We start from the raw sequence: 72,089 nt of genomic DNA on the forward strand, positions 1-72,089 counted from the left end.
ACATTCTTGAAACAAAAGAAATCATACAACAATCCTCAAAACTAAACCAAGCCTGTGTCAAAAAATTTATGCAATTCTCAAGAAATGAAAACCGAGTGAAAATACGACTAATTGAATAGGACTCTGTTTCCTAAAGTCTCGTGGAATATTTCCTTTGTCTGAAACTCCCTGGGGTCTGTGCTACTGAAAACACTGTCAGTTAAAGCTCTTCCATTTCCAGGAGCTGCCTCAGGAGTGGGATTTGTGCTGCTGTCACACACCCTGCTCTGAGAGTGCCAGCTGCTGGGAACTCATCTCCTGGGTGCCACTTGGGACACCTGGAGGAGCAGGAGGTCACCCCTCACAGCAGCAGCACTGAAACAAGGGAAATCCCAACTCTTCTTGGTAAGGGTTTCCTCGTGACAAGCAGGCTGAGAAGGCACCAGCAGCTGCACTGGTGCTGAGGCAGTTGTGGTTTTATTCTGGGATTTAGCACCCAAGCTCCAGGGCACACAGGAGCACCACACGGCAGCACCAGCACTTCAAAATCCAGATTCAACCCTTCTGTGAATATAAGCCACAAAAATATGAATTATACCTTGGGATGCCTGTGGTAGGGTGCCACAGCTCAGATCTGCCTTCTCACCACCCAGCACACAGCCATACAACAGCTGCAGCAGAGCTAAGATTAGGTTTGTGCTGAAAAAATCCTCAGTAGGAAATTGTATTAAAGGTAGAAATATGCATATAAATTCAGCTATTCCCAACCAGCCATACCCTCCTGCTGAGACACACAGGGAAATTCACACAAACACCTCATAAGATCCCAATTGCATCAAAAAGTCACCAACCCCTTAGGCCACCCTGACCAAGGCTGCTTGGTCCGTGCCATTGCCACTGACTTCATCAAGGGGGAAAAAATAACCTAAAACCTGGTTTAGCTCAACAAGTGAGAAAGATACTGACTGTCAGACAAGGAAGGTGCTTTTTTTTTTTCTTTAGTATAGACCATCCTTTTCTTTTTACCACTCAGTTTTCTCTCCTTGCTTAAAAGGGAAAGATTTTCCCCATGTGACTTCTGAACCTTAGTAGTTATTACACTCAGGATGATCCAGAAGTGCTATACAAGCACAAGCCAAGTACTGGCTGTTCCCTTTTATGATAGCTGAAGACCTGGTCTCAAAGTTTTACATTTGTCACTGAAATAAAAGTGAAATATTACTGAGCAATTTCTACTGTAGTTCCATTTCAAAGGTGATGTTTCTTGTAGAAATTAATTCTTATTTTATTTTGGGGTCCAAACCGTTTCTTCCTACATCAGTATTGTTTTCTTAAGATGTGAATTTTAAAAGAAAAATCCTTTCAGGAGAGGCTTTTGTTTTATGCTGTCTCATCTCTTTTGGCAACAGCTACAGTAACTAGAGTGTTGGGGTTTTTTCTTGGTTTGATTTTGTTTGTTTTAAAAGAGAAACTGTTACCAATATGTCACTGAGAATTCATTTAACAGAGCCCTCAATGAGTACATTTAAAGGGGAGAGGAAAAGATTGTAAGAATGAAGAATGTGAAAGAATTGTTATTATGTTGGTGTAAGCAGCTATACATCATTACTTAGCTTAAAAACTGAACTATAAAAAAAGATATAGCAACATCTTTATAGCAATAAACATACTTTGTGAGACATAATTCTGTGTACCTGAGACACAGTCCTCTTGGGTAGAGCATGAATTTAGATTATGGAAATATTACTTACTCCTGAACACTTCCTAAATGTCTCCAGGAAAGCAAAACATTCATCTCTCCAGCAATATTGACAGAGTTATTATTAAATATTATATGGAAGTAGCTGTAAACAACCTGGTATGACAGAGTGTGCCTTATGTAAAAGATTGTGCACACATTACTAGAGGGGGAAAAAATCCAAAGCCAAACCAATTGAAGGAGTATTCTGACATCATCTGCTCTTTTTTTTTTCCCCCTTAATGAAAAAATTGGTCTCATTGATCTTCCAAAGCATTGAAGGCCACATTCCAGCACATGGATAGCACACTGCCAGGACTCAGAGGCTGCCAGGCACAGCAATGGAGCTGTCACAGCTGAGCAGGTCAGAAAAGGCACTTTGCTGTCCTTCCCCCTTGCACTCCTGGCACAAGGAGCAGCAAGGCTCCCAGGAAGATGTGCCACATTATGGTTTTATTTTGCAGGGTGTAAGTTAAGCAGAAAAACAGTGAGCATCAGGAAATGGTTATTAAAAAAAAAAAAAAGTCAAAGTGTTGCCTGTGGTTTTGTCTCCAGGCCTCCATTCTGTGTGAGGCAGCTCTTTCCAGGTGCCACTGCCTTCAGAATGGGGTAGGACAGAGGTATTGGGAGCTGCCTCCCCCTGCCCAGCTCTGGGAGCCACTCTGCTATTCAGAGTGGGAGGAAATCCTGCTCATTTCTGTCCCCCTACCATGATTTATACTGTGAGAGGCTGATACCTGTGCACTGGGAGCAGCATTTGCACTGTGGTGTGGTTTGCAAGGCATTGAGGCCCTGCAATTTGACAAATTTATGGGGCATTAACCTTTCCACGGCCCCCTCCCCATCTCTCCTGCTCTGAGGATGGGGTCCTGGTGCTCCCCCCCAGCAGCAGGGCAGGCAGGGAGCCCCAGCCCTGGTGCCTCTCACCTGCTTCCACCTTGAGAGAAAGCTGTAAATACTGCAGATAAAGACATTCCCTCTTCTGCACATCAAGTTTAATTGCTTTTGCTTTGCTGATCCCCACCTGGCCCCCAGATAAAAGCATCATCTCCTCTCAGTAAGTTGGGGAAATACCACAGGGAATGAGCCAGGGTTTGAGTGGAGAGCTCTGCACCAAGAATTTCATGTCTGTCATCGGGGAGCAGGATCTGCAGTGACTCAGGTGAGCCAATCAACATTGCTCAAATTATACAAAATTCATCCAGCTTCGCAGTGAGCCCCTGATGAAGAATTAGTCAAATAAGTTATAAAAAGAAATTCAAATGCATCAGACTATTGCCACCTGTTTGCAAGAAATTTATGAACAAAAATGAAGTTTCATGAATAAATTATTCACAAGTTATCTCCCCATTGCTTTTCATTAACTTTGATAAAACACACTTTCATCTCTTTCCCTTGCAAATCATTTGGACAGATCAAGCTTTTCACTCAACATATTTTAACTAAACAGTAATAAATTCTGAGTAACCAAGCAGTCTTTATGCTAAGAAATCAGTGCCTATCATAGCCTGTATATAACAATCTAGGTTTCATTTCTTTGCTGAGCAAAACCAATTCCATTTCCAGCATGCCATCACTGGTAACAGACATTTAATAGGCTGGCTTTCTCCAATAAGCTGTATCTTTGAAATAAATCTTGCTGACTCTAATGCTTATAGAAACACTATCTGGGTGTGCTGTGAGACACTTCTAATATCTACATCCCAAAACACCCTTTCCAATTTTGTGGCAAAGAAGCCTTCATGAACAATATCAAATTCAGTCCATCAGATTATTGTATTAAGAAGTCTGTGTCTGGCTGCTGGAAGGCAGCCTGAATTTCCTCTGACTCTAAAAGAGCAGAATTAGCCACAGATTCCATCTCTGTTACCTGTACTCTTAACACCTGCCTGCATCAAGCCATAAGACATTACAGTATCGTTGTTAAAAAGAAATATGTGGAAGCTTGATCTAGCCTTAAAACAACATGCAATTATCTATGGACACAGGTGTGTGACAACACAAAGGCACTGGGCTTCACTAATTAAGCCTTTTCTCACTGTAGCAAAGGATAAAAGATGCAGCTCTGCCTTGCCCTAGAGTGCATCTCAGCCCCGGCTGCAGAGGCAGCAACTGCAAGTGAACAGAAATATTCACTCAGGGTGACAGAGCCCAAAGCCCAACGAGGTCAGGGGCCAGGGAAGAGGGAGCCACAGCTGCTCCTACACCATAATGCTGCTGCTGCCACCAAAAATTCCCTAAAATTATGTATAATCTTGGAAGGTGCTGGGCCTTATTACAAAACCAAATCATGCAAAGCCTAAGTTTTACAAACACTTCAAACACATGAACCTTTTCTTCTTTACACACAAGCCAAGAGAGACTATACACCCATCCACTATATTTGCCTTTAGCTACTCATTACAAATGAATAAAGTCATTCATAAACACCAAAATGCATATGCTTAGGCTGTAATAAGCAACTGGTTTTCTCCAGCTGCAATACACATTACACAAAATTGTTCAATTTACATCAATTATTCTGAACAATAGAAACAAAGTCATTACAGAGAGCACTGCCCAAGTAACATTCTGCTCCATTACTTAGATGGCATTCACCAGGATGGCAATCCAACCCTCCTTTCATTATTGTTCTAACCATTACACCATCACCCACAAAAAAACCCTTTCAAACAGTATCACCATCTATAGAAATACCTTGGGAAATTCTGGTTTATAAAGCCATTGCTGTATTCAGTGTAGAGAATTTAAGATAGATGCAATAAATTAGTTCTCTCTCCTCATGGACAGTAAATATTAGGAGTGAGGAACCTTTGGTATAATTCATGCATCTGCTCTATTTCACAGTGTTTATCAGCATTTCATCTGTTCACCCATATGGGCTGCCTCATTTTTATAAGGAATTACTCAATATTAGAGATTCATGTGCTGGAACGTTCCATACACTCTTGATATGATGATTATAATTAGATGTGTGAACCAAATTGATGCTTGTGAAACCCTGAACAAATAGCCTGCATAGCCATACAAGAGCTTCAAATTTTAATATACCCTAATTTATGTTTGGAGTGCTAAAACACTAATAATACCAAGGAGTAATTGGCTGGCATTTAAAAACCCTATTAAACTAAAATATGTTAACATAAACCTGTTGTTAGCAGGGAATAACCAGTTGTCACCTAGAACACTGCTCCTCTTTCACTTCCCTCTGCTTTTTACTCTGGTCTGAAAATTCAGGCTGCAAATAAAGTCACTATTTTGGAAAATTTTGGGAAAATCCTGTCATATTGTTGGCACCTCTGGAAGTGATTTTTTTCCCCTTTCTTTTCCAACACAACCAGTTTCACCCATTCAATACCCAGACATACTTCCAGTGGCAGTCTGACCTTCATCACCCAAGTGATTGCTCGGAAAAAAATCTTTGCCTAAAAATATTCATGTACTCGTGTTGTGAGTGACAAGGTGGCCCTGGGACACGGCTGCCATGTCCCAGTCTCATTCTGACCCTTGGTGGCTCTCCTCCTTGCTCAGTGTGAGCAGAAAAACATGTCAAACAGCAGCTCGAGCCAAGTTACACAGAAACTCTGAGAGTGCTCACAGCAATCACACAGCACTGAAATTCACACAGCACTGGAAATATTTTTCCATGAAACTTTATCTGTGTGGCCTAAAATGTAAGAGGCTGAAGAGCTTTCCTGTCACACCCTGCTTCCAACCCCTACCCAGGCCATAAAGTGCTACCAGCTCCAATCTCATTGTTTAACTCTTACCTACACCCAGTAGAGTATTTTCATGATAGTTTCTAAAGACATTTTGGTTCTTCTGCTTTATTAAAAAAGATATAAAAAGAAAAAAAATCTGACCACTTTGTTATTCATAGTTTAGGGAAAACATATTTTTCACTCCTTTAAAGATATTTCAACTCTCAGGATGAGCATTGTGCTTAGATAAATCAAGGGCAGCAATGACTGGGCTCATAATTCCCTTTTTAAGGGAAACACAATATGATAATGGGTTATATTCATGGGATTCATCTGTTTTCAGGTATAAAATAGAGGCCTACAGCATCAGGAGCTTACCTATGCATCAAAGCAAAAGCATATTCAACTACAAAATGAGCAACTACAATGTCTTAACATGTAATGTTGATTGTTTAAAAAGATTAGTAGATCATTTGAAAGGAAATGTAGCTAGTTTGATAAGCTTCTCTTTAAGGACATCCATTAAAAGCCAGAGATGCTTTCTCTAAGTGAAATTTAAAGTACAAAACAAAAGACAGGCATAAGAGATTAATTTCCAAAGATCCATCCAAAATGTCTATTACTGATTTTCATAAGCAGCTTTCAAACTGGCAAGGATTTTTTATCACATATATTTCTATTCTCACAGCAGGATCATGACACATACACAAATTAATATTTTTAGCCTGGACAAAGCACCACACACTCACACCCAACTCAGCAGTCCCAATGCCACCCCCTTAGCAGGAGCCTGGTGCTCTGATCTGGTGACAAGTGAAAGGCAACAGAGAAGCCCCACATGGTTAAAAACCAGAGCTGAGTCCTGTTGGGTGAAATGGGCCCTCGCTTTCAGTTGCAGTGACACCAAGAACAGGTGAGCAGTGAGCAAAAGTCCTGTTGAGGCACAGCAGACAGCTAATTATTGGGTGGGAGACTGATAGAACATGTTAAACAGACAGAGAAACTTTTAATTAAAGCTATTAGAAACATAAACACTTTCTTTGGATTCTAAGGGAAGAAGGCTTGTCTGGGTTCAGGATTGTTTGTTGCTGGTTGTTGTTTTTTGTATGGATGGTGTTGGGTTTCTTGGGTATGGGATATTTTTTTCAGGGGGAGGGTGGCAGTGGGTTGAAATTTTATACAGCAAGAAGTCAACCCCCTTCTTTATTAGCTCCTGGTTTGGGTAATGAACATACTAATGAGTTTTCTTGGCTTGGCAGTGAGTGATTGTTTTTTAAAGTTGTAAGAGAGGCAGCTGGTAGCTGCTCTGCAGAGGGGAATTCATCTGTGCCTTACCCAGAGCATCACATCCCTCTAGTGAGCACCAGCTCCAAACAAACACTACATCAAAGACTCAAGGTAATTTGTGCTGCTTCAAATCCTTAGTCTAAGTTTCCAGCAATTATTTTTGTAGAAAAGAATAGAAGTTTCATAGTAATTAGGCAGCCAGGTTTAGGATTTTGAGTATTAAAAAAAAAAAAGTATGGGAAGAAATGAATTCCTTATCATGATTATTTTATTATCTGAATATACATTCATAATTATATCTCTTCACAAGAGAATTTAGGCATTCCTTTGGAGTACATATATTTATGTGAGTGCATGTGTGATAATATATATATATATTTTCACAAGAATCTGAGTGTGCAGTATCTTGACAAACCCTTTAAATTTTAATGTTTAATTTCATACTGACATTTTAGTTTCCTGTGAGAGGTTCTGAACGTGACAGGAATTTCAGCAGTGTAAAACTGCCAAAAGGCTTTTACCTGCTTGAAAAAGAACTAATAGAGCTATTATTGTTTAATAAACAATATGCCTGTACCCCAGAGAGCTCCTCTGAATGAATTTAATGTCCCAGAGGAATCAGATTCAGCATCATTTTTAGATGAGATTTGCAATTCTTCTCATGAATGAATTTTTTTCTTTTTAAGCAAGAGATATTTAATTGAATGTAATTAAATCACTCTACAATCAAGACAGGTTTTAAGAGTGAAGTGCTCCTTGATGAGTTTCATAAAGTAGTGTGGGTGAAAAGCAATGAGAGAAGCACTGGCCCAGCTCTTAGGTACACATGGCAATTTCCTCGTCAGCAGGAATTTGGATAATATTCATGAACAACATTTTGATAGATTTGGGTTTTGTTGGGATTTATTTTGCCTGTCTAGGTCAAATGAGACTGATATATATTTTAAAATTCTTCTGATTAACATTACTGCACGTATTTATGAACAGCACCCTTGCAACCTCTTTTATTCTGACTTCAGCTACAGAAGAGCCTCACTGACTTGTACTTTGATACTCAGTAATAGTCACCAAAAGACACATGTAATTTTCATTACACTAACTCAATAAGAATCATTTAACAGGCACAAATCTGTCCCTAGTTTTTAAAGGAGACATGCAGAACCTTAAAGCTGCTATGGATTCATATATGTTAACACATCTCCACTTAGTGCCTGACTGGATGTTGTTTGATGTCAGGATTTATATTTGATGGAATCAGTGGCATTCAACAGAAAAATCTCAGCATTTGTACAGAAATAAAGCAGACTCCAATTTCAATAATCTAAACTTAAACCTGATTTCCAGAGCAACACAGCATTTATGTTGTTTAATATCACTGCTCTTTGAAAGATGGCAATGGCTTTTTATCTGTTTTGCATATATCTATCCTGCTAACTGCACATTTGGAATTTATGTATTTATTCCTTTCCAGACACCCAGGACAGGCTGCAAAGCCTGTATAAGTGTTCCTACTGGATTCTCATCTGTATGGATAGAGTCCATCGATAGTCACAGGAACAAGGCTACCAGACCACATAATAATACAAGCTTTGAAATATTCTGAGGTCAGGTCAAGAAATAACCAAAATCAGGGTTAACAGTCCCCAGCTTGGTAAATCACTTCGGGATTTCTGAAGGCTTCCTAAGTATCAATTTCTTGTAGCCAAGTCTGCCTGCAAGTTTTAATTCATTTTAGCAAAAGCAGCTCTCCACTCTTGCTTTACTTTATTTTCCTTGCAGTGAATATTCACCAGAAGAGACCTCAAAGGCATGAGAACAAATCATGCAAGCTTGGAGGACACTGCTTGGTAAGAGGACAGCTACTGCCAGGAAATACCAGTTTAGTCAGCTTTGAACTGAGAACTATATGCAATACCCAGAAAGTTTGGCTTTATGTGGCAAATTGCAACACAGCAGCACATTCTCAACTAAATCACACCATGGTCCTTCACACTATATCAACAAAACTCGAGAGAAGGATAACATTTGGGATTCTGTTCAGAACTCCCGTCCTGGCTCTGTTTAGTGGTACTGTAAAACAACTTTGAAACTACTCATCCATTCTCACCTTAAGGCAGTTTTCCTACAATGCTGTTTTTATGGCAGCTCTAAAGTCTCCATGTACCAGCAGCTTCCACTAGTGTGGGAGTTTTATTACCAAGTGAAAAAAGTGCTGATACACAAAATTACTGTAGGTTTAGCACCTGCTAAATTGGCACTGCTGTGTCTGAAGCTGATCTGAGTCTATAGACTGGAGAAACTGAGAGTAGTAATATGACAGCTTTGATTGATTTAAGCACCAGGCTGATTTCAGCAGTGATAAACTGATCATAGTTTCCCTCTTCCCTATCCGAGAATGGCTTTGTTTTCTAAAATGACTTTCAGACTTTAACTTGGCTGCAAATGTGAGAACTCCAGAGCAATTTTGCTCTTTGTTTCTTTTCACAAGTCAAGCATAATTACTTATGGGTCCTTTCCTAAGCCTAACATCAGGTCATTCGTGAAAGCATTTAATTTTGTTTACATGGGGTTTTTTCCCCTTTCAGTAAATTTATTAATTGTTTTGAGAGTTTAATAAATCAGACACTTCGAAAAGTATTTTTATTAATGTGCTCTGGAAAAGGCCATGACATTTACAAAGACAAGAAAAAGTTGCACTTTCATTAATTTAATAATTATTGCTGCCACCAGATTGTTAGAGAACTGTTTTTATCATAAGGATAAAAGATATTTCAACAAACTGCTTATAACCAGCTACTTTTAGAGATTTTGTGATTGCATACAAAAACTCCATCAACTGCAGTTATAGCAACATGTGGGAAATAGGGTAAAAGTTTTCAGAAATATCCTTGTAGACCAAGAATTCAAAATATTTTTTATTTCTAAACTTGAAAATAATCCAAGAGCTTCATGAAAATCAGATCAACACTTCAGTTAGAATAAATTCCAAGAAAATGAAAGAAAGTACTGAATAATGATATGATTTCAAAATGGACCCACATTGAACTGATTAAATCAGCATAATAAAGCATAGAAATAGCCCTCTTAAAAGCTGAATTTCCCTTAAATGAGTTTAACAGCGCCATAAACAAAGATCCAGGAATTATCCCTAGAAAAAGATCCCTAAGAAGGTAAAATAAAATGCTTTAAGAACTGGCATAGAGCTACTTTAGCAGGAAAGAGCTCACAGTGTGCCCAGCAGGGTTATGACCACGGGGGCTGCACATAGCCCCTTTGTGTGCAGGAGCAGCAGAGCTGCAGGGGCAGCTGCACACAGCTTCTGGCAGCAATGCTGCTGCTGCAGAAACCTGGGTCACTGGCTGTCACACTGCCTCCCCACTCCCAGGTCACCTGGCTGTCACACTGCCTCCCCACTCCCAGCCAAGCATCCCCAGGTCATTCCTCAGCCCGTTCTAGAGCACAGCACCTCTGGAACAGACTCATGGGAGGGCTCAAGGGGGTGAGAAAGCAGAACTCTTGCTTTTTTTAACAATAAACTTTCAGCTCCTTGAGACCATTTTGCTACTTTATGCTAAAACCCTTGGGAGAAGATGCTCAAGCAGTTCGTTTATAGAATCAAGCAGAGCTAAAATATATAAAAAGAAACAAAAAAAACCAAACTCAAATATCCAGAGTGCAGAAAAGATCTCACAAACCTTTCTCTCCAACAATGCCTGCTCCACCTGTGTTTGACAGAGGGTCCTGGAAGTTTTTGAGTCTGCCTGGAGCAGCAAGGGTAATGCGGTGGGTGTAACCAACACCTTTTTACAGCAGAACCATCTGCAGGGTGCCAGTGCAGACCCAGAGAGAGGAGAACAGCTTTAGAGCAGCTGGGACACCTTGCCCATGGGCACGGAGTACTCATCTCCCTAAAAACCACAGCACTTCCCTGCCGAAATAGAATTATTGTCGCTACTTTAACGATCAGAAATAGAAGCAACACCATGTGGCAAGCTGGCTGAAGGCAAAAGCCCAGAGCTGCGCGTTTGTGCCAGGCAATCAGGCAGCACCATAATCAGAGAATCATCCTCCTTTAGCCTGCAGCCTCAGCCCCGTGGTGCTGGAGCTGTTCTGGAGCTGCACCAGAAGGATTTACACAGACACACCCCAGCAGGGTTCTCCTGCCAGAACAAAGACACTAAAACTTCTCCTGCTCTCCACTGATCGGGCATTTATCCCAGACAAAGAGACATCGATCAAAATCCTGTAAAACCCATAAGATTATGGATAGCAGGCACCATACCCATATAATTCTTCGTAAGTGGCAGAGCTGCCAAATCCTACCTAGCACAGTTCCAGCACTGCTCTGAGATTAGCATGAGGCTGAGATGCATCTGCATTTTTTTAATTCCTGTTTTTTTAAAAGCAAGCCATACAGAAATCTTTTTCTAGCTTTATTAAATCAAATATACATGCAGGGAAAATAAAAGTACAGATGCATCATTTGAATACACAAATACAGTTTCCACAGAGAACTGTGAATCAGGTTTCTTCTGCTGTTATAATTTACAATTACTTATCACGTTAGCTCTTAATTGTCTTTTCAGAGTGCACTCAATTACAAAATTAGAATCCTTATCTTCCTGTAACAGCCACCTTCTAGACAGATCCACATAAAATGTGCAAATTGACTAGAAGAATATTTTTCCTTATACTGTTCCTGTTCACCAAAAGGTTGCCCTTAATCCAAGCTTAGGTATGTTTTTGTTTTTCTGCTAAACAAAGCAAACTGACTGCTTTCTGGAGGTGCCTTATTAGCCATTTGTTTACACAGAGACCAGGTAGTGTCATGGATTATTTTACACAAAATCCTAATTTTGCCTTATTTTTTAAAGATCAACTTTTGGCAGTAAGGTATTCTCTATATCCCCTTTTTGTATGACAGCAATCATTCACTCCAAATGACAGAGGAAGAAACAAATGTTTCCTATTTCATCCTTTCCCCATGTCTTTTTAAAAGCAGGGGGGAAATCTCAATGTTTTGTTCAACCCCCTTGTTTTATGGATGTGGTCATCCACTTCAAAAGGGCTGAAACAATTAACAAAAATCACTTCCTGCTTTGACTGAAGCATTAATAGATAATCCTCACGTACCATTGACTTGCTGAGCAGGAGGGTAAACAAAAGCACACCAAAATCCCCCCATCTTTTGCAGGAGGCTGTTTTCCCCAGCTAATCAAAGAGGATGAAATGCAGAGCCAAGGCCAAGGGCTGGTTGCTTTGCAGCTTTAAACACGTCTCAGACACACTGGATGTATTGTGATTGAGAAAATAAAACCTGAGCACCTTTCAGAGTCTGCCAGGATCAAATCTATGTTTCATCCAAAGCAGAAAACTTTGACATCCTACAAATTCAAGCAGTAATAGCCTGTGAAAAAGGACAGTTAAATATTAATGCCTGTACAAATAACAGGCCTCACTCATTTGGAGTGCCATTTATTTCCCTCTTCCATGCTCTCCTGAATGTATTTGCATTTTCTTCTTAGAGGAGACCTAAGTAAGGCTTTGCACCCCAACTCATAAAATAGTTTATACAGCCCAGTTTTCCACATCACTGACATGAACACTCGGGCACAGGGGGCTGAGTGCCTGCGCTGCATCAGAGCTAAAAGGGCTCTGCACGCACCTGCAGATTTGCACATCAGTGCTAGTTTCCCTGATGTGGGAGCCCCTGTTCCTGGCTCAGACTCTGTCTGGACACAGCTCCCAAAGGAGAGATCCTCATTGCCCTCTGAGATGGGCTCAAGGTTGAAAATGTCCTTGCACCAGCCGGATAAACAGTGTTTCGCTGTGGAACTGGGGCTCCACCACCTCTGCTCAAAGGATTTTGTCAATCATGCCAGTCCACAGGAGAAAAGTCTATTTCTGTCAGTGCCTGAAAGGAGCCTGCACGGAGAGTTCCAAAGCACAGGGAGTTCCTGTCTGACACCACAGTGCACAAAGGGTGTTGTGTCCAGATTTAAGGCTCAATCTCCAATGAGCACCAATTTCTCAACATCTATTTTTCGTTGCTTATCTCAAAAGCTTCCCATGGACAAACTGTTTTGGGAAAGATTAGAATGAAGGAAGATGGGTTATTTATGCACCAGTTCAAAGTCACTGGAAGTCTCTTACTGGACTGCATGGTTTTAACAGAAAAGAAATGGTGGAAAGGGATTTTTAGGATGGTACACATGGATAAGTGTGTAATTCTGTCAGTCTGGCACTGTGTGTTGCATGAAAGGCATGAGAAAGATGAGTGGAGCAGACAGCAGACCTGCAACTCTAAATGAAAAGAAATACATTGGAAAGAAGGAAAAATTCTACAGTTTCAAGTGAGTTAAATTTTTAGTAGCTTTCAGATATGAGCAGAACTCCCTAGGAAAGCCCAGAGTTGTGTTTGGGTAACCCTTCATTAACACACATTTTATCCACTTTCTAGCCTTTACTTTCCATGACATTTTTGCCATTTTGTAATTAAAAGGTAGCTGCATAATTTGGCATACATTTAAAGTAAGTGGTTAAACATTATTAATTCCAGTGGTATTCTCAGTGCTAACAGTAGCCATTATTAACCTATTTGACAATATTGCAGATTCCTTTAGCATTAATGTGATTGTAATATGTAAATCCACAGGAATTAAATTGTAAATTACCATTATTCAATGTACTTAGCTTCAATGCATAATTCTGCAATTTGTGCAGAAGGAATTACATGTTGACTCATAAGACATAACTTTTCAGGGCTTCATAAAACCAAATGTGAACAATTTGTACCTATAATTATATTAAAATGTAAGTGAAATATATAATGTAGCTACATTAAAGGAAATAGACTGCTTATATCCTTAGCCATGTTGCTTAGAGGAAAATGCTTCATATTAAACTGGCTCTTCGCATCAGCTACTCAAGTAACACAGATTTACTTAAAAGCCAGCAATATGCCAACAGGAGTAAAGGCCTTAATCTAAAGAATATTAAAGAGGAAGTTTTGACAATTTGAGTTTTAAACACATTACTTTTCAATCTAACATAGAAACCTCCAAGGGTCTGTTCCAAAGTCAGTCCCTGGCCTCAGGGTGCATTTGATAACATCCTGGCAAAATCCTTCCCTTGTGGGGAAGTCCCAGAAGGAGCAGCTGAGGACACTTGGCGTGTCCAGCCTGGAGCAGACTGAGGTCAGAGCTCTCCTGGGGCTGCAGCTCCAGTCTCTGCTCCCTGTGACAGGACCCCCAGGAATGGCTGGAGCTGGCCCAGGGCAGGTCAGGCTGGAGAGCAGGAAAAGTAAAACCTTCTTCCCCCAGAGGGTGTTTGGCACTGGAACAGGCTCCCAGGGTAATGTCACAGCTCCAGCCTGACAGAGCTCAAGGAGCACTTGGACCAAGCTCTGAGGGACAGGGTGGGGTTGTTTGGGTGCCTGTGCAGGGCCAGGTGTTTGACTTTATGATCCTCATGACTCCCCTTCCAGCCCAGGTTATTCTGTGATTTACACAAACAAATCCTTCTTAAAGCCCAAGGGACTTCACAGCACTCGGTCCAGGACCTCAAAGGAGAACAATTTGAATCCACTCTCACCCTGCAGTGGAGAGAGAACTTGCTCCACTCACTTAAGAGCTGATCCCGTTACTTCTATGGGCTTTTTATGAAGCTGCTGGAGGAAGTCAGACAATACATGGCATCAAAATGTCAATCATGTTCAACCAAGATTTCATTCTCTGCTCTCGGGAGCGTCATTGAGTTCAAACAGAGCTCTGTGAAATGATCAGAATTTTATCTACACACTTTAAAGGGAGTGATCTTTTCAAGTTATTCACTTGAGTAATTTCATTGATATTTAAATTTAATGGAATTGCTCACATATACATTGGAGGTTTGCAAGTTAGTAGTCAGTTAAAAAAATCCAAACTTTTATCAATGAAGTTCAGACAAGAACTTTAGAAAAGAAAAATTTTTGCTCTAGGCTGTGCAGTAACATAAAATTGGGCTGAAAATTTCATGAGAAGAGGCTTTCATGGTCTGCTCACTTTAGCCAGAAATATTGCAAGAACAATTTCTGATGATGAAGACTAGAGCTGTGAACTCAATATGCTGCTCTTTTGGGCACAAGGTTCATTTGAAATTCTAGAAATAGAGGGAATTAAAAGAAAAATATTCTTGAATTTATCACCTCAGGATTTTTTAGGGCCAACTCATTAACCCATTCCAGATGGAAGTTAAATTTGCATCTGTCAATAACCAAGTTTCAGAACATGGAATTAGTTCTCAATTAAGTATTCTTTGAGCCAAGATGGGCTGAAGCCTGATCAGGCTCTTAGAAAAACACCATGTTTCCTAGCTAGTTAGCAATTTCTTCCTCTTCCTAGAATTCATTCCATTCCCCTTGGTGTTTTTCAAGCTCTCAGCTGTAGTTGTAGTCAGTAAAATGGAGTAGACAGACAAGTTGTGCCTCTCTGACAATACATGCCACAGACCCCTGCCATCAAGGCTGAGGTCCACAGGAGCTGGGATTGTCATGTTGTAAGATTCCATCCCCCAGCAAAGGCTGGGGAGAAGAGCAGAGCCCAAAGTCACTGTGCACACCCTGAGCCAGCCCTGCAGGGCCGGAATAACATCACAGCTCTGGGTCCTTCCATCCTGCTGGCACTGTCTGCACATGGATCAATACCTGCCTCCTACAGGTGACACAAATCCATGTTCCACCTTCCTGTCTCTGCATCCAGCCCAGTGATTAAAGGAGAGCAGGGAGCAGGTGATCTCACTGCACAAAGGGGATATAATTGGGCTCAGTACATTCCTGAATTAATCTGGCATTTCAGGGTAGCATTCTTTGTGCTGCAGCAGATATTCAGCACCCTCACATCTATCAGGACAATTGTAGCAAATGCCACAGTGTACTTTGTCTTTTTTGCAGCAATATTCTGCTTTACCCTTCTCTCTCCTTTTAATGATTGCAGGGATGTCAGGTGTTCTTCAACCTTTATAGCCAACAAAGCACCAAGTCCACAGCTGGCTCAAAACCTTTCTGTTGTGCCTGCAGCTACAGCTGTCCAAGGGATTTTTGTCATTTTGGACTCAAGTTCCTTGAATTATTGATGGCAAAGACAGTCATACAATATTTAGTAGGTTTAGCTACCTCCAGACTGTGTAAAGTTTTAATCCTTCCTCCTCCATTTATAGAACACAGACAAGAAAAACCAAGCAGCTTAACATTTCTTTAGCTGCAAACTGTGTCTATTAGTTGGCATTCTTGCAGCCTTAAAGAGTGAGCACACAGCTGTGCAGCAGAGCTTGCTTAGGAAAAGGATGTGCTGAAGTTTGCTACCTACAGAACAGAATATTTGACACGTCTAAGAAACAGAAGAGTAAGAAATTCCCCAGAGAGAGAGAGAGGGAGGGACAGATGATGCACTGGCTTCTGTGTTTCTGCTGATCACCTTTTGATACCACGTTGGTTTAGCTGTAGGACTGAGAGCAGCATCCCTCAAAACGAAGTGGAAAAGGGAAAGTGCTAAAGCCCAGTGAGTTCTCTGCAAGCGTGTTAGAAAACTGGAAGCAGAATAAGGCTGGATTGTAGATTATTCAACACACACATTTTGCCACAGGGAATAATCTTCCCATAGAACTAGCAGCTCTTTTGGTTTTCACTTCAATAGCCCCATTGGGAGGCTTTTAACATTGACTTCTTCCCCCCTCCAAGAAGCAGTGCAAAGCTGGAGCAGTGATGGCTGTTTGAGCCTGTTCCCACTGACGTTAATGGTAAGCCCCACATTGCTTGCTCATGTCAATAGTTTTAAAACGAGGATCAGCCAGTGTTAAATACTGATCACTGTGTAAACCTGAGAAAAATGTTAACATTCTTAGGAAGCCGAGAGTAATGTTTGGTTTTTCTACCCTATTAGGTTGCCCTTTCAACTTTCAGAATTTGTATTCACTGTTTATCTTTCTGGCTCAGCCAAAGCCTTCCTTTCCAGTTGTCTGGGAGAAATACATGTCACAAATAATCCTTACCTTCTTTTTTCCCCCCATCCTTACCCATTACTATTGTAAGTATTATTGAAAAGAAAAAGGGAAAAAAACCAAAACCAGGACTCTGGGGTGGATAGATTTTTCAGAATGATCTGGCTGGGCTTGTCAGCACAGACTGCATCTATCAAGCCTACTAATCATACAATTCAGCTGAGGAGCTCTACATCCAAATCTCCCACCAATGCTGGGCCCATTTGTTTAAAAGGGACAGATTTGGTCATCTGAGATGCACCAGCAATCTACAGTCAGAGACAAGGACTCTTTCCTCCCACTGCAAATTCATCAACTCCCTTCCTACAGCAGCAATGGTGGTCAGAGCCCACCTCCTCCCAAACATCTTCTGAAGGAAACCCTCCTGGAAGGGCCTTTGAGGCTGAAAAGGCAAAGGAAATAGTCAAATGAAAAAACATCAAGGGCCTGATCTAGAAGACAGGAGCTGCTTATGAACAAAAGGGAGACAGAAAAAATCATTTGCACCATGTTCATACCAAAGGATGTTCAGGTGTGACTTACCTCTGGCAGTGCCTATCTAAGTAAAGGAAACAAGCTGAACACAAGAACCCAAAAACAAAGCATGGAAAAAGTTAAGAGCAGAAACCAAATTTATTTGGTTTACAGCTCTGCCAGGCTGAATTCAGTCATAACTGCATACTTTTACAAATAAAAGACAATGTAAAGGACAAGAAAGAGGGCTAAAATAATTCATCCATACACATGAATTCAATTGCTTCAGTGGTTCTTTGCTTCATTGAAACCAGCTGGACGCACGTCCTTGCTGAAGCCAGCAGAGTCCAGCTCACTCCCTCTGCTCTCCCTATGGCTCAAACATGCATAATACATGTGCCTCTTGACAGCTCCTCCCAGTCACAGAACTGTGTGTCCTCATTTATTAGGACACAGAGGTTTGAGCTGGGACTGGGAGTCAAAAGCCACAGGGTCCATGGCTAATTACCCTGTTAAAACAGACCCAAGAGTCCAAAGGAAGATTAACTTCTCTGCTTGAAATGAAGATCTGCTTGTAATTATCTTCAGTGTTGTTTCCTACTTCACTTGTTCATCTCCCAGTATATTTTCAATTACATCCAAGAACTACAATAAAACAGCATTTTATTGCTAAGCCAAGCACTCCAAAATTAAGACTTGCCAGAATTAGAACTGCCCATGCAACTTCAATTTGGCCCACTGTATATATGAATGGTTCTAATTACATGATCACACAATATTTTATCCACAGGACCCTTGATTAATTTACATTCTGAACACACTGCTGGAGACTTTGGAACTATTAAAAAAAAAACAAACCAGTTTCTATATACCAGCTCATACACAGTTCTAACAAACAGAAAAAACTATTTCAAGACAGTGTTTAACCTCATGTTTTTACATATTTGGGAAAAGAAGTGTAACAGTTGTGACTGCCACAAGATAGTCACCCACTGATGTGAAAGAGGATTAGAGCAGATAATTGGTACTGTTCTGGCACACATCTGCAGACTGTACAGCACCACTTGATGAAGAACCATCTTGTGGCAAGCTAGGAATTGAACCTTCTTCATCTTCCAGCACAGGAGAGGGTTCCCCTGGAGCCATCCACAACCAAGTCCAAGGGAACAATTTCCTAATGCTGTCACTAAAATTGATTCAGCTCAGTGGGTATGCACAGCAGCCTCACACACAGTGCCCTACCCAACAGCTCAGCAGAAAACCTGCAAGTTCCTCAAGGCCAGCTGCTCAGAATCAGAACCTGCAGTGGAAGACCCACAAAGTGGGCCAGTCTGTGATACTAATTCCCAAAAGCCCTTTAACTGACTGGAGTGATAACTCTGGTGTGCACACACTGCCCTGTGGTTTCTAACTCAGCCATGTCATCTCCTGCAGGCTCGAGGGAGTTCCCCCTGTGTGCCCAGCCCAGCCGTGCCCCAAGCTGGGCTCAACTGCACATCTTCCCCTTTTGGGGGATTACCCTACACACAGACTGTAAAAGCCTCTATCGCCTTGTGCTAGACTGATAAAGCCTGATAAAATTGGTTACTGATAAAAATAGGTTATTTCTAGTAAGCAATATTGTTTAGCCCTAACCAATGATGGTTTTTTCTCATTTTAAGCCAGCACGTGCATTCATTGTAGCAGCAAAAACACCAGACATGTATCATCTTTTGTTTTCCATGGGGATGTGGCATAAACACTTGGACAGCTTGTATAATGACAATAAAAACCTTGAATGCAAGTTTCTCATCTAGAGCTAATCCAAATGCCAGCTGGATCAATTACCACTGGCCACAAGAATTTTCTTCCTTAACTGCAAAGGAGTTCACACTGTTCTCCCTTCTGAAATAAGTCTTAGGCAGATATTTATAACCTGTGGCACACTGTCTACGTGCCTGGGAGCGTCTCAGTTTGTTTTACTGGCATTGTTAAATACAGTTTTCTCTGTTCATAAAACATCTAAAATAGATTCTCAGAAATATAAGTAAAGAGGGTAGAACTTTGTCATCTTTCCAGCCCACAAGGCGCTCATTTGCTCTTTATGTGGAGGAACACAAGAGGTTTACAATGAAAACAAACAATGAAATTATACAGAAATTGCAACAAGGAACATCAGGAGCAGCTAGTGCTAATGAGATAGGAATAGAAAGTTTTCCTAAGGTAACACCTAAACTGTTCTTATAAAATACATAAACTACTGTAAAACTGTATTCTTTAAGTATGCAATTTTTAAAAGTATTTAAAGAGTTTAAAAAACACATTGAAAAGGTTGCAATGATGCAGATACAAAAGGCACAAAAGTTCCATACTCACTCTACACTCAGATGACTTTGGATTCTTTGTTCTACTTTAGGTATATTCTAAAATCAATTTCATTCCATAATGCTCAAATAAGAGCTCCAGAATCTGGGAGAAAGTACTTGACAGGCCAAAACAGATTTCCATTTGGATTCAATTCCAATTATATTCTTCTGGGCAGTTTCCTCCCTATTATTTTTAATTAGCTCCTCTGACATCGTAAATCATACACAATAGTAAGGGTGGTTTGGGGGTTTTTTTTGGTTTTTTCCTAAAAAGTCCTTATTAAAAACCCACCACGATGAACACTCTACTGACAACAGCTAAATATTCCCGGTGCTACAAACACGCTTTGGTTTTAGGAGAACACAGGCAGACCAAGGAGGACTGAAACCGAAAAAATTAAAAAAAAAAAATAATTAAAAAAAGCCCACAACTGACAGAAGGAAGGGGAAAGAGAGACAGATTTCCAGGAACTTGTAGCTGCTCACCTGCATCACTGGGCCATGTCCCACCCCTGCAAACCAGGGCTTGAATGGAACCCCTGTAATGCAGGCTCTGAATGGAAACTGCTCCTCTCCACACCCTAAAGCAGCCAGAGAAGCTCTTGGCATTGGAAACTCAGGTGTGAAACAGCAGTGGCAGCACTGTAAAGGCAGTATTGGTACTGTTGGTGAGTTACTGCTGTCAGGCCACCCTTCCCGTGCAGACCAAGGAACATTTCACCCTCTAGCACTGCTCTAGTTACCATTCTGCTGCTGGGGTTCAGGGAAATTCAACGCTTTTCCTTGCAAAACAGATTTTCATTTCTTTGGTTATTTAGTAAGGTATGACCCAAAACACACCAACACAAGAAAGAATAGTTTTCAGGCTGGTCAAGCAAGCACTGATGGGTAATTAAAAGTAGAGCTTTGTTTGAAACAGCAGGTGACTGGGGAGGGAAGCAAGAATTTTACATTTAATGGCCTCTAAGCTTGAAAGGTAGAGGCAAGATGAAAGAAAAATCTGATGTTCTCTAATTATAAAGCTATAACTCATGAGTGGGCATCTTCACTATACTACTCTTAACTATAACATTGCCTAATTAATTACACTGCTAGCAGATGAATAATGTTCCACTGCACTCCCTTCACACCTAGAGCACACGGCAGCTTGGGAATCATGTGAGGCTCTTTGATTGAATCAAACAAAGGTTAATGCCATCCTGAGGGAGTTTTGAGCACATTATCCATTGGATAAGTGATTCTGAGCTGGCACATGACTCCCCCACCTTATTTTACTGGCTGTCTTAGAGCAGATGACTAAAATAAATAGTTGTAAGAAGGAACTCTTCAGGTGAGACTGTGCAGCGTTCTATATCTAACCAGCCAGTGGCTGCTCTGACAAGAGTGATTTTTCTCCTCCTTTCCCCACCAGTGAAGTCACAGCTTTGCCCTTTGTTTTGAGTCAGGCCACTTATTCTCTGTGGCTTCCAGCAGTAAAGATTTTGGACACTAAAGCAGGAGAAAGATTAGTATTTTTTGTATTTTGAAAGTTAAGGACTGCTAAGCAAAAATAAAAATAAAAATTCACAACACTGGTGTAAAACTTCCCTGGAGGGAAGAATTAAGAGGGGAATATGCTCTGATTCTCAAGACAACAAGATTCTTAACCAATAGCCAAATTTCTTTGTTAATTTGTAATTAAGACAGGATTGATATTACAGCCAGCACTGGATACAGAGTTTTGAGCCTCTAGTCATGAGCCACGCTTAATTTGTTTCCCCTGTTCCAGTTACTGGAATCCTCTGTATTTCAGGCACTCATTATTTCATGAACTGAGACATTGGCAAGGCTGGCAGACCAACTCCCTGGCTGTTTTGTACCTAGAAATTAAGTCATTGAATTTACATCACAAAGAATAAATGCGTTTTAAACAGTTTAATTCCTTCCCTCACTCTCTTAAGCAGCAGACACCATGAGAAGCACCCACTGCAGCTCCTTCAATTGTTTGTGAAGACTGGAAAGGGAAAAAACATAAATCCACTAATTAACAGAGAAACAGCAATATGTGGAATCTGGCCTCCACTGCAGCCAGTGGGATTTCTGCCAGCCCAGTGCACCCACTGAGTCCAACAATAGTTGTTGGAAAAAATGTTAATGGCTCCATTAGGAGTTTGGAGTGAGAAAACAAAGTCACTTGGCAGTTGGTTATAGTGGAACAGGATGATACATCAGTGAAACAGAGAACATTCACCTGGCAGAGGATGTTTTGGAAAAATAACTCTGCCATCAGTGTGAAGGTACAGTAAAGGTTAGTTTACCTTCACAGCCTTGCTGCTTCGGAAAACATTTGGCAGGAAAAATCCGATTTTAACTGTGGAGTAAAGCCTTTAGATAAGCATTTCTTCTCTGTGTTTTTAGCTTTATACAAAGGGCAGAAGGCAAAAAAACAGTTCCAGATAAAGGCAGGAATCATCCTCAAGGGAAGCACCATTCCACAAGCACGCACCAAGCTGTGAGCAGCCTTCCCTTTCTCCAGTGTTCAGCCTCAGTCCCTAAAAATGCCAGACTAACTACCAGCCCTCATCCCTTTTCTCTTTGCAGGGTTTCCCTACTCAGAAAGGTTTTTTTAGTTGTACCAAATCCACAGATTCACCTACAGCACACAAACACCCCCCTGGTAGCTCAGGTGCCTTCTCAGAGCTTTGCACACCTGCCTGCAAATGTCTGGTTGGCTCTTTCTGCTTCTCAGTCCCTCCCTGCACAACATTAATTTATGACCTTCACCTTAGTTTGGTCCCAAATAATCTGTCCAGCCACACCACAGGATGCCAACAGGAAGACCAAGTGGTTGGATAAGACAATATTGCACATCCACAGACTTTGTCAGACACAAAATCTTCATAAGGCAATTCAATAGCAATGAAAAGAACCATGATTAATAATTGATTTTTTTAATGTTTACTGTTAGACATTTTATTTGTGTTTCTGCAAAAGCACCTGTTTTCTTTTAATATTTTGCCTCTGACAAGCTCCTTCATAAATATTTCTACTTTGTAGTATAAAATATTTAAGCTCTTAATTAAACTGTCATTGAAGTTTTATGGCAATAAATGCATTGAAATAAATGACAGCATTTAACAAAATGTGCACATTTTTGTAGAGATGATCACTGCCAATGCTCACAGCATAATGTGAAGGATGGTTGTGTCTTCATGCTGCTCACAAGAAAGACTTTTTAATCACTGAGCTCTGAAGATTATTAGTTAAAAGCTGCTGATGGAAAAAGAGAAAGAGGGAAGAGTGGAAGGGGATAAGGGATTGACTGACATTCTGCACTGTGAATGCTCAAGCAGTTCTGAGCAGCAGAATGCTGCCTTGTATTACTCAGAAGACCCTTCCCCTCTGACCTTGGGGTTTTTTTCAAAATCAGAGCCCTGGTTCTTTGCATAGCTATGTCTAATCTATTTTAGAATTTGGAATTATACTTTTATGACCTACAAGGACTCTGGAGAAGTTAAATGTGATGGGAAATATTATCCCACTACTGAAGTTCTTGTCTATGCATACAGAAATTTCTTCACATAAAGAAAGGACCCAGATTTTTTTTTAAAAATATCTTTTTTAAAAAAAGTTTTTTTATAAAAAAGGTCTTTTAAAAAGACAATATTTTCATAGCATATCGTTTATATACTGAAATTACTAAGCTGGAAAGTTTCTTTGAGGGAGACCAGCTGTCAGATACAGACTTGTGTTAGAAGGAACAAGGTAACGTTCTCACAGCAATTCAAAGACAACTCTTAGGAGCAGAAGCACTAACCTTTGTATAAATTAAAAAAGAGATTTCACTTTTATTTAAAAGTGTTCTATTTTTGAAACATACATAAGAACTCTATAGATTGAGATTGGTTGTGAATAGCTAAACTTCATGAATGGATAAAGAAAAAAAGCAGCTGCCATTTATACTTCTCAGGAGAACATGCAGAGGGACAATATGTGGTCCTGCTTCCCTAGGAATTCTTATTTCTGCTCTTCCAGCAGCAAGAGCCTGCTGCAATATTGTGCAAACATCAGGGAGGGGGACTGGAGCTGCACTGCAGATGGGGAGGTGCTGGAAGTTTGCTCTCTGAAAGTTTTTAAGCCATATTATAACCAAAAAGAGAAAGAACTGCTTCCCACCCCTCAGCACTACTGGGGCCATCCATCATAAAGCAGATTAGAAACCTTTAACCTTATGTTCCAGCCAATCTAAATATTTCCTAAGGCCATTTTTTGTTGCTCTGTTTCATTCAATGGCAAGGTAATTAACAGCAAGGACAGGTACACACACGATCCTTTTTCTAATTCACACACTGCCCTGGAGACTGATGCCATAAACACCTCCTGTAAAGAATGAAGTGCCTTTGACTCCTCTGGTGCTGTGGGGTGTTCAGGCTCTGGGTGATGGCAGGCGCTCCCCAGCCCTGTGTCCCAAGGGCAGGGCTGTGGTGGGAGAGCTGATGAAACTGTTCCCAAGCTCCACTGTACACCTGGTAACTCACAGTTATTTCCATTGCTCTGCCTTTGTTTTGGGAGAGGAAAGACAGGGCTTTGAATCCAAAAGTACAGACATGGAAGCAAAGCAAGTCTCTGTTACAGTTAGATCAAGCCTGAGCCGTTCAGAGCAGCACAGACTGAGGGTAGGGACCTCGTCAAGTGGAGCTGCCAGAGGCACTTGGTGCTCACTTGAGATAAATCCCACTGAAATATCCTGAAACATTGCAATTGGCCACTCCAGGACTGTTCTTGCAGCTGTGTGAGGGCAGAGTGTGCCCTTGAAGGTGTAGCTGCTCTGTGTGACAAGCACAGCCCAGACTAAAGGAAAATATAGGGGAATTAGTATTGAATTTAAACCTAATAAATATGGTCAAAAATCGACCCTTTCTTTCCTAACAGACATTGAGGTTAAAGAATAAACCTTCAGCTGCTTAAGCTTAGCCTGCTCTCTTCCCACAATGGTAGAGGAAAGAACTCACTCTCTTCTGGAATGTGGCCTTTTACACCTTCTCCATCCAATACAGCAACTTCCATGTTTTAAATGCAGAAAATATGTGCAAGCCAGTGCACAAGGTTATACAATCTCATCCTCATCAGTCCTAAATCAGGTCATATTGTCAGGACACTCTTGAAGGAACAAGGCTGTCTTAGGAGACCAGAATTGAACGTGTTCCAGCAGCAGGACTAATTAAGGCTGACACTGATCTAGACAGAATCCCCACAGATGCTAAAGGTTTATTTACTCTTAATTTCTTAAAAGTTTCACTGAAAATCAAGATCCAAATAATTGTTTGGGAGTCCATGAAGTCACAGTGACATAGGGTAAGAATTCAGCCCACATTCAATTAGGAGTTAGCATTTCTGGTTAATATTCGAGGAATAATCCTCCTCATCTGACCTTCACTCACTCCCACTGGTTTGCTCCAACATGCACAGTTCCACTTTTCTTTGTTAGGAAAAATAAACAAACAAAAAAAAAAGAGAAAGTTGAAAAGGCAATCCTCTCTTGTTCTGCTTTTATGTGAAAATCTCTCTCCCCAGCTAGCTCCCACTTGCTGCTTTGGATGGTTCCAGCATGGTGCACTAACGTCCATCTGGGAACCACAAGATATTTAGATCCCTTTAGGATTTAAGGGGAGCTCAGCTGGGGCAGGCTAGAGGTTGAAGTAATCTTCCAAAGCCGTTTTTAAAGATTAGATGTTAGTCATCTACTCCTGTTCTGCAGATAACCACAGCACAGTGACAGAAAAACCAGCACATGCTTGGCTGAACTTCTCATTAGTAAGGACAGCGTTATCTGGATGATCTTGCTCCCTTTCTCTCTCATGCTGAGAGGGAAGGACACCACAACAGACAAAAAGAGATAAAATACTCCAACACTTCATAAAGCATAACAGGTTGTTTTTTTTTTTTAATCAGGGACTGTCACTGGGCTGTAAATCTGTAAGGTTTGCACACAGGCCTGGCAGGAGCTTTGCTGCTCAGACACAAGCCCAAGACTGCAGGCAGAAGCATTTCCCAGCCCCACCACAGACTGCCCATGTGAGGGGTGAAACATTTAACAAGCATCTTGCAGCTCCCCAAGGTTCAAACAGAGATCTTCCCCCTTTAATATCTAAGAGATTTCAAATTCCAGGACAGGGGCATCTTTCCTTGGGTTTGTAGAGTAAAACCATGATGGGCTTCTGATCATGGTCTGAGCTCTGCCTTCATAAAAACTCAGTATTTAATGTCCATTGCAGGACTAGATGTTTACAGATCTAAATCAACAACCAGATTTTTTAAGGTGAAAAACAGCAAACAAATTCTCTGGCTTTTAACATTCAATGGGGTACATCACATCCAGAGACAACCAGCAGTAGCAGAAGGACTGAAATTGCAGCCTGGGCCAGGAGATAGGAACATTGCAACATCTGGGGATTATTTACTTCCAGTCCTGCATGACAGTAAGTGACTCACTCCACTGAAAACATTTAACACCCACAGATTTTATTAATTTAACTTTCTCACATACATTATGTTTTTTTCTCTGCCTCAGTTATCTGTGAAAATTACCAACACAAAAACCAGAGACAAAAAGCCAGCTAAGGACTGTGTGGGACTCAGGTATTCTAATAACAAGGATCGAGCAGCTGCCCATTCAAAAAAAAATTTTTAAAAAATATAAAAAAGAGGTTGGCAGCCATTAAAATTGGCATCAAAATGCATTGTCTAAGAGGAAAAAAACAACATAAAATGGAAGGTTGTCCTCCACTAGTATTTAGGAGACAGAACGAACAGACCATGCTGTCCTAAGTGAGGCATTATCTTGCACTGCTTTTCATGGGTTATAATTGTGATTTTGAAATAACATATAAGGTACTTCAAATTCTTAATAATTCCAATGGGTAGGAAATATTTTTGCTGTTTCCTGTGATTTTACTTAGTGCTTCCCCCTGCTAGGCAGGAGAGTATGTGTAGGAGTTAAAGGTTCCCAAAAATAAATATTTGCTTTTAATTAAATCCTTCCTCTGCACTTTGTTCAGGATCAGGCAGGATAAGCCCCTCAAAAATGCCTGTGCAGGCCATGCAGTGAGGAAGGAGGATTTATACCACACAGCAGAGGGGATAAATCAAGTTCATGAAACATGTTATTTCCCACTGTGATGTTACACATACTGCTTTTGAGAAGCAGCAGGAGCTTTCCTTTCCCCATACAGCTGCTTTCAATATGCAAGAAAATGGTTTAAAAGCCTGAGAAGACACTAAGAATCTGATACTGTAAAAGTTTTTAAAGAGGAAACTGGAAGAGGAGTGTCTGACAATAAAAATATCTCCTTGTTAGGTATGAGAACCTCAGCCGCCCAAAATTGTCCTTTGCTAGTCTTCCCACTAAGAAATACTCTTCCCAGTGTAACCTGTGGTACTCCAAAGTAGATATATCTTATGTAGCTGCAGATTTTCCTTCTAGAGAATCTGTTTCCTGAAATAAAAATGTCAGCTTAGTGACAGTGGGTGTTACTCCCAGTGAGCACATTGACAGACCAATGCCACCCAAGCCATGCTCCCCTCCCAGCAGAGGGGCAGAACCTCCTGCTCACCTCCAGAGGGGATCACCTGGCTGGTTTTGCAGATGAAGCAAATATTTCTGTTTATTTCATTTTCACTAGCTCAGCTTGCTGGGAAAAACATCTTGTTCTGAAGACACTTAGTGCTGTGAAGGTTCTAGAAAACAGCTGAATCTTCTCAGCTGTGATTTCCCTGTTGCACATCCTTTGTTTGGTTTTCCTGACAAACAGGACACAGGACACAGCCTGGACAGCTGGCAGCACTTTGCTGGTGGCTGTATTTTGCTGCTTTTCTCACATTTTCCAACCCTTCCACAGCAGGAGGCTCAGAACACCAGACCCAGACAGGGAACACAAAAGGAATTTCCTGCACTCCATGCTGGACCAGGAGGGCTGGCATGAAAGATCTCTGAGCCACGAGTCCAGGTGGGAGATTCCCTTAAAATGACAAGACCTCTCAAGAGAATGATGAGCTCCTCAATCAGATTTGTTATAGCTTTGCAATCATCTGCTCTTTTCATCTCAATATGATTTGTTTAAATAAACAACCAGCATGGCTTCAAGTGTCATTTCACCCAGTACATGTGCCTCTAGACAGATGAAGAGGCAGGAAAGAGAATAATAGAAAACTGATGAGGAGAGAAGAAAATAATAAATAAGACCAAAAGAAAGAATGAGCACCCTTAGGGTTCAAGTCAGCATCCAGCTGAGAGGTCTGTGGGTACAGAAAAGATTATTTACATTGAACTATGAATTTTGAAAGTAATATTATATAAGCCTTCCAGCTTTAACAATTAAAGAGAAAAGTAATTATAAGAATTACCCAAATGTTAAATGGTTTGAAAACGACTGAAATATTTCTGTCTCCCTAGTGGGATGTTTTGCAAGACCAAAACAAATTTCTGAAAGATGGGGGTGGGGGGAAAAGTGGGGGTTATGATTCATTTTAAAATGCAAATATTTTAATAGGTTTCTTTTAATATATATGTTAATGAGCTTCTAGATGAGACACAAACCACAGGCCAAGTAAGCAGATGTCTTGTCAACAAGGTCTAGAATTTAGAATCATTAGGGCTCTTTTAAGAAACATACTTAGTCCGACATAAAACTGAAGCATATTTCAAATTCACACTGCTCTGTGTGACATTTTTTCCTCATTAAAATGAAGAATGACACAGCCAGAGAGAGGCCCATCTTCCCTGCTTTGTATTTGTAGTTCAAACGATGTCTCTAGCAAATTGTCCCTGAGAGACAAAATATTAAGCACCTTGAGTGCTGTTCTGCATGCAATTAATTTCATAGCCTTCGGAAGTTTTTAATGTGTTGTGGTGACCAGTGAAATAATAATTAGTTGCTGCTCATTGTTCCCATCCTGTTCACTCTCTCTTTTCTGCAACCTGTCAAATCCTGTTTAACTCTGCTTGTTTTTCTAGGTGTCAGTTCTCTACATTGTGCAGCTTTCATGATGAAATTCCTGATCTTCGTGTTCGCCCTTCAACTTTGAGAAGCAGAGAAGCAGATAGACCTGAGAAAGGGAAACCAGTGAAGGGTAACAAACACAGTCTCTGAATCCACAGCAAGTAAACTACAAATGTCATCATTTAGTAAGTACCATAAAACTTGGGCCTCGTTCCTGAGTTCATTACCTGTTGGATTGTGTCAATTTACTGAAACCAATAGAAGTTTTCCTACTGCCCTAAGCGAATTTCTATCAAACCTTAAATTAGTCCTCTTTTAAACCCAATTCCTTTGGAGCACACACATCCAAAGGCTCCATTCTTTGATTCTTATAAGGTAGTGAAATTTATACCAAAAAAAGCAGCACTCATAGAGAATAAGTTTCTTGTGACATGGTTATTTGTCCTAAAATCTCCATAATTAAAAAGGAAGAATGTCAAAAACACCCCCACTGGTACAGAGGAATCTGCAACATGAAATAAACCTTCAGCACAGAGACTTTGACCAACGAAGTACTGTGAAGATGTCCTGCATATTAATTAGTCTCAGAAAAGTGCAGAGGAAAAAAAAATCTGCAATGGAATTCTAACATTTTAAAGGGAAAATAAAGGGAGATAGCACAGCACATACTCTTTTCAATACTCTTTTTTCCAAAATTTAGCATTTAGAAACACTGAAAATTTTCCCTGCATTCCTCAGAAATCAATCTTCATTTTGCTGTAGTATTGAATGACCTCTCAGCAGTAATAGAGCAATAGCAATGAGGTATCACAGCTCTTATTAAGACCAAACCCAAAGTGGGGCTTCCACGACACTTTAAGAACATTGCATCCCTTTCCCACCATCCATTTTCTACCCTGATATGGAAAAAAATCACCCCTTTTTTGTCAATTTGAAACACAAAAGCACTTACTTATCTGGGGTTGGGTTTAGCTGCTGTATGGAACAATTTCACTGCTACAGAGCCCTGAAAGTTGAGATTCCATGTGAAGCAAAAGGATTCTTGGTCTGAGAAACAGCTCACACTGCTCTGCCTTTCTATAGCACAGGTTTTGTTATATGGCTGTACACTGAAATACTTTATGATATAGGAAAACATATACAAGTCATGTTAAATATCAAATTGAATAAAAATGCAATGAATCTCTAACCCAAAATCCTGCACAGCGGACTTACATACCATAAATCCTCGTTAATGAATGACTATAATTTTTCACTCATTCTGATGAAGTTCATATTAAAATCACAAGACTTAGCAGCCTTAATATGGTTTAAGGTTGCACATCTGCCATAGGTCCATAGAGGGACAAGACTGAGCTGAAACTCATATTCAAAGGAGCTTGGACCTGTTATCAAAGAAATGGAAATTAAGGAGCCAGGGCCACATTGGAAACTAAAGTTTCTTAGAATCTTTTCCTAAAAAATTTTCTCAGTTGCTGTGAAGCCCTTGATCCCATCCCACTGTTCCATTTTGGTGTTCATCACAAATTACAGCGATGACCATGGCTGGGGTTTTCAAAGGAATACGACCTTACAGTGAGCACTGACACCCATTGCAACTGAAGTCTTCTTGTCTCGTGCCAGACCTTAAGATCTTTGTCTCTTTTTGACAGACAGGACTGGATTGCTGCTGCACAGGGTCACAGCATCTCCTGTGCTTGGGAGCACACGAGACAAGACAGAGCTGGGTCACTATTTGAAGGGAAATGCAATTTCCTGACCAAGTTCACACGAGCCAAGGTATTTACAAAGAGCTTTCTACTCAAGCCTGCTGCATTCCAAGCTATTTTTTTGGCTCTAACTGAAATAATAACTCAATGTTAGGTAGAGGGAGGGAAATTATAAGACCAAACCATTGCAATATTTAGGCTGAAAATAAGAGGAGTATCCAGAAGGAAGATTCAGAATAACCAATAGCAGCAATAGAAGGAAACTACTTTGACTTCAGAACTGTGTGTCAAAATTAGACCTTTGTTTCAACAAATACCTGAACTTTTAGCCATGGTTCAATAAAAAATTAATACCTTCACAAAACTGAAGTGCTGCTTTTAATGAAAAACCTTAAAGATTTAAAAAATATTTCCCCCCATGCAACTCAGCCAGAACCATTTTGAAACATTTTTCCCCCCCAAGCTGCTTTTTTGATAAATAAATGATAAAATATGACTGAAAGGAGCAGACATATCCATAAACCAGGCATGTTGGTTTCAATACAATTGAAAGGTCTTTGAATTCTCAAAAAACCTACAACAGGCAATAACCTGTCTAGGCTTCAAGTGCAATACAGAGAAATAAAAATGAAAATGAAGGGGGTCAGAAGAGAGGGGGAAAAAAAAAACCCTGTCTGTTTGCAAACTTACATCACAGAAAAATTTTACAAGCACTTAAAATCTTCCTAAATTCCAGTTGAAAATACACATTTTATCAGATTTCTGAAGTATTGTCTTTTCGAATTTTTCTTTTCTGTGTATGATTTCTGTCCTTGGTGAGTGAAAATTGTTTCCTGCTGGCAAACACCCTTACATTTCAAGGTGAAAGTGACTGATTTCAGAACTGTATTAATCTTATTCTTCAGCACAGTGCTGAGGTTCAGTGGAAGAAAAGGCCTGCTATAAGCTTTCCATAATAAAATTAACTTTCCAAAGTCCAAGTTCTCTGTAGGATGACTTGGTTTAACATCCATTAAACTTTCAAGGAGTTAAATGCTTTTCATGTATTAGTGTTAATATCAGTTTTATTTAGTTAAACCTACAAATGTTTACACTCCTGGGAAAGCAAATGGTTCTATCACAGGGCCAGAATACAGAGTAATGCACCCAAGAAAACAAGGCTGGTGCAGCTGAGCTCGGTTTTGTTCTTGTAGGTTTTTTTTCAGTTGCAGTTCAGTGAATAAAACATTCTGGGCCTCATTGATTCCTGCACAAACAATATGTTAATGACCTCTCTACTGATGAAGAATCCCAGAACCCCAGCCTTAGCACTGACCTCCATAATGCATCATCTGAGCTCAAGGAGAGCCAGGACCCGCAGCCAGAACCAAAGCTGCAGCAGTCCAAGAGCAGAAAATATGGGATGGGATTCTCTTGGGCCATATAAGATCAGCCCACATTATTTAACTTGCATTCATGGCCAACTTCACTCTCTACATGAACCTCTCTGAACAATTTTGCCTCTGGAAAGCTTTAACGACCTTTTAAGAAACATGGCTTTGCTTTAAGTTTTATTTCCAGCATGTGGAACCTGGAGAACAAAATAAACGTTGGACAGGCTGTGCCATGTGGATGGGTAAGAGGTTGCTGAACTGGGAACACCTGTGTGTACCTCAGAGCATTGAGCATAAGGACACAACCAACAGTTCCAGGGGATTTCCTATCAGCAGCCTGTCTAATAAAAAAAAAAAATATATATATATATTTTTTCTTTTTTTCATACTTTAAAATTAACCTCTGTCATTTTTGAAAGTAGAGGTATTTGAGTCAGCCCTTGATTTAGGCTGATCTCTTGAGGGAAAGATAAAGAAATGCAGGAAAGACAAATTATTTCTTTAATTCTTTCCCCTATGTAAAACAAAACAAAACAAAAACAAAAACAAGCCCACTGTGTGAATTTGAGCTATTTACCAAGAAGATAAGAATAGTACACATTGAAGATACACAAACAAGTGTTTCCAGGGTGGCACTGCAATGACATGAGACAGACCTGGCTTTCAGAGGGGTTTGATGCAGTTGTTTTGTATTCCAGCTGCAACAACTGAGTGCCATCCAGAACACAACTGAGCTGAAAGAGGTAGAAAAACAAAAGCATCTCGTTTGTCCCAAATGAATTCAACTTCGTTAGTTTTGGCAGCTTTTCAAAGATCAGAAAAAAAATATTTGCTTGATCTTTCCTTTCTTTCCACTTAAGGTCAATGATTGGAACAGGATCAGCTCAGTGTGTACACCTCCAGTTCACAGTCTGTTGAATAAACATACTAAGTACCATTCTGACAGCTGTGGAACAAAAATAGAAAACACCACGATTTTTTATAACAGCTTTACAGAATGAGGAAGATTGCTGCTTTCTGAGGTAGTTGAAAGCCCGGGCCATGAGGCAGAACAATTCTGTTCTAATCTTCTCCCTGCAACAGACCTACTTGTTGTCAGCCAGCAAGTCATTCCCACTAAAAATTTCAGAGAAATATGTCACAATCTTGACACACAAACCAAGTTCAGTTCTCAGAAAGTCAAATCATCTGCACAATATCTTAGGATCAGTAGCTTTCCCTGGTGGCAGAAATGAATGGAAATAATAAAAAGAGGTTTTTTCATTAAATAAACAGCCAACCTTGTCTCAAAAGTTGCATCTGACATGCCTTGTCCTGCCATTAAAGGTGTAATTTTCAGAGGGTCTGGGCACATATATCAGTCCTTGAGGTGCATCAGGTTTTGAATTCCTATCTGCATCACTGCTGCTTAAAAAAACCCCCAAATCCTAAAGAAGATGCATGTTTAAATAAAGTTTAGATTGATAAGAAAATCCACCTGGTTTACACCCTATTTGTGTAATTCTCTAGAAATGCTTAAGCAAACATCACTCTGGATTGGGAAAAGCATCTTATTATCAACTTGAGAGATTTAAGGGGTAGATCAATTCCTCTAAGAGTCTTTAAAAACAAAAATAACTTTCCCGCTGCTCTTGCAATGGACTAACTCAATTTAGAAAATCTTTTGCTCAAAATAAAAATAATCTTTCTTTACGGAAAAAAAAAGTCAAAATACGTAGTGGGAATATTGCAGGGGGAAATATTGTCCAAGAGGACCTTAGAGTAGCAAAGGTTCTCTGGATTCCTTACAGAGTTTCTAATGTTTCCATGGGGGGGGAAAAAAAAAATCTCTTGTTCAAATACTGAACAATAATGTTGAACTCATGCAGTGTTATTAGGATTTCAAATATTCATCCCAGACCATCATCATGCTTTAATAGAGAACCTGTATCTGATTAATAAAACAGGGTTTGTTGTCTCATAGAATTAAAACTACACCTCCAGTCCCAGGGTACAGAGTGAAATGGAGAGTCTGATGAGCAAAGGTATTTTTAAGCCATCTTTGTGTCTTCTCATTGCCACACTGGCTGAAAACCAAACCTTTTCCCAGAGGATAAGGCTGGAATAGTTGTAAAAACACCTTAAATCAATCTTGCTTCAATCCACTGGAAGGGTACAAATGGAAACCTAACTGAGACGTCTGCCAAGAGGTGAAACCCATGCACTGCTCTGTGTCCCTCCCTCCATGAATGCCCTGCACCTCACAGTGGGGATCATGCAAACAAAAACCCCAAAGGTGATGGAGCCTTGGCAAAACCTTACCAACCATCATCCACAGTCAGACTCCACCATGAACACACCCACACATCAGCACTTTCTGGATTAAATCAGTCATGTTTCACCAGGTACAAAACAAAGGAGAACCAAGTTCACTGTCAAAGAGTTTCTAAAAATATGGGGTCATTAATCTTATACCAGGGGACAGGTACACATTAAGTGTGTGGGTATAAATAGACATATTGCCATTACCATATTGCAGCTTGGAACAAAAGTCTCTCCTTTGTAGCCTGGGAAAATTCAGTGTCAAGACTGTAATATAGACATTCATCCCCCAAAAATATATTCTTATCTCATGTGCTATGAAGATAGAAGTTTGGAATAACTTGCACAGATGTGTGTCCATAATTAAATATAGAAGGAGAAAATATAATGACAAGTTTTGAGACAGCAATACTGGGTGCTCAAGTTGCTGATGGCTCCATGGACACCAGCTTTAACCTGCCCAAGTTTGTGCTTGGGCATTCACTTGGATTTTGCTACAGTCTCAGGGTGTGCTTTGAATTTGAATAGACCAACCACAGAGCAGCTCAATGTGATTTATTTAATCAGATTTCCCTGTTACTGATACAAACTCTGATGTTGCTTGTTATCTGAACGGAAGGGCAAAGACAGATTCTTAAAATGAGTGGGAAGGTAAATCTAGGTGGATGTAGAGAGAAATATCCTTCCCTGGCAGATCAGTTCTTCTCTCCTGTTTTTGCCAAGTAAACTTTGGGCATTTTTATGACTGGAAAGAGCCAATTCAAGTCTATTTTTCTTTTCCTTAAATAAGAGAAGATAAAAATCTCCCCCCTCCTGCAAGAAGCCTGAAGCAACAGAAAAGAACCCACCTGATACACTGCACATACAAAAGAGAGAAGTAGCACAAATTGCAGAGAACCTGGGTCAGAGGTTTGTCCTACTGTTTTAAAAAGTTGAGAGAAATAAACAACAAGAAAAAAACACTCACCAAAAATGAATCTGTTTTCTAAACTTTGCTCTGTTCAGAAGAGAAAATGAAAAAAACTCAGCCCAGAGAGTGTTTAATTATTTTTGCCTGTTAGGAAAATAGGTGCTAACAGAGTAACCAAGAAGAACATAAATTCCTAAGTACTTCTACTTTCAAAGAGAAAACACAAATATTTATAAAACAGCAGCCTCAGTGAAAACCTTTAAATTATTTGGAGGATCTTAAAAGACTGCATTCTGCAGCATAATAAAGGCAAATTATTCAAAATATATGCAAATAATATTAATGTCCCATTAAGATGTTTTAAATTTTGGCACTGATTACTCTACATTTGTATCTTTATGACTTCTCATATACAATGCAATTGCACTGAGATGAAACTAGATTTCTATCCAATTGATTTTTTTAATCATAGGAAGTTACTAGTATTTGTAATTTTTAATCTTTATCACTCACAGTCTTTAAATAATCCTTTTAAAGTTGCTGATTAGATGAAGACTACAGAACCCATTATGATGTGTCAAGACAAATTGTTAAAAGATAGATAAAATAATTACTCTTATTCTTTGTGACTAAATATCGCATTTGGAGTATGAAAAGAATCTTTGCTCCTCAGTTTAACAGCTATTAGGCTGGGAGATGAACCAGACATGAATTATATCCTTGGCAATGCTGCTGTCACCTGACTGGATTTGCCCAAGATCACCTGGATCAAAACCTCCAAGGTTGGCCAAAGAATCTGTGGTTCACAGGCTCTGGAATGGAGCTGATTGGCAAAGCAGGGAAGCAATTGCCAATATCAGTGCCCCAGCCTTGTATTAGATAAATTATCAGCACCACATGGATCAATGAGATTCCCAGTAATCAATGTGAGACCAACCACAGAGCCACACTGAGATTTCGGCTTCTGTCTCTCTAGCACTGGAGAGCAACAAATACCCTGGGCAAGCTTCTTTCAACCTGCAGCCCCAGGTTCTGTCTCCCTGAACAAAGCACCTGGCCACACTGGAATAAAGGATGGCTCAGTTAAGGACAGACTCCAGTTTCATGTCCCTCCTATGTCCTTGGCTTGTTGCACAAGGGGTTGGAGATTGCAAGGAGCTTTTATTCTGCTGGATAAATGGAAGCTATTAACAAGGTCCTTGTAGTGGAACATTTAGGAAACATCATGGGCTCTTCATTAGAGTAAATGCCAATATCTAGCACAGCCACTAACGTGAAAGAGCCAAAAACTTTTAGTAAGAAGGATGGATGGAAAGGAGAGAATCAATTTTTTTTCTGCTTCATTTAATTTAAACGTCTTACATCTCTCATTTGTGAAGTGAATACTAACTGAAAAAACCTCAGCATTAAGCTTTACAAATAGATCACTCAAGTAAACTGCATGCTCATTTACACTTGGTTTATAAGTTCTTTCCTGAAGTCTCAACTCTATGGACATCTCTGAAAAAGCTATTTGGGATAAGTCCACATTCAGTGTTCCCTATTTGTGAATCACACACAGTTTGTCCTTTCACCCACAGGAATGTAAATATAAAGCAACACCAGCAAGGTCAACATGAAAAGACAATTTTAGTCATAGTCTGCATATTTGGGTTCAGCTTTCTCATAACTGCCACAACCTCAGGGTGCAGCAGAAAATACTCAGGAGCTAAGCAGAACTACTAAAGATTGATCAAATTCCCTTTTGTCTTGCCTCAATGAATATTATGGTTGGCAGAGAGGTTTTTGTCTCTTCCAAAGGTACCACTGCAGTGCCAAGCCCCTTGAGGACAAAGCTGCATTGAGAACACAGCTCCTGCTCTGGGATTTAACACCTCAGTGCCAAATATTCAAGGTCCTGTGGCTCGTGTTGGCCCACTTGTGAGCAACACAGATATTCTTAATAAATGCATGGTGCCTACCCCACTGAACTCTGCTTGCCCTGTCATCTATCCATCTTCTCTTGGACAAGATTGCTTCCCAAATATTTAACCTTGTGTGTTTCTTTGGGTCAATTTGTGCTCAGATCAGTGACATTCACGTCTTCTATAATCGAATTCTCCTGTTTGCAGACAGCTGGTAAAAGTTTACACAATTAAAGGGTAGCTGAGCAGTGCAGAATAATTTCATAAGGCCCCATACAACAAAGAATGTGTCTCTCCATAGTAAATAATTGATTTCTCATGGCCAAGAAAACACTTTGAGTGTAGTGAAGTAAAATATTTATCTTAAGCGGTTGTCCTTTTTGCTGTATTTTAATTTGGGAGTGGCATTTGTATTACCCAGGCACTTTGTAGAAAATACGAAAATAAATATATAAATGAAGCACTTTTCCTTAAGAAAAACAATATCCATGTAAAACTTTCCTTATGTTCCCTTTCACTTTTGTTCTAGTGCAGAGGTTCAACAAGTTTACTCCATGGTATGAGTAAAGAACGAATGCCAAAATATTTATATGGCACATAAATTACAGACCCATTTCTTTAGCTAATGATAATCATTATTTTTTGATTGCTTTGACAGCAAACTTGACAACAACTGTAGAGTTTAAGGATAAGAAATATTTTGCATGTTTTTTGGCTCAATTTTATTTTTCAAAAAAACCAAACAAATGAAAAATTTATACTGAGTGCTCTCTCTTGAATCTCTGTCCACAGATTTTGGGTTTTCCAATTTGATAAGGGTTAGATCAGTGCTTTTAATCAGGAGACAGTTTGAGCATTGTAACCCACTGCAGAAAGAAAGAGTTTTACTGGGGAGCTGCTGTATTTTGAAGCAGTTAGGAAAGCTGCATTCATGTTTGGGACACACAAAGCTCAAACAAATATTGGCTTATGAATACCAGAATCTGTTGTTGTTATTGTTTTTTGTTGGCTTGGTTTGGTTTGGGACTTTATCTCACATATTGGATGCCCTTAGAAAAGACTTCTGAAGACAAGCAAACATACTGAGACCTCTCCCTGTCCATTGAAAGAAACCTCTCAGAATGAGAATCCTGTCTCTAGGAAACATTTAAAGAGATATTATCAAAGTTACAGGTCTTAGCTCTGAGAGAAAGGGAACAAAACAATGAGAAACATAGATAAAGATTTTCTTAACCTTGAGATTTCCCTCACCAAGCCATATGCTGCAGTTTCTCAAAGGGTATTGTTGCAGCACAGGGAGAACAATGAGTATTAGTTGAATAATCAGGATAGATTATCAAAATATATAAAATCAAAGTCTGTACCCTACAGCAAGTCATAAAGAAAAGCAGCCATCTGGAGCTCAAGAAATGTTTCTAGCTTTGTCAGTAAGACTTTGTTATAAACAGACAATATAGGCTGCTAATTAAAAAAGCTACAGCTAAGAATTCTCCCTCTCTCCAGGGATTATTTCCCATACATGCTTTAACATTCATCATTGTGATCTCCATAATCACATCTCTAAACCCCTGGGGCCACAGGAGACTGACCACAGGGACTTGGATTTCCCTTACTCACATCCAATACCAAGAACAGCTCCAAACCGATAAGTGTGAATTCAGTCCTTGCTTTGTTCTTGTTTTATTGCCAGCTTCAGGAACCTTCTACATGGCATTGTGAAAATCAAAAGCCACAGAAAATCAGCTGGAAATTCTGATGTCATTCTGAGATTCTCAATCCCTGTGATTTCTACATAATACAGGGACAAAAGGAGCTTGTTGTTCTCTGCATAAAGGATACCCAGAGAGAAAGGTACTGAAGAGTAAAACAACAAAAAATAAATAAAATCTGTCAAATTATTTTCATTTTTCATTTAGAAAGGAAGAAAAATGGCACACTTTTTCTTTCTTTACCTGAATGGAAAGTTTTTCTTCTGTTTATACTGATAATGCTGAAGTTTTATGTTTAACTCCTGATCAGGAATAGACTTTCAAGAACTACATAATCCTGCATAAACATGCTTTGTGTGTTACATTTAGAGCTTTCAGTATGAGCAATCATCTTCATAAAAATGTACACAAAGAATCAGGCCAGTATCTTTGCTCTTCTGGCTGATGCTAAGCTTATGAGTACCTTTCATGCTTTTCCAGACAAGCTTCTTATCATAACTTGTCTAGACAAATATTTCCTTTCTTAGCAAAAAAATCCTTTAATATTTACTTTCCATTCTGTTTCCTAGTCTCCTCTACAATACATGTACCTCCAAGAGCCTCAAAAGTTCTGTACTTTTTCAGCTGAAGCATTTTTAAAACAGCCTGGGCTAGAGCAACCATTTTTCCATGTCCCAAATCAGTCACTGGCTCAGCCATGACCTGAACAAGAAAATCATATTTAGTCTGTCTTTAATCAGCAGGTTCTCCAGCGTGGAAAGATAACACAGGCACAATACATCAATCTGAAACTGACTGTACCAGAAGACCACAAATCTGTATTCTATACTGATATGGGAGATTATTACAGAAATTACAGGGTAAAGAAGTCACTAATTTTAAAAGCTGGCTTTGGTTTGATTTCTCTTCCAAATGTCAAAAGACTTCCTAAACTCAATAGAAGACAAAGAAGCAAAATCATGGTACAAAAGGGACGATATATTCTTTACACATTAGAAAATTCACAGTGTTACTGAAAGCACTTGAGATTTTCTCACTCTTCAGACTCTCTGTACATCCAGATCCTCCTAGAGGCACGCATGCACATCTCACATGGTGTGTGCTCAGTTACTCCTCAGGGTAGTAAATACACTGGAACATGTTACAGAGCAGTGTTTCTCCCCCAAGCCAAGGGCCAGCTTTAAAAATAACAAATCACAGTGAGCTGAGCATGGTGGGGACCCAAAAATATCTTTGTTCCCTCTCCTAGGTGCAGCAGAGACAGATCTGGGAGCACTCAAAACCATCTCAAAGGTGGCTTACAGTTTTCTTCATCTCCCAGCAAAAGAACTCAGACAGAAGAGGAATTTTGAAAGGCTAGAGCCATATTCTCATGTGCAGACAGAAGAGGGCACATATAATTGCAAGCTACAGGCATATATTAATTTATGCACATGTGTTTCTAGGTTTTCCTAACTCAGGTGGTGCACCTCCATTCCTCCTCTGTCCCAGCTCCTCCACCAGAACAAGCCCCAGCACAGAGGGCAGCTTTTCTCACAGTTTGGTGAACATTTGGGGTGATCAGAAGGGCTGTGTACAAAGCTTTCCACAGATAAATGTTCATCACAGTATCTTCAAGTTTCCAGTTCAGGCACTAGTTCTAAAAAAAAACTGCTTTGTTTCACATGATGGAAGGTGCCCTACTTACTGAGAGACAGGTTACTTTTGCTCTTTTGATTTCCTGCTGGCCAGGATGTACAGATGGGTTTAAATAAAAAAAAAGAAAAAAAAATCTAAAAAAAAAAAAAGGAGAGAGGAAAAAAAAAGGACAGGTGCCACTGAAGTAGAGAAGAGATTAACAGGGTCACTAGCTTGCACTCCTGGGGTCTGGCTGAAGGATTCCTGCTTCTTAAAGCTGTGAGTTGTGAGAGGTGACGGACTCATCACTCAATGAAAAGTGAGTTACAGCCTTGCAGTGTGAACTTACTTGGCTGCTTTCCATTGCCTTGGCTCTGCAGGATGTGAGGGCTCATGGGAAAGCACTACTTTGATGTTTTCCTGAATTTTTCTGTGGAACATATTAGACATGAGGCATATCAGATACAAGTTCAAAGCATCTGGGCTAAATTCACTGTTGGTATTGATGATTTTCTGCAGTGCTTCAGGTGACATTTTAAGCAGGTTATTTAATGTGCTAATAAGCATAGAACCCAGATTATTTGACTAGGAACAATAGGTCTTTTGTAAAAAGATGTTGAACATGGAGTCACACTAAATTTGACAGATATTAGGCTAAGATACAGAATTACCTAAGGACTGCTGGGTAGAGTGCATCTTCATTATGCCAAGGAGAAAACAGAATTTGTGCTTGTAATACGTGGCAAGAGCTGTCAAAATATGTGTCATGTGAGAGGCAGGACATCTTACACGAGGTATGAAGCTGGTCCTTGAACTGCAGTGCAATATGACAAATCCTCTACAAAACTGGCACAGAAACAAATCATAACAATAGGGGGAAAAAAAGAAGCTAATCCTGCAATGTAGATTCCTTTTTCTGTTGTACTTTGCCATGCTGTCTTTGCAAAATAAGGATTATGCCTACCTATGCTCATATCCTTTTGATAGCAGAAATAGGAAAGTAGGTCATGGCAAATTGTTTCTGGTTTGAAGAATAAGGAACACATTTTTTTTTTAAGGTTTCAACTTCTAAAAATATCTACCTATTCTTTCTAGGTTCTAGTAGATAGTTTCTAGGGATGGAGAGAGAAAATCAGGCTTATTAGAGAAGTTGGGCTTGTGAAGAGCTTCATGTCATGGTGCCACTGGGCTCGTGCCAGTCCTTATCAACAAATGGAGATCAAAAAAATCAGGAGATTTAATGTTCAGTTTAAATTGTGCCTTTCAAAAACAAACTTGCAGCCTGCTGACAGAGACAAAACAACCTGCTTTCAAATCCCATCATCCGCCCAGTTCCTGGCTGACTCATGATCCCTGTGCATCCTGACCTAGAAGAGAGTAAGGAAAGCTGACTCTCCTTACTTCCAAGTAAAGTTTTTTATGCACTGTTTTCTCTGCACTGTTTTTTCTTCTCTTTTTTTTTCCCTGTTGCCCTATTTTTATTTCCCTATTGCCATCCTTGCCATCTGAAGGATTCATCAAGATGCAGAGACACAATCCATGGAATCTATTTGGATGATCCAGGCAGGGAACCCGAAGGCATTCCCTTCCAATACCCTCCTAAATCCCTTCAGACCAGGCTGCCATCCCCACTGGGCTCTTTCCTGGAGGCAGGAATGCTCACAGGATCCTCTTCTTTGGACACAGGTACTGTGGATGCTCAAGATGAGAAGGAAGCATGAGTTGGGTACAGCTCTTTGCTACATGCTCCCTGCTATGCTGCTGCTGCTGAAAGGAAACATGACCTTCTCTGCTTTATCCACTGCCACCTTTCATGAAAAACCTTGGAGTCTCCCATAGGAAATTTGGCAATAGGGGGTCAGGAAAGAAGGAACAAGGGTGTAATAGACTCCAATGGCAGCAAAGGGCCAAGATCAGGAGGAGTATGGTCTGAGCATTAAAACAATCCTGGCTGAGTCTCAAAGTGTCATTTCTGTTGAGTAAAGGAGGTACCATTTTTAAGTAATTTGTCTTTCCGTAGCCACGTTTTAACAAGCACAGCAAGCTCACCTGTGAGATCTGACAGAAAATTCAGATTTTGAAATCACAGGTTCATTTTTAAGGCTTACATTTCCTCACATTCCAAGCCTGCCCTGAAAGCTCTGTCACTGATTTAGATGACAACTCTATTAAACAGGCTCAGGAGAGGTCTGTGGCTGGAAACAAGTCAGCCCAGTCTTGTTCTTCAGCACACCTGCCCTTCTGAGAGGGAAGTTCTGAGGTGTTTGTGCACTGAAGGTCTTGCTGAGTTTTCCACTCTCCTTCCTTTCACTGAGGCTACAATTCTACTGCATGCACTGGCCCAAAATTGCTGGCTCATCTCCAGTGACCCCTGAGGGTTATTTTACCTCTTTTGATGCTAATTCTTTCTACCACATGATTCAGGTAACAAAAGAACACTGAAATACATCACAACTTACAAAGAAAAAAAAATAGAAAATTAAGCAAATTTCTTTCCCATTCACTACAAAATGAGGACAGCTTTTAGGAGGCCGACACAGTTTGGGGCACACCTTTGAGACTGCACCTAGAAGGCTGTGCAGCCACAGCCATGCAGAGGTAGTTGAGTTGTACTGACACAAAGTAAGTTCCAATTGGCACATTTGGAGTGAAAAAAAGTATTCTGTACCTCAAAGAATAAGAAATTTGGCATGTCTGTTTTGTGATCTCCTTAACTCTGGAACTAAAAGTTAGCTTTTTCAGAATTTTATTGAAAGTATGGTGTTTTTTTTAGGGTCAGAACTTCTGAGCTGCAAGTAAACTCAGGGAAAATAGGAAGTCTGACTCATTCAGGTGATGGACAAGGACTTTGTCATGAGCATTGGCAAAACCAGCAAGAAACAAGCCCCAGCAACCAATTGATGATCTCTGCCCAAACACTGTAATTAAATGTACAAGTATGGCTCATTTTCCTGACTTTGTAGTGAAAGAAATCAATGGGATACCCCAAAATTCTCTGTGTGAATCCTTCAATTAAATTAATGTCAGCAGAGATCACAAAGACCTGGTATCAAACACCATAAAATTCCCCAGTGAATTCAATGCATTAAAGAACTATATATCACAGGCACAGGCTGTATATCCTGCTGCTGCAGGTTACCAACTAGCCCTGTTATTCCAGTTTGTAAAATTTCATTAAAATATATTCTTCCTCCTTTTTTCTTGTGCCAGAGGAACACAGGCTTAACTGAGAACTTAATGTGGGACACTCTGGGCCAAGTTTTACTGACAGTATCAAAGTTAGTGATAAACCTCCTGTGTGCTTAGAGATGGAACATTAGAAGTCCTAAAATAATACGAAGCAATAATAGATCTCCTTTAAAAATATAGTGTAACTTTCACTTGAAAAACTACAACTTCCAAGAGACTGGTTGATGTTGAAGTCAGAATATTGTGTTTAAACATTTCTCTGTGCAACAGAAGCCTTAGATGGAACTGCTGCATCTCCCGAGAATGCAGGGTTATATTTCTTTCTTCATCTGAAAGGTGATTTCATGCTTCAGGAAGTAAAGAAAGTTTGTGCATTGACAATATAAATGCAGATGCCTCCCATAATGATTGACACCAAAGGTCGTGCAAGTGGAGTTTCATTTCTACTCCCTGTAGATCAGGCAGCCGAGCAAATTAACTTCTCTTCAGGAATTAGGAAGTCAAAGTCTTGACAGTTCTGGCTTCCCCCCTCAAAATGGGCTCAGTTCAGAAGGCCTCATTGAGGTCTGATCTGCTCCTCACAATTACCTCTTTTAATAGACAACATGAAAGCCAATGGCACTCAAAGTGTGCTGTCATAGAGGCAAATTTCTCTCCCTGCAAAGGACATAAGTGACAATGAAAGAAACTATTACATAGAGCAAGCAGTAAAGCACTGTCATAAAGTATTCATTTCATAGAGCTGACAGAAAACTATCTGTGGCCCAATCCTAAATATATATCCCAAAATGAGAGACCATTTCAAGCTTGTATCTGGAAGAATAATGCTGTTCATGTAGGGGATAAGCAAAGCATATTCCTAACAAGCTGCTTTTGCAGTTTGTGCTCTCTCACCAATGAGGGAATTTTGCAGCACAATAGAAAAGTTCTTAAACTACAGCACATAAATATTGTGACAAATAGTAAAAAATGCAGCTCACCATTTCCCCTGCTGTGTATTTTTAGACTGTTGCGGAACTTCTTCATGAACAAATGTATACAAAATGCTATACATTAATGGAATTTCAATAGGGAAACAGTAATTCTTCCCCTTTTTTGCCTCACTGCAGGTTGATTTGGCCCTTCCAGACAAGACTGTAAAATTTGAAGTAGAATATCTTTATGGTCCCTTCTAAGCACACCAGGTCCAGCTGTGTCTCTGCTAGAACACTCTTTGATCAAGCCCATCACTTCACCAATGGATTTTCTACCACACCATATTCCAAGTCCCATATGAAGTTCCTACACATGTGCACTCACCCACTGGTGATGATTCTGGTTTCCACACCTCTTTACCTTTTCCTTCCATTCTTGAGCACATATTTGATCAAGTAATTAAAAAATAGGATTTATTTTAAAACTGCATTAATAAAATGCAGTCTGATAAATGGAGCTATTATTAGGATAGGAGCAAATTTTGATTGTAACAAGCTTTTACATCTAAAATGTATAATGTTTAATTAGTATATATCTCAGACACCTGAGGTCGAAATAGACCATGGGAGAATAACATTTTTATCAATACTATGCAGGCACTGTAACTTCGACCAAAAAGGTTTCAATTACAAAATACAGTCCTTCCAAACAGAGGCAGGCCATCCCCACAAAGGCTCATCCAAAACAGCAAAGTCCTGTCTACCTATGAATTTGTGAGATGGTTTAAATGCTCACTATGTGACGAGGCACCCACAGGAGCAGAAGTCTCAGGGGCTGCTGCCAACGCACTCCTACCAGAGGCTGCAAGAACTGGTGAGGATGGGCTGAGATACCTGGTCCCAGGAGCTGCCTGGGGTTCAGAGTGTTCCTAAGCACCCTCTGGGGTACAGCAGGGACTCAGCTATCCACAGAAACACAAGATTACAAGGTAATAAGATCCTTTCAAAAAATATTTCCAAGTCAAGGAAATTTAGTTTGGGGAAGTTCCGCATTTGTTCTATTTAAAAAAAAAATTTTTTTTGTTCTATTTTTTAAACTCTAAATTTGATTTTGACTATTTCAAACTAACTAGAAAGTACAGAAAATTTGTACAGTACTACACAAGCACCAAGCAGTGTATGTTTGGATAAATCCATTCATGAACACATTTCCAGTACATCCTCATGAACTACCCTGCACCACTGCTAGTGAGAAATAACCCATCCCCTTTTCAAAACTTTCTGACCTCGTTCCTTTGATTCAATAAATAGTACCATCATTGTGCTGACACTTCTCTAAAGTGAAAATATATTTCAGAATCATGAAGGTGTGCATTTGATTCTGCTGTCAATAATTTGCTGCAGTTTTTTGAGAGAGAGCCTGGACATTAAATTCAGGCAAACATCATCTTTTGCAGCCTCAGAAAGCATGAAGCATTTCAATCCTACAGGTGTAAAAATTTTCTTTAGCAAAAAGAAGTTCCCAGAGCCTTGTGGGATCAAGACCTTCCAATCAGAGCATCAAACCGTGAGGGTGGGAGCTGTTTGGTACTTGCAGCCCTGATCAAAGGAAGTGAGTGACAACAGCCCAAGCCCAGCACTTACAGCCACAGCTGAGGGAAGGATTTTCAATAAAAACATTCTCTGTGCAAACCACAAAGAGCTGATCCAAAACCAGAGATAATCAGGTCTTTGTTCAGAGACTGACTGATAGCTTTGCTCAGGGTTCCAGGCTTTCACAACAGAATCAAAACTGAATCTTTTTTAGACTGTCAAAGAGTTATTCAGCACTTCCATTTATGTAGACAGATGGAGAGATGATGTGTGTATCTCTCCTACATCTTTCTCTTCAGGAAGGACAGTGGGGGATGAGTGGGGACAGTGAGAGGAGCAAAGCACAAGCAAAGTGGCTCAATAAAACACCCTACAGGGAAACAACGATGGCTGGGATAGGCACACGTAGAGCAGAACACCTCACCAAAGAATCAGCCCATGTTGTGGCTGAAAAACCTGTGTCTGAACAATAAAAATAGTAAATAATATTTATGTGTATAATATTGATCCTTTCATCCTGCAAAATCCTTAAGTCCCTCACAATCACTAGAGACAGAGATCCATGGAATGCAACAGGCATTGAAACAAAGCAATAATTAGGCTTTGTTTATAGTAATTGTAAAATGAGAAAATATTAGTAAAATGAGAAAATACCAAATGCCCAGTTCCAGGAAACTGGTACAAAGTACCATGAAAAGGATTCAGTAGAAGTCAAATAAAAACTATATAACAGTAATAACATTGTTTTGTTTTCCTTTTTTCATGTTTCTCTGGCTTGTTACTCATTAATAATCTTTGGTAAAATTCAGAACCAGATTCTCCTCCTTTCATTTTCCCAGGGCACAAACAGAGAACATGATTGATGTCCTCATCCCTTGCTTATAGCAAAATACTAACCTCCTGTATTGTTAATTTTGAGCTGAGACAAAAACCCCAAAATTATTAACTATTTCCTTTCCTCTTCTATATTGTTATATTAATTTCAAGTTTCCTATTTTAGACTTTAAATCAGAGGAAGAAAGTAGATATGAAAGAAAGTGCCAGTTCATTTAAAAAAAACAAACAAACAAACAAAACCACCTAGCTCATGTTCTACCTATAGATCAAGACAGCTGAACTTTTGGAAGGGGGGAAGAAAACTAGAAAACCCAGCTAGATTAGAAGAAGGAGTGCAGAAGGATTAGAAGGAGTCCACCACAGTGTTGCTCCTGCCAGTGTTGTTCCCTTTCCCTCTACTTTGTCTGTGTTTTACATTTTGATGGCAGCAAGGAGGAAGGAAGGTCTTAAGGGGATGATGGAGCAGCTCCTACCCAGAACTGTATTTACATCTAGGAGAAAAGATTCAGCAAGCCAGGGAAGGAGAAAAAAAAACAAGCTAAAATGGTAAGTGATGCAAAAAAACCAAAAGAAAATAGGTGGACACAGGGAAAGGTGCCCCTCTGTTTTTTACAGGATGGGTGAGGTTTAGGGAAGTGTAGAAGTGAAATATGGAATGTACCCACTGTCTGAAAACCAGGTCAACCCTTTAGCCCTGAACAGTTCTGCAGTTTGCACTCTGGAAGATTTTAGCTGAGTTTCATCCATGTTTTGTGCATTTCTGTCCTCACATTCCCACCATCTGGAAAGGCAATTCTAAGGGCAGAGCTGGGGAATGCCATCACAAGAAACTGGTCGTTTTGGGTTTTTATATGACCGAACTGCTGATAATCTGAAACACACTTTTATTGCAGCACAGTGAAACCTAGTGACAGATGGTAATAATCACTTAAATCTCCTTTATGCAACCAGATTTTACATTCATTGAATAAATCATTAAATCTACAATATATTTCTCTGTGTGTTGTGCATTTCAGAAGCACTGCAGGGCATTTTTTGTGAAAGAGCTCATGTTCACTTACCTATCATTTACCAGTAGGAATAATGGGTAAAGTCATCGTTCTTACAAAGTCAGTGACAAAACTCCACTTCTTCTTCAGTGAGGACCAAGATTTTAACCTAAAAACCTACCCAGCACAGATAATCTTAAATTAAAGTAGACTTTCAAATACTTCAAACTCTGAAGAGATGTAGCCCATTAATAATCATTGTGACTACAGCTGTGAAAAGGACCAAGGGATGTGTGACTGCCCATGACACAGCAAAGGCATCTTGGCATGACAAACCTTCTTGCCATCCTTGTATTCCTCTCCACAGCACAGGGCATGCTGTCTCAACCTATTTATCTAGTCCAGACTTAGGAATCAGCAATTGTAGATAAAGGATCCTATTACATGGATTAATTCAATAAACCTAAACACACTTTTATGGAAAGTAGGTCTGGCTAAAATACAGTACATTTTATCAGCCAATTATAAATTGCTCTAACTGGAGAGAATAGTTTTCTTTAATTTTCAGGGGAGAATACTGGGCTCATGAAGGCAGTTCCAGAGAAGCCACAGGACAAGCAGCTTTTTTACTGCCTCTTTTTTAGGCCACATGATGTTTAATAATCATATACTCCTACAAGTTGACATTTACTGCCCTTTGGCAGGACTTTCATGGACTGAGACAACCTCCTCCCTCCTTTACATACAATAAAAACAAGACAAGAGAAACAGAAATAGACTAAAGAACTAGAAGACAACTAATCAAGATATTACTGTAACTAATGTTTTCCATATCCTCCTCTCAGTCCCTACGCAATTTCCTGGACTTTATGGAAAGCAACATCATGTCCAAGATCCTGTGCACACCTCCCAAAGCTAAGCTTCCTCCTCCTTCTGGAGGTACACTGAGGTGCTTCCTAAGGGTGAAAGAAGAGGGTTTGAGCTCTGCTAGGCTGTTACAGGCAGTAAATATGGGCAGCACCTTCCTTAAGATGGGATCCTTCATGGGATTTGAGAGGCAAGAGTTAGTCCAGCAGGTCCAGCTCAGGTGTCCAAAGGCTTGTTTTCCAGACATATAATGAAGAAGAGGTTTTGGGAGACAAACCCCAGCTGGGCCACCCTGCAGAGCAAGGCTCACAAGCACTCCCTCACATTTAGGATCTCACAGCAAGGATGTTCCTTGGCACTTGGAAGGGACCTCCCCCAGGTCAGGCACCTTGAGTGATATCACTCAAACGTGGGAATTTACAGACTTCTTGCTTCTTCTTAAGTGCTAATTGTTGGGAACATTTGCAGCTGGCTCTAAACAAGCACAGCAGGCAAATGGCATTGCAAGCTCTGTGTTGGTGTTTGCACTGCAAAGGAGCAATGAGAGATTGGCAAAGCTCCTCCTGAGTCATCTTGAAATGGAATAACATTGATGCCACATGCATTATGCAAAAGTGGATGGATTGATTAGTGGGCCACACAATTCCAAAGGCCCATTATACAGCTTCCTTTAAATAATTAATCACAGGAAAATGTACTGTTCCTGCAAAGCTAAGTAGGAGCATCTCACCACTTAGAAGATTCACTGCCTTCTTGTTTGCTAAAGAAATCTAAGCAGGTTCTCAGTGGCTTGGGGCGTTGCCCTCAGTTTCATGGCACTGCTGGGTTCTTTCAAACATTTTCTCATATTCCTTCAAACACCTCTTCATATCACATGGACAAGCACTGGTTTCCCAGTGCCTTGACTTGTTCAGTGGGGTCTGTTTGCCCTCTCAAGGATTTGGCAGCAATACATTTGTTAGTGTGAGCAGGGATTTGTTTTTCTAAGCATTTCCCAAAGATTCAGCATTATTTTTGTGCTTTATTTCTTGGCAAAGGCTTTGCACATCAAAAAAAACTCAAACACTTGACAACAGAGAAAATATTTTGGCTTGACATATTTTTTTTAACCAGAACTGCCCATCAAGCCATGAGGAGTTAGGTTCAGATTCAGCTATTTAGATCGTGTCCTTTTCATATCAGGCTTGCTAAAAGGTTCAAGCACTGCCAAGTTTTAAGGAGGTTATTTGCTAGCCCAAGGAATTAAATTATTTAAAGCTGTAAAGACAGAGCTATTTACCAGCACCTTTCTGACGCCAGTAGGTTTAGGGCAGCCTGCACACATGGAAGAGTGACCCTGCTTGTCACTTCAGCATCATTTTTATGAAGGCACAAAAATGAATTGCATATTCTGTAGCTTTCTAAAAGATATTTAGAGCTAGACTTAAAAGGTATTCTAATTTTTAACAAAAGTTCCTTCAGAAATACCCAATACACTTAAAAAGAGCAGTGAATCAACTGCTTTCACTTACCAACAAACCCTTTGACAACTTCAAAGTGCAATGGGGAAAAAAGTCAAATGGGTACAGCCTTACATCTAAAGTGACTAATCTGACCTCTGTTAGCTAACAAGATTTGGATGGATTTAAAAGATTTTCTGCATTTTTCTCTTTATATGCCAATGGTGAGAAGAGCTTACTTCTATACTTTCCATTTATTTCTCAGTCAGGTTTTTTTTGAACATATTGTATATCAAAGTATTTTATTTTCTCATCACCTCCTAATCAGATCGCTATCTTATTACCTGATACAGAAATAAAATACCTGGAGAAACCAATAGTCAGAGAAAAGGGTGAGGCAGGGATCAGCCTTAGATAAATTATATGGTTGTCTTATTCATGTAATGGCATGAGATCATCTTCAAGAAATGAATCTGGAGAATCAAAAAATGGATTCATAAAGGAAAAAGGATTGATTTCACTTGGCCAAGAAAGTTCAATTAATCACTTAAATAATGACAACTGGCTGGTTTGCAATATCCTATTACCATTTTGAATTTCAAAGAAAAAAGACAGATAAATTGTTTTGGTTTTGGATAACATTCTTACTATTTTTCATCCAGCTCTATGGAATAAGATATTTAAATCACTGTTACACTTTTTTTTTTTTTAGCAGATCACATGCAAAGATATATGTGGCTGGAGGTGATGTAGGTCACCTTTTTCTGTGGGGATTTTAAGCACGTTTAATAACCTGCAGGTAAACCATTTCCTATGGTTGGGGAACATGCAAAGGATATTTCTAAGGTCTTGCCCTCCCATCAGCATCTACTCTCCTGAAGAATGATGGATGAACTTAAACACTTTGGACATGTTCACTTTCCATCAAACATGACTTAAATCAAGCCCTAGATTCAAAACCGGTGGGGCAAGGTGTTAGGCTCTCACACTCACTGAGTGTGGCTGTAAGCTCATTTCTCATTTCCTTAAGGACACACCAAAGACCAAAGTTAGACTAACACTGCATGTATAACACCTGTGCACCTCAGCCACGGGAGACCATGGAGAATTGCTGGGGATTTCCTGTAGTGCTGCTGAAACAGCTTTCCCCAAACACAGTAGTACTGAGAACATTTTCATTACTAACCCAGGGCAATCTGTTGTTAAAACACACTGCTACAAGGACACAACTTCCCCAGGGATTGAATTTAAGTGCAGTGGCAACACCAGTGAGAGCGAGCTGAATATTATCTCACAAGTTGCTTCCATCATTTTCAAGATGCTCTTTTAATCTAGTATTGGAGTCTATTCTTAAGGATAAATCTCATTTTAACTGAAGGAAAACAAATATAAACCCATCTCTCTGCCTTGCCCCATTGCCTCACCAGTGGCAGCAAACAGAGCAGCCACAGGCCATGACTGTGTTATATCTTCTATGGAAAAATTTCTCTGCAAACTGTGGGTGCACAGCACTGAATCAATATCTCCTCCTTTTCTCTTTTAAAATTTTGCCTGACATTTTGTCCTAGTTTCAGCTAGGATAGAGTGACTTTTCTTCCTCTATGCCTTCCTTTCCGCCTTTTCTTCAGGCATAGTGCTGTGGCTTGTATTTAGGATGAGGAAAACGTGAACAGAACACCAATATTTCAGCTGTTGCTCACATTAATCTGCATCCTAAGCCATGAATTTTAAGGGTTTTTTTCCCCCAGTTCTCTCCCCCATCCCACTGGGGCAGGGGGAGTGGGTGAGAAGCTCTGAGTTTTAGCTGGTTTTGGGTTAAACCATGACAGGTTTGCACATGTAATCACTCCATTCACTGCTCTAGACATTTTGCTCCCACAATCTGTGTTGAGTTCCCATTGTTCTGCAGGAGAGCAAGGGACAGGGCACCCCCACTGTGTCACAGCAGGATCAGGTGCAGAGGAGAATTAAATTTGCCAGTTATCTTCCCACTTTCTTCTGTGCTATGAAGCATGTGCTCATCCCCTCCATGCAAAAGGCAGCTCTCCCTGCATGGAAATCAATTTGATTGTATGACTTTAAAGGTTTGTGCTGCAGGACTTAAGCATTTTACAACTACATAAGCATGAGCCAAGTCAAAAGTTCCTTCTCTTTCCCTCCTACTTAACCCTTTTCATGCAAGTTTCAGTGTTTGCCTCTTTACAGATGTGCCCATTTCCAGCTGCAGAAACTTCACCTCAAGGTGGCTCATGCTGCCAGAGGCTCAGTACATGACAGTAGTAATGTTGTAACTCTGACATATTTGAAAGTTTGTGTTCCTTTCTTTCTTTTGATATGAAATGTGTTTAGAAAATTGTTAATTATAGCCAAAAAACAACCCCAAAAAACAAACAAAGACCAAAAACAATAACAAAAACAACAACAACTCGACTTAACAATAAGATCTTGAAATGGAAAGAAAACATTAAGTTAACCAGAAGCAATTACTTCGTCACTATTTTCAGTTTAAAAACAACAACAAAATGTCCAGGTTGCGAGGGCTTTATCCTGTTTACAGAAAACATCTTTTCCAGGATGGCAGCATTTTTCCCAGAACTTCACCATGGTGTTTCTCCTCCCCTCTGAAGCACCACTTCTTCTGTATGTTTAAGAAGGTGCATAAACTGCATTGATTTCTCCATGATCTAAACACAAGTGGGAAGTCTTGATGAAAGGCATCTCAAATGGTTTTCTATAAGAATCCCATGACTGTGGAAAATACAGGCTAAATCGCAATGAAATGACTGATTAACAAGTTAGCCACCAGCTTTACAAAGAAAAGAAAAAGCCAGTGTAAATTCCAGCAGTCTTTTACAAGCTGCAATCAATTATGTGTTATCAAATTCTAGTTCCTTTCAGGAAATTAAATGCTATAATGCCCATAATCATGCATTTCATATGTCATTCACCTTCTAACAAACCTGGTTCTTTTGTGAGGTTATAGTTTTCTGCCCTGTGATCTCAGCTGCTCTCACCCTGCAGATCCCACGTGCTGCTTCAGGGAAAGTTTGCCCAGCAATACACACGGAGATGTCACTTCACAGAGGAACACTTTTGGTATTTTGGCATTGGGTGAAAACTCAGTGTTGGAAACTCCATCTCAGAGGGGATGGAGTCCAAGATGTGGACAGCTTCACATGAAGTTTTTCAGCTAACTCTAACAAAAAATGTAGCTGGACTCCTCTTTTGGTATCAGGAAGCAATGATGATAAAATCTGAGGTAGCAGAAGCCTGTCAGCAAATGAAAGGTGAGGAGTTCAACCCATTAACCTCATTGGTTCATGGGATAAATTTGGGTAAGACAAGACACTTAGGAAATAGTGAGTAGTCAGCTTTAGCCATTACTGTAGGTAGTCCCACCCATGACTGGTTCAGACCCCAGAAACCCAAGTTTTCAGCCAGATATTCCTATAGTACCTAATCCACCACAATCATTATTTGTGTTTGTTGTGACTGAAGAGAGACCATGATCCAGTTTGACCATTGTAGTCTTTGTCATCAGACTATCATCTAACAACACCAAATAACCCAACCTCAGAGAAAAAGTTATTTCTTACATGTTTATATAAAGAAAAATCCCCACCTGAGTGCAAAAGGACAATGAAAACATGGGACACTTGAATGATTGCTGATTCATTAAAAAAATGGTTTGAAATCAAGGAGACATCAGTTATGGGAGGCTTGATTTTAATTTTAAACTAGTAAAGAACATTGTTTCATGTTTTAAGCTGAAGGGAATTTTCATCTGAGCAGGGAATTTCCAGGCAGATGATAGATTGAATAAGCATGTACAGTAGGGTGCTCCTTAGAATCTGGGGAGAGTGTGGCATGTCCAATAATCACCAAAATGCACCTGCTTTATCTCCTGCTGCAAAGTGGCCTCACAAGTGAACAGATCAGCTTTCTCTGCAAGACTCCTTGACAGCACTTAAAGGTCATGTAGTGCTGAAGTCGGTGCAGCTCAGGCCTAGTTATGATTTTGAGATGCTTTATTCAGCTGCTTCAAGAGCTCATAGTGGAGGAAAAAGTCCAGATTGCTGGTAGGGACACATTATGGCCAAGGAGAAAAAAGAGCATTGTGGGAACAGTGCCAGAAGAGGAGATGGGTGCTCAGCTCTGGCCTGAGAATGTCAAGTAGCTTCTCTCACCTCTCCATCCATAATGCTGAAATGAGTGCTACCAGAATAAAGGGATGTTGTGAGGCCAAATCCACACTATTCCTAAAGCACTTAAAGGACTTCAGCTGGAAAGCATGACAGAAATGAAACACTTTTTTATTTTTCTCACTTGCTCAAAGAAATATCTCAGAGGAAAGGCAATATTTTATATAACTTATAAAAATATCAGAAGCCTGACTCGTTTCCCATTCAGGTCAAAAGAGTTTTACTCTTGCTGCCATGTGAGCAAGATTTGGACAAAAATGCCCATGAGAATTCCTCATAAACAAGATCCATAAAAAAGCTTACAAATAGATGGCTGCTATTTGCCTTGGCTTTCATCCATCTTTCACCATGAAGAAAAGAAGAGGAAGAAGACGACGGATCTGTTCAGATATTAATGTTTGCATACTAATTTACTGTCCTCTGTTAACACTGGGAGCAAGAACCATTGGTAATTTTATGGAGTGAATTTTGTGGGCTCCTCAAAAAGACAACACTCTGCAGGTCCATCTCTGCCCCAGCTCCAGAGAGATGAACACTTCAAATCCCTTCTCTCTACAGTATCTCCAACCACCATATTTCTACCCCACAGTCTTTAATTGTTTCAACTCCCTTTAGCTGATTTCAAAAGTCTGGTGAACTAAAGGACATGTTTACATTTCAGATGCAAGCTTATTTCCCAAACATTATTCTGCCAGCGCTGGAAAGAGAAGCCTGGCTTTCTGGAAACAGGCCAAGCTCTCATCACTTGAACTCCATTCACAAAGTGCTCGAGGAAGTTCAGCCACTGCATATATTTGCTTTGAATAACTTTGCTGCTGTTTCAGCTGGAGAGACTACATGATTTGTGTTTATATCAAACTGACATACTCTGCATTGTCCTGAACAGATACCACTGCCCTGGCACACACTGCTGCATTATCCAGAGAGTGTTTCTTTTGCCTGGAGAAATATTTGTGCATCCTACTTTAGCTAATGCTAAAAACACCCCTAGTTGTTATAATGGCACTAATTATTCCTTTTTCACTTCCATCATGACAAAGCAGCATAAGAACATCTTTTGCCTCTGCAAAATGGGATCCATGCAGGTCCTCCAAACACCTCCTGGCATAAAAACATCAGAGCAGCTAACATGGATCACACCAAAACCCCACCCAGCTCATTCCCTGCCCAGTCAGTGATGGAAAAGAGGCAGAGAACCCTCAGGAACATGTGCCAGGAGAACCCTCCCAGCAGAGCAGGCTATCAGATGATATTTTCACCCAGTGTCTGGGAAGAACGATGCATTTGACTCTATGATATCAGAAGGCTAATCAATTACCTTATTGTACTATATTATATTAAAGAGATACATACTGTACTACATCTAAACTGAATCTGCAGAAGCACTCAACTGCACTCGCTCTCGTGACTGTCTCCTGACAGTCCTGACACACACACGTGGATGCAATCGGTCACTTCAGGTAAATCATCTCCAGAACACATTCCACATGAGCACAACAGGAGCAGCAATTGAGACAAGAATTGTTTTTTCTTTTTCTGAGGTTTTTCTGCTGCGATTCTCAGAAAATATCCTTGGGAGGTTGTGCTTTGATTTTCTCTGTGCAGAGAAACGTGGCCGCAGTCGGCAGCTGAGTTCAGGCATCTCTTGGAGCCAAGGCTGGAGATGGAGGTGACCGAGGTGGGACGTTCACGTGCTGCAGGGTGGGGACCCCAGCCCAACATGCTGCCATTTCTGGGGTGGCCCTGAGTGCTCCTTGTCCCAGGAAACAGCACAACCCCTGGGATGCTGCCAGCGCTGCTGCAGGCAGCACAGCAGGGCTGGATGAGCCCTGGGAGAAGCAGAGCCTCCCCTCCTGGGTGAAGGCACTCAGTGCTCCACAGAAATTGGGGAAATTATGAGGACCAGCACCAGCTCATGGAACCCAAAGACTCCCAGGCACATTTACCTCCTCTCCTTTCTTCTCCCTCTACCTTGCTTGGGTGTAAGTGCATCACTCAGTGTTGCTCACGCAAAATTTTTGTTTAACAACTACAATTAAAAAAAAAAATGTTCCCAATAACCACCAACTTAGAAAAACTAATTTTTACTTCAATAAGAGATAAGAAATAAAGGAATGTTTCCACTGTTAAGAAAAACATCCTCCAAAACAAAACCAAAATATCTTATAAAAAACATTTCAAGATTTCTGACCTACATTCTGGGTTTGCTATACTTGGCTATAAACTAAGTCTGCCTGTGAATCTTGCTACTTTAATGATTCATGACTACAGAATGTGTCTTGAATGCAGAGGACAGAAAAGGATTAGTGATGAAAAGGAAAATACACATAACATTTTTCAGTGTCTTAAGTTTTAATCACTAGGAAACAAAAAATAAATGAGCTATGGGCATTGTATAATTGCAATAAATTTTGAGAAATGAGTAGTGTCCAGAGAAACCCAATTAAGTTTAATAATTTTGTGCATCAGAGACTGAGAGAATGGGGGAGGGGGATAAATCTAACAAGTTACTGAATATAAAGTTTTCAATTGCAGAAAACAATGCTTAAATTAATATGACATGCAGTGGTACTTCTGGCTGCCTTTCTAATTGATTCATCTTGTTAAATCAAGAGGAACTTGTGCACAAAAAGCAGATTGCTGAGAGACTCTCCCTTACACACACATAAGAGTTAACCTGCACAGAGTGGCTTATTCATAAAAGAACAGCCTCTTTTTTAATTTAGTGGGGCTTTGCTCATGGGTTTTCTAGCTTAAGGTACAATGTAAGAGCAAGCAAAGACCAAGGAATCCCAGTACTCTCCAAAACCCAGCCACCAAAAATTTAACCACAATTTGGATCATGTGCATTACTTTTCCTCCAAGTGAAATGTGGAGCAAATGCTCATGATGCAATAAAAGAAGGAAGCCAGGAACTTTTCTCTATTTGCTGATTAATTCCTTTATTCATTACAGTAAGTATCAATCTAACCAAAAGAGTGGCCAATATTAATGCATTTTCCAAGCCAAGGAATACTTGAATACCCATTGCCAAACATGAAGCATTTGATTTCATTAAGTTGCACATCAGAGCACTGATTTTCAAATAAATTCTGAACTGCAAACCCAACTAAGAGAACATAAGAGGAGCCCAGATGCATAAAACAATATAGAGATAAAAAAGGAACTTCTGACCTCGATTCTACAAAGTCTGTCTTTGTTATTTAAATGAATGAGCCCAACTGGCCAAATCTTTTAGCTGGTCTCCAAGCTCTTCAAAGTGTAATTTTTTATTATTTTTTTTATAAGGGGATTTCTATCTTTTGGAATTTCAAAGATGATAAACAAAAGCAGAGTGCAACAATTCAGAGGTGTCAAGAACACATCTGGAGCATCACCCTGAGACAAACTGTCCTGTTTAACTCAGCAAGGTGTCCAACGATGATAAATTATATGTCAGCACCTATGATCAATTCATTGCTTGTGCAGCAAAGGGAAGGAAGCTCAGCTATCATGAGAGCAGGGCTGACAATCAGGAAATCCTGTCAAGTTTTATCATCCTGCCTGCCCCATTCCCTGACTCCAGGAACACAGATTGACACTGAATGCAAAGTGGAAGATCACTTGCTGTAACATTATTTGGGAACATAACACTGACATTTAATTTTACCCTGGGCAAGTTCAGGAGCTTGGCAGATCTCAAGGATATGGCAGGAAGAGAACAGGCATGGAAGAGAACCTTGTTTGTGGGCACAGAAAAAAGAGATGTTGAACACTTGCAGTACCCAGCAGGTGTTACATCTCATTTCAGCAAACGTGCCAGAAATTCTTCATGTAGGGGAATAAACTTTGAAAAAGATTGTATAATTAGGAAACTTATATAATTTCAGTTAATTAAAAATAAGATTTTTGAAGGACTGTAGGGTTTTCTTCACATGTGGGAGGGTCCAGATCTGAGAAGAAAGAAGGCTGTCTTATCAGTTTGGGACACTAACAATGGCAAGAAGAGAAAAGAGAAGCCAATTTCTTCATGGTAAAACATGGACTGGAATTTTTCTCAGCTAAAATTAGAGACATTAATTTGCTACTCTTTCTTTACTTTTTGGTCTGTGTTAATTATTTGACAATAGTAGGATCAACTTCAGTTTCAAAAGCAGAAAAGGGGAATTTCCTCATTTTCAGCAAGTTGTCCACTTCCTGTTGTTCAGTGCTGGGTTCTAATTGTGAAAGTTACAGTATCTTAACCATTTGTCACTTCACCTTTTATTTTACAGCTCTTGTTGTGTGTTAAGGAAAATGTTCCTTTCACTGAAGTGGCAGCAATTCCAGCACCTCCTGAAACTTCAAGATAAGAATTCTCACCTGACTACTCATAACAAATGCGATGTGCCTTGCAGGATTCACCCATTTTATTCCAGGAAGAGAAAACCTGTGCACTGGGAGACAGAAATGAGAAACGCCAAGTGACCTTGGGCAAGTCACTTCATTTCTCTGTTTCTCCTTGCTGCTATTTTCCCTGCTACCTTTGGTCTGTCTTTCCCAGTTAAAGACATGTGAAACAGGAGTGCTCTTCACTTTTCAGCGTATCTCACCAAAATGTGCTGACTTTACTCAGCTGCAATAGCAATAACTAATAACCATGACAACAATTTACAAGCGTTACCCTGCATTTCTAATGTTCTGGCTAAGTATTTCAATTACTGATTGAAGCACATGTGTAAGTTCTCCTTTACAACAGGAAACTGCTCCTACCTCTTGTCAGCTTTAATAGAACTTAAAGGCTGAGATTTTCACCCTGACAATTTCTCCTGGCGGGCTGTTGAAGAAGTCTACTGCTCCACTGGTCTGAGAAAACTCTTCTCATTACAAACCCAAATGCACTCTTGGACAACTCTCACCCTTCACTCTTAGGCCAGCAAGGTCTTCTCCTCCAGTGTTCATGTGCTTCATTTAGAAGCAAATCACAGCTCTTCCAGGCCTGTATTTTACTAAGTGAAAGAGGCCAAGCTCTCCTCTGAGTTACATGTTCAGCCTCCATGAGGACCTCTGCTTGGAGCTCTAATCCATCTCCCATGAAATCATTATAACCTCATTCTGGACTTAAGCTCCTGCTGAAGAAGGTTAAAAACCTTTCAGGGTGCTGTGGACAGAGTGGGAGGGTGACCAACCACAAGTCTCCACTCTCTTCTCCCCAAAATAAAATAAAGGAGCTGTCTCCTTGCTCCTGAAATCCATTGCTCAGTGCTGTCCTTGCCTGTCAGCACTCAGCACTCACCCCAGGAAGGGAGTAGAGAGAATAAAATCCCCTTTCAGGACATGCTCCCCTCCTTCCAGATTGGAATTGTCTGTATTTATCTATAACTATGTTTAATTTGGTCTAGGGTACAAAATTTGGTGGTACTAATGGCATCTAAAGAGCCCAAAGAGCCAAGAAACAAACTAGAGCTTAGAAGAAAATACTGTAACATGTTATATATTTGTAGCAGGAAGGATGACTTTCAAATGTCCACTTGCAGGAAATGTATAATAAGATCTTTTATTTCTCTGTCCTTTCTATTGACAGCATATCACTTTCAAACATCATAATTTTGCTGGGTGAAAATGTATGCCCTCTTTAATAGAGATAAGCCATTTGCCATACATAAGCCTTGCTAATTTAGGATTAATGTTGCTGAAGTAATTAAAGTGACCTTAGGCAAAACACAAGAATATTGCTGTGCACTGAAGTCCTGCTGGTTATCTGTAGGGCTAACTTCAGTCCAGAGGTATTATCAGCTTGGCTGTAGCCTCACAGCTTCAGAGGTCTCCAAAACCCACTTTAGATTAAAGGTCTTCTCCTAAACCTTCCAAAGACAAATGAATGTCAGCCAGTTGTTTGAGCAGTTAACTGAGAAGTATAAACTCTTCAAGTAAGGCTTCAAGAGTCAAAGATCACAGACAGAAGCCAAGGATGCAAAAATCATGGTATGTTCATGTAATCATTCTTTGTTTTCTACAGCCACCAAAAAAACATGAACTGAAAAGAGTCACTGGGCAGAGGTGGCATTTAAACTGCTGTAAGTATTGCCACATGCATTAACTTGGAATTTGGTGTGAACTCCTTTGCCTCCAGACAAAAGCTTGAAATAACTCTCCACTATACTGCAGAACAGCACTTTTAGTATGATAGAGAATTGTTCAGCAAGCAAATTCTGCCAGATTAATAATTTATCAGGTACAAACTATGGTTAAATTTGTATGGTTTCTCTAGCAAGAAAAAATCTGCTGGGAAATTTACATAAAAAGAATCTTTATAGGAAACCAAATGCTTCTGCATAGGCAAAGACATAAAATACAAAAGGTTGTTTTGTTTGATAACACTTCAGGTTGGTGGTAATTTAAATTACTTTTCATGCACGAAGCCAAAGATCAAAGTATTAATGGTGACAATTACAGAGCACGATGTGAGAGCGCCAGAGCAATCAGCTGCTGAGGCTGGAAACTTTCCTGTGAAATAGTGCTTACACCAATACAGCCCCTCTGATTTTCATATTGCAAAATAGTCTGACCTCCCAAGCTACTATCCATGATTACTGCATCTTCCCCTAGGAACAGGATGACTGTTTCAAAGATACAAACATCAGCTTTGTCCACTTTGGCGGCTGACTCAAAATCTGTCCAATAAAATAGTCCCTTTATTTGCATATGGTTTCCAAGGACTTTGTTGAAAAACCTCTCACAGTAGAAGTGTCATCTGCTTTTCCCCTGTTAAATCTGCATTATTCACTGCATACAGCACCTTTTGTTCACCTTCTTGATAGCAACAAAGCTAAAGAGGGACAGACTGACCCAAAAAGGGGGCTACATTATTGTGTATTTCAAAGCAGGAGTATTTCAAAGACTACTGCCTAGGGTCACTTCTGATACCAGTTCCAGAAATTCACATTGAATTTTGTAAGACACTGCTATTCAGTCAGAGCCAAGTTCAAAAGCAGCATCCCTTTATGTGATATGTGGGCTATTTCTGGTACAGAAGTGGTTACTAAAAGAAATGTACCCAGCAATGTGCCACAGAACAAGAACCACCATTGTACAGGGTTTGCAATTAAAAGATAAAGGGATTTTAATCTTTTCCAGGAGTTGCCTGTGCAGATGCAGTGAAACAGGTACCTTGAGTTATGGGATGGATCCTGAGTACCCAGCAGCTGAGTGGCTGCAGAAATGGAGGTGGAACCAGAGTAAACCCCACCTGCACAGAGCTCAGTGCTCTGAAGGCTGTGAGCACATGTCTGAGGGTACACATTGCAGCATCCATCAAAGCAGTGATGCTGAAGTGGAGATACCCTCCCCACACATGCACAAACCCATCCTCCCCACAGTCCAGAGACCCTGCCCATGGCCCTGACCCAGGCACCAGAGCAGGACAAGAGCACCTTGCTCCTGGGAGCCCTTTCTGATCACCATGTGAAATTCTCTGGGCAGGTTTTATGGCCAAGCATTGCTCTGCACTACAATCCACTCTGTCCTTAAACTGGAACAATCATTCCTACTCCCCTGCAAATTCTCTATTAACACAGACATAACCACGCTGCTAAAACACAGACTCACTCTCTTCTTTCTCACTCACAAATTCCGCTGAAGTATCTTGCTAAAATTGCTGCCCACAGAGAAAGCCACACCTGCTTTTCTTTTTTGCTTTTCCCCCTCCACCATCTGAGTTTAACACACCAGTCATGTAACAATGCCTGGGGCACCAGCCCTGACTCCAGGAGTCTCCAGGCAATCTGCAGCCTCTGTGGTTGTGTTCCAGGTGAGAGATGAGCAATAACAAAGGAACATTACAGCTGGAACCTTGGGGTTTTGCCAAGACATCAAATAAATTACTTTCATCAGGAGTTTTAGAAGGAAAAAACCCTCCCCACTAAGCTTCATCTCATCAGATTTCAGGCTTGAATAAAATACAGTGAACCAAAGCCTCCTCAAAGCTCATCTGGGTTTGCAGTTTTGCTGTCATAACTCAGACAAGACTCATTGAGAGCCCAAAAGCATTTGGACATGTTTGGACCCACTTCCACAGCACTCTCAGCTGGCAGATGAGTTTGTGTCTAAATTTTGGTGAAACTTAAATTAGTATGGGCTGAACTGTTGAAAGATAGGAGTGAAATTGCTTGATATGTGGAGGGGCACATCATTGTCACAACTATAGAGCTGTAAAGCCTGAAAGGTGGATATTGCTGGTGATGTCAGGGTGAATTGCTTGCCATGACTATTATAAAATATATAAATAATAAAATTATAAAAATAAATTAATAATTTTATTATTATTTAATAATAATAAAATTATTAATAATAATTTTAATATTAATTAAAAAATTAATTTTTTTTTAAATCTTTACTGCAGTGTCACATAAAAGATCACAGATCAAGATTTTAATTTTTTAGGCACTGCAAAGGCATCAGCGTGAGTGTCTGTCTCATATAATCTTGAATTTAAACTTGATAAGAACAGGGTATGTTTTAGAATGAGTGATGTTGAACAAGCAGGCATTTCAAAAACTCCATTAGGTCATAAAATGCTACTGCAATCCTGTTCAACCCAGATCAGAGTCCTGTATATGAGGGTGTTTAGGGTTTTTAATTTGCAATGGAAAACATCCAGAGTAAGCTGGTAGCTTGATGTTCTTTGTTCTTTTCTGCTTAAAAAAAGCTTTGTTAGACATTCTTATGATTTTCCCAATGCAAAAGGGGTTTTTAAAAAATGTACATATGCAGAATTAATTTTGCAAATAAAGTGGTGAAGGTTGGGAGGCTTTATCCCCCCTTTTTGTTTCTCTGCTTTATGATTTTTAAGGAGCCTGAAGCCAAACTTCAACATAAAACATTGTCTGGTGAATACTGGCTCGTCTTTCACAAGGTGAACACGCTGACAACAAAATAACTTCCTTGGCAGAAATAGGTGAGCAACAGATCCCTAGAAATCATACTGCAAATACATCCCTAAGAATCCTCCAGACTTCCTAAAGCAGAGTGGAAACTAGAGATATGCTTAAAATCCCAAAAGTAATGTGTACTGTCAGCAAGCAGGCTAAACTGCTGCTTGGTGGCTAATGCAGGTAAAATACCCTTAAAATGACCGTACCTGCAGCAGAAAAAGTAGCAAATTCTATGACTTATGTCACACCACATCAAAACAGGTCAGATGATGCATTTTGTGGGGTCAGTCCACATCTGACCCCACCAAATCACGTGTCAGATGATGGATGAGATGCTCCAAGTGAGGCCAGGATCAAACTGAGGGGCATCTTCCAAAAGTAACAAATACGTGACAGGACGAGATACCTTTCTCACACCTCACTCAAGCGTGCAACTGTTTTGATATATGGTAAAAAAATGATACAAAACAACAGGAGAAGAGTCATCAAAACAGAAAATGCCTGTCCTTCTTCCTCAGTTTGACTGGACAACCTCAAGCCAAAGAGCATTTTGTCTAAATATTACTAAATCACTGCAGGTGGTGGTTGCAGATCTAGGACAGCCTATGGCTGCTCTCCTTACACTGAAGATGAACTCTGCAATAGGAATAGGGCAGAGTTTGTAGGAATGTGGTCCATTTTCGTTAGACAAATACAGTTTGCAGAAAACACAAGTTTCAGGCTACCAGCCTTTGCCAATGATTCAGACTTCTGTCCAACTTTTGCTCCCTTTTAGGCCCTAGAGCATCAGGTCTTCCAAAGTACACTTCAGACTGAGTCAGTAGAGTCCAGAACCACAAAAAACCCTTAAATCTAAAGCAATGAACAAGAAATTGTGGGTTTTCCTTCAGGCAATAGGCTAACAATGAACACCTGAGCTGCTTTAACTACCAAAGCCATGCAAATTAAATTATTGTTCTGAAAATTATCATCACTCTCCATTTCAGTACACAAGGGCAATACCCACTTCTGGTTCTGTTAACTAGCAACTAATTATCTCTGTGCCACTGGAAACAACAAACTATTTTAGTTGGACAAAACTGTGTTTTCATCAAAGGGAAACATATTTTTGCAGGCATAAAGCAAACACCTGAGAAAAGCAAATTCAACCTAAGAAAATGCTGAAAGAACAAGGACTGAAGATTAAATCAGTGCTCCTCACTCAGTCACTGCAATACTCTGTCATCCTTCACTCTGCCACGATGATGTTGCCAAGATGAAGCTCCATCCTACCAGCTATTACCTGTTACAGGGTCAAACCACTTGGAACTTCCTACTGCTTCCCATCTTTAAGGTACCACATTTTAAGACCAGGTTTTTAACATGAAAAATAGACCTGCACAGGCACTGAGAGGCTGAATTTCCTCCTTCACATCCTTTCCACAGGTCAGCAGCTGAGGAGGAGAGGTTGACAGGGGCAGGGGAAATGCAGACCCTGGATTTTATATATATATAATATATATATATATATCCTTTCTCTGGATGTGAAGGAGCACATCCACATTTGGGGCCGTGACAGGACATTCATCATCCTGCTCCTTCTCCTGGAGAGAAAGGAGAGCAAATAATTGCCAGTAAAAGGAACACCTTAGAGCCCAAGGAGCTGCTCCTCAAGGAGCAGATGATGTTTCCCCTTGCTCAAGGTATGATTTAACTCGCACATTCACTCCAGCACTATTTACATTCAGAATGACACAGATGATTCTTGCTCAGGTCTGCAGGGAAGCACGTGCCACACTCCAGAGCCTCACAGCACCAGTGTTAGCAACAGTGCCAGCTGTGGGGTGCTTGTAAATGCAGTGCTGGTCATCAAACCAGAGTAAGCAAAAACAAATTCATCACATATATAATACTCACAGAGAGAGCCCTGTGATAACAATGACATGTGCATTGGACAGATGTGTTTGTTTCCCCAAAGGACACAGTAACCCAGGACAGTTATTGAAAACACAGAAGAGCCAATTACTTTTTTATTATTTTCTGTACTGAGGCCTTTCCCATTGTTCTACCAGGTCTGTTCCATCTGGATGCACATGGAAACAGAAAATACTCACCTGCTTCTCAATACCAAGGTGAATTTAATCAGAAAACTAATTGCTTTCATTTTTTCTGCCATAAACTCTTCAATTTGCTGTAGAAATTACCTAGGTGAAAATTTTCTGTGAGCAATGAAGTCCAAAAGGAAATGGTCTGTGCTGTTTCTTGGGAGAAAATTGCCTTTAGAAAAATCCTATTTCTTTACTAGAGTATCAAGGAGAGGTGTGGTGAAAGAAAGAGATGTATAGCTTTTGAGATTGATCATTAGGATGAATGAGAGAAAAACTGAAGGCTATAAAATATCTCGATAATCTATCACTGCTTCTTACCCAATAATTGCACCAGTAACTGCCATCTTCACTATTTTTATGTAGATTCTTTCCCTGCCAAACTTGGCCCCAAAAGAACTGATGTATAATATCTAGTTCTCTATACACAGATCTGAAACTGCTGGCAGCTGCAAGAAACATGAATTACAACCAAAATACAACATTAAATTATTTTCAAACACATTAGCAGCCCATAGAACAGTCCTCATTTAACAAATGAGCAAGAATTGCTGAAAACAAGAATGTGGAGTGAAATACTTATCTTTTTCAACCCTGGAGTTGAGCACTTGATAGTCTGTGCTGGTTTTGACTGGGGTCTATGAAGTCAAACATATGATTTTCACAGTTTATCATTTCCTTAAAGTATTTTTTTTCCTATAAGATTTTGTTACACACCACATGGAAGGTGGTGATCATTAAAGTGTGTGTTAATGAAGCCCACAGAGCTCATGGAGCCTGTCAGCACATGGCTCTGACAGAGTTAGGAGCCCCAGATCTCACACTATCACTTCCACTGGACACAGAATAACAGATCCCACAGTGCTTCAGAGTCAGGAGGGACCTTACACTGATGTCTCATGGAACAACCAACACTGGATTTCACCCAGAGAAGGCACTGTTAAACCCCCAGATTCACATTCACTTTTCAGAGTGAGGATTCCCATCAACAGCATGCTCTAATGGTTAATCACTGGCTGCTAAATAAAACCTGCATCTTGTTTGTAATAAATCCAGACTCAACTCCAGCTCAAAGAAAGGGACATGGGGGACAGTGCCAAGATGCTTGTGAGGAAAGGAAACAAGCCAAAGACAATCTGGCTGCTCTGGCAGAATCTCCTTTCCTTATAGAAAAGCAGAGAATTTGAGGTAATCCAGCTGCTGAATTATCTAATTGCAACAGCAAGGTGAGGACAGTTTTTCAACTTCTGTTGTAGCAGAACTAAGTGGTCATGCTGTTCAAGGAGGAAGAAAAATGTGAATTGAGTAGGACCCAGGAATTCAAGAGCAGGAATAAGAACTGAGTGCTAATTTAATGCAAGCCCCAACCTAATGCAAAGACAGATAATTGGAGGTAATGAAAAGCCTAGCAATGATAAGAACAGAAGGTTACACAGGCACGTAAAAGCACTCCCTGTGTACTTAAATGTGGCTTTGAGAGCACTCAAAAACACCCAAAGCAATGAGGTAAATCAGAATCCTGGTGCCCAAGGAGCTCCTGGATCTGTGAGTTAAACTCACTGACTATCACACAAAGGTGTCCAGTGGCTCCAGCCTGCAGAAAAAGCAACAATAAAAGCAGCAACAGCAATTGCTAATAGACTGAAGGAGGACTATTTTTGATATCAGCAACCCCTACTGACCCCCTGCCTACACACTGTCAGCTGACAATGTTCCCTCACCTCTGCAGAAGGAGAGTACCCTGTAGGGAGAAGAGGAAAAACAATGGGAATGAATAAATAAACAGAAGGGAAAGCTGATAAAACACAGGGTGGGGGTGTGGGAAATGCATGCAACAGAACATGGAAGGGAAAACATGAATGGGGGAAGAACTAATGCAGAAGCATTCTGCAGGAGTTATAAAGGATACTAATGTGGAGGAGTTTTAAAGCCAAAGCAGAGCTGTTAAATGAACAATCTCCACCCACATCCTTGCACAGAGGATGTAGGATCCTCACTGACCAAGCTGTGGGCAGCAAAGGGTTTTAGGACCCTTGAAATAGTTTCACAGGGACAAAGCCTGCTATAGTCCTTAAAGAAGTGGAATTACCCATCCAGGAGAAATGGGGTTCTCTAACAGTGAGAAGGGCTTAGAAAGAATCGTGGAACCACCAGGAAAATCAAAGAGCTGGTTTTGTTACCAAAATAGAGACCTCATGGCCATCTCATCTGAATAAATTGCTGTGAATGGCAGGCTGGAAGCTCACATATAAAGATATATTTTTACAGTTACAAAGGGCTTATACATCCCCCAGATCTGAGCATCTCTCAGAAAGCTCCTCTCAGAAATTATCTCATTATGCCACTGGCAAACAGGAGCACAACAGGAGAGAGGCTACTCAGAGCCTAAAACTGAAGTAGGTGCAAAAGATAGCAGGGATTCAGAGAACACATGGTGGGAAATGACAGGACTGGGAGCACAATTTACTGCTCAAGTCCCTGTGAAGCTAGCAGAAAGACTGTTCATTTATTTCAATGAACTTTGGATCAGGCCCCTCACTTCTGAAGAGCTTTGAAGCTGAAAAATGTTAGATGAGCACTCAAAATTCTTATCAACAGAAAAATGTGGCTAAAGAGATGCCTACGAGTGCCTTTTTAACTTGCTTGAAAAGGTCAGAAAATTGAGAAGAATGTTGGCCCATAGACTGATTTAATGGGATTTGAGGGGAGCACTTCAGACACAGAGCATGGATAACACATGAAACAGGAGCTGGGCATCTCTTACAAGTGTTTGTGCACTGTAGATTCCTCAGAGCTATGTAGGAACTGCTCAAAAAGCAGATTAATCTAAATCAGGGTGTGTTTCTAATTTATAAATGCCCTGAGCATTTGCTACCTTATCATAAATCAGAGCAAAATACTTTGTGCAATTGGCAGCAATTGCTGGTTTAGCCAACTTTTGCTCCCTGTATGTGCCCCAGCAGCTCCTTGTCACCCCAACATCAGCCTGATGCCATGCAAGGAAATTTTTTCCCTTGTGGGGTGGAAGCTGCTGCCTGAGGTTCACAGACATAAATACAAGGGGGGCCTTCAAACACAGAACAATTCACCAGACACATCTTCCAGACTTTATCATTCCTCTGAGGTGCGTTGGAGCGTTCAAGAAATCTGGGATGTTTGCAGGAACTGGTGACACGGGCGTGCCTCAGCCAAATCAGAGCTCGTGCTGTGAGCAGACAAAGTCAAAATTTAACGTGGCAGATGTGGCATTAGAACAGACTCCAGCGGGTAAAGGCAGCTCAGCACAGAGATCACTTTATCCCCCCACTCCACAAAACTAAAACACTCAGCAAAGCAAATCAGGAAGGGCAGGAGGCTGAGTAGGCAGGAGGGGTTTCAGACTGAAGTACGGCTCTACAGGCAAATCCAAGCAGTGCTGCCTGTCAGACCTTGCTCCATGGGTGAGCTGCTGCAGAAAGATGATGTTTACCTCTGCACAAATCTCTGCTGAGTGCTCCCATATGGCACACACTGAGTGAGAAGTGACGAAAGCCATGGGTAACTTGCACAGCACCTTCTTCAAGGGTGTCTCTGCAGCCTGGAGCTAGCTGCCTACCCTGCAAATGTGCTTCCTGGGTTTAGAACTTTCTGTTTTACCCTTGTTTTAATAAAAATAAATCCATTTGGGCCACAGTCACACTATGCTCCGATTTCAGCTCATTTATCTAAGTTAAATTAGCTGGTGTGCAGTTGAGTAGGAAACAACACTGCCACCATAAACCATGCAAAATAACTGCAGAATGTGGGATGATAATGGTAGAAAGTTACTGTGGGTCTGGAATTTATAGTCACTGAAACAACAACCACCAAACAAAAATCTGTCAGCAAATCACTGCCTAGGTAATTTCCTATTGTTTTATTTGCCATGTCTGAGTGAAATTTACTGTGGTGGCACTATACATTTATAATCAGCATGTCATATTTATTATACATAAAGCTTTGCAAAAGCAAAGTGTTTGCTCTCTTTAGTCTGAAAAAAGAAAAGATGAGGAAACCCAAAGCCTTCCTAGAGATGAGATGTGGTTAGCTGTGAGCCTGATGTTACAGGAAGAGATTTTTCATACACAGGTGCAATTTTAATACATATTGACATAGAATTCAGAAGGAAAAAGAGTTTAAGGAAAAAAAAAACTACCAAAAAACCCCATGAACACCATCCCCTCTCATTAGGCCGCAGAAATGGAGTCCCACTGTTTACTTGACAGAACTTGGATGAGTCTCAGTGGGCTCAGTGTTTACAGGGAAATTGGCAAAGTTCAGAAGGTTCCTCATCCCCCACACACCTATAATTATCCTGTTTTCTGCAGCTTGGTCAGAAGAGGGATGAACATTCGTCCTTTCCAGCAGTTCTATTTTCATCCTTGCATCACTTTTTGACAGTAAAATATGTCAGAATTGGAAGCCATCCTGTGTCAAATGACATCTAATTTGCCCTAAACTGAGCAGAGAACTCAATCACCTTTCCCACTTGCTTCTGCACATCTTGTCCTTACCAAGGGTCAAGAGCAGACAGTTGTGCTCACTTGTGTTAGCTGTGAGGAAAAAGCCCAAAATATGGCCCTCATTACCTCCTTTTCCACCTGAGCACTGAGCCAAACCTAAGCTGTCATCCACATGCAAAAAAGAAACAAGTGATGGAGATAAGATGGAGATAAGACCTATTTTCTTTTCCATGCAATCTTACTTTGCTTTTTATTCTTCTTTTTTTTTTTTTTTTTTAATAAGGAAGCAATAACACCCTATTTTCTTGCAAGAAGAACATCTATCATCTTATTCCTCAAAGAGATGTTCCCAGTGGTAGCAATGCTTATTCTGATCATCTCCTCAGTTTTTCTGCTCCTGCTTTCTTCTCTTAAAAATATGCTCCTCATATCCAGCACTCCAATCTCTCAGCATGCTCCACTAATCTGAGGAAGTGCACAAATCCAACCAGACTAACTACTTCTCTGTGGTTTACCATTCTATGCTTCTGCAGGCAGCCTCTATTCTTTCATCCCTCACTAAATAAAGATGTTTCTAACTGCACCCTCATTTAGCTTGAATGAAATTTCAGTTTTTTATGCCCACAGTTTTAAAGAGACTCACAGCAATATTCACATTTATTAGCTGGAACCAATAACAAACCAAGCACTTGTCATTTTGCATTGCGGCTCTGATCCTATTTTCTTCCTTCTTCAAAGCTATTAAAAAATAAATAAATCAGATATGAGAATGAAAAGTTCAGTAATGGCTCATGAATAATGATGTTTTTATTCTAGAAGCAGTCTGAGGGTTGGTTGTTTTTTTCCCCCACACCTTTTCTGATTGTCACTGAAATGGTTGACTGGTTTTGTCATTGTATTAATTTAATTTTTAGTTAGTTCTCTGATGTCTATCAGAATATATCTAGGATGCTGCCAAACTGCCAAAGAAAATTGGTCAAGAAAGAACAAGAAAAGAAGGGGGAGAAGAAGAAGTTTAAAAAGCAATATCTTCAGAAAAGGTCACCAAATACTGGAACTCACAAGATCCAAAGCAATTCCCTGCTCTGCCACAAATGCCTTCAATGACTATGAGCAAATCACATCAATTCACCAGCTTTGGCATTCCAGGGATGTCACTCTTCTTTTTGCCACACAATCTGTCTTTCACCAGAAAGAAACCAAAATTCTTGGGAAGGAAGAGCAGAGAGGTTACCCATATCCAAGATTCAGTAGGAAATACCATCTGTCTTTCCATGAGTCTGCTCCACAGATCACTACACCAAAATGGGAAAGTTTAGCATTTCTGTCCTAATTCTGATAACCAATTTCCCATTTCTATAAAAGCTGTGCTGCTGCAAAGCAGGGCCAGGGTTGGATGGGGGATTTATCTTCCTGAAACTGAAAACTGGGACTGGAACTCAAAGCAAAGTAAAAAACTCAAATAACTAATGTAGAAGTGAATTTTTAAAATTATTCATTGACCTCACATATTTTAGTCACAATAATTTTTCTTTAATTGACAGAATTTCTTTTATTTCTTTTTCCTTTCACTTATGAAGTTGGCAGAAGTGGGAATACTACTGAGTGACTGTCCAAATGCCTCCCAGAAGTATTCAGAGCAAGAAATACTATAAATTAATTTGTTTTGTTTAGTTGGGCATGAGAAGAATATTAGTACTTTGACAAATTATGTTTGTTCTCAGAGGAAAAGAGGCTGCTCTGGGAAAAGATAAACAAAATGTTTATTTTCTTAGGAACTAAAGGCACATATACCCCTATTGATCTGTTGGAAGTACATATTGTGCCCCAGAATGTTGATGAAATAACATCAACATTCTGATGATGTTATTTCATCAGAAGAAATAACAATTGGTGATTTTCAAGTGTATCCATAGCAAGGAAGTACATATTGTGAGCCAACTCTATGGCTCTTGAGGAAACCAGCAGCACGCTAGGAAATTAAACAGTAGTCAAAATAAAAAATAAACATTCTTCCTGACGTGTACAGTGTATTTAGGTAACATGCAATTACATAAATGTGAAGATGAGGAAAGCCCAGGGATAAGAATAGACTGAACAGCGTGGGATAATTCATAGCCAGTGGCCTGAGGGATGTGTGGGACATGGACAAAGAGTTCAGTTTTAAAAAGTGATTTACAGGCTTCATCTTTCCAATGCTCACATTCCCTTTGGCCAGGAAAAGCTGTGTGTATGCCCTGCCCCACACAAAGGGCCTGTGCCTGCACGTATCAGCATCTGTGCATGAACAGCAGCAACAGAGGATTAGAAATTGTCAATTCCATCAGAATTTGTAGGTGCCAGCACGTTCCTTTGGAGCAAAACAGACTCACTTCACACATACACAACAGACCTGGTTCCAGCAGAAAAAGACAAAAACACCTGCTCCTTTCTGTGTGCTCCTCTGTGCACTCTTACACAGAGCTTGAGGAGAGGTCTGGGTAACAGTTTACCAGCAGACACACAAATTTATAATTCCTTTAAGCATAAATCATTTCAGTCCAGGCTAAAAAATGCCAGTGGAA

This window comes from Pyrgilauda ruficollis, unplaced genomic scaffold (genome assembly GCF_017590135.1).
Source record: "Pyrgilauda ruficollis isolate IOZ18807 unplaced genomic scaffold, ASM1759013v1 scaffold16, whole genome shotgun sequence".
NCBI classification, from domain to species: Eukaryota; Metazoa; Chordata; class Aves; order Passeriformes; family Passeridae; genus Pyrgilauda; species Pyrgilauda ruficollis.